A 72,089-nucleotide genomic window follows, 5' to 3' on the forward strand; every position below is an offset into this window, starting at 1 on the left:
CTGAGTTTCGTTCTACAGCTGCCCAGCACTTAGTGGGCAGCTGCAACGTTTAGGTGGTGGCCTCTGTGTTTTAGCTGGCGCAGCTTGCGCAGCCATGCCCTGACTTTTCTGGACACAGAGCGTCCTAGCCTGGACAAGGCCAGTTGGCCTAGGGACTGCCACAGGTGGTGGCATATGAGTTCGTGCGCAATTGTTCCTTTCCTTGCACCTCTGAATGTGTTTTTATGCATCATGTGCCATTGCTTTACACCTCTGAATGTGTTTTGATGCATCATGTGTTTTTCCTTCCCTACACCTCTGAATGTGATGCATCATGTGTAACGTTCTATTACCCCTACAGGTATTGTGATACTTAGGTGGTTGTGTGCTTTCTCCTAGTACAGGTGGTGCTAGTGAGGTCCCAGTCCCCTGCGTGACAGTTTCCTAAAGTAGTTAGGGTCGCGTAGGTGGTACTTACCTGATACCAGTAAGTACTGGTTGTGTGCTATACATATTATTTTTGTGCTACAGTAATCTTATATATTTTTGTGTTACGTTCTAAAAAGTGCTAATTCCGGACAGTGGTCCATGTGGCCCTGTCCCCTGTACCTATAATCCCTTGTAAATTCTGCCCGTGCCTGTTGGCACATTGTAAAGTGTGTGTTTTTATCTAATGTGTTGTGTATAATACAAAGGCTATTTTTATAGAATACCTTGTGTGGAGTTTCCTTTGTGGTGGGCCTTGGGTGTTGTTGCTGGGTGCGCGCGCAAACGCTTTACACATCGCCTCAGAGATAAGCCTGACTGCTCGTGCCAAGCTACCAAGGGGGTGAGCAGGGGTTATCTTTGGCGTGTAACTTCCTTGCCCTGACTAGAGTGGTGGTTTCTGCCTGACTTTGGCGCAAGCCTTAGCCAACCAGAAATCCCAGTTCTAACATCACCACATCCACCACCACCACGTCCACCACCACATCCACCAACACCATGTCCACCATGTCCACCACCACCACATCCTCCACCACCACATCCTCCATCACATCCTCCACCACCACCACGTCCACCACGTCCACCACATCCACCACCATGCCCACCACATGCACCACCATGTCCACCACCACCACCACATCCACTATCACATCCAACACCACCACCACCATGTCCACCACAACCACGTCCACCACTACCACGTCCACCACCACATCCACCACCACCACGTCCACCACCACCACCACATCCACCACCACCATGTCCACCACCACATCCACCAACACCATGTCCACCACCACCACATCCTCCACCACCACATCCTCCACCACCACCACATCCTCCACCACCACCACATCCTCCACCACCACCACATCCACCACCATGTCCACCACATCCACTACAACCATGTCCACCACCACATCCACCACCACATCCAGCACCACCACCACGTCCACCACCATCATGTCCACCACCACGTCCACCACCACATCCACCACCACCACGTCCACCACCACCACATCCACCACATCCACCACCACCACGTCCACCACCACATCCACCACCACCACATCCACCACCACATCCACCACCACATCCACCACCACTACGTCCACCACCACCATGCCCACCAACACGTCTAACATCACCACCACCACCACATCCACCACCATGTCCACCACCACGTCCACCACCACCACCACGTCCACCACCACTACTACTACTAGGACCACCACCACCACGTCCACCATCACCACATCCACCACCACATCCACCACCACCACATCCACTACCATGTCCACCACAACATCCACCACCATGTCCTCCACCATGTCCACCACCATGTCCACCACCATGTCCACCACCACCACGTCCAACACCACCGTGTCCAACACCACCACGTCTACCACCACCACGTCCACCACCACCGCATCCACCACCACCACATTCACCACCAACACGTCCAACACCACCATGTCCACCACCACCACATCCACCACCACCACGTCCACCACCACATTCACCACCAAGTCCACCACCAAGTCAAGCACCACCCCGTACATCACATCCACCACCACTTCCACCACGTCCACCACCACCACCACTTCCACCACCACCACTAACACGTCCACCACCACCATGTCCACCACATCCACCACATTCACCACCAGGTCCACCACCACATCCTCCACCACCACCACGTCCACCACGTCCACCACATCCACCACCATGCCCACCACATCCACCACCATGTCCACCACCACCACCACATCCACTACCACATCCAACACCACCACCACCATGTCCACCACTACCACGTCCACCTCTACCACGTCCACCACCACTACCACATCCACCACCACCACGTCCACCACCACCACCACATCCACCACCACCACATCCACCACCACATCCACCAACACCATGTCCACCACCACCACATCCTCCACCACCACATCCTCCACCACCACTACATCCTCCACCACCACCACGTCCACCACGTCCACCACCATGTCCACCACATCCACTACAACCACGTCCACCACCACATCCATCACCACATCCACCACATCCAGCACCACCACCACGTCCACCACAATCATGTCCACCACCACCACCACGTCCACCACCACATCCACCACGTCCACCACCACCACGTCCACCACCACCACATCCACCACATCCACCACCACCACATCCACCACCACCACATCCACCACCACATCCACCACCACTACGTCTACCACCACCATGCCCACCAACACATCTAACATCACCACCACATGCACCACCATGTCCACCACCACATCCACCACCACCACCACCACGTCCACCACCACTACTACTACTAGGACCACCACCACCATGTCCACCATCACCACATCTACCACCACATCCACCACCACCACATCCACCACCATGTCCACCGCCACATCCACCACCATGTCCTCCACCATGTCCACCACCATGTACACCACCATGTCCACCACCACCACGTCCAACACCACCATGTCCAACACCACCACCTCCAACACCACCATGTCTACCACCACCACGTCCACCACCACCACATCCACCACCACCACATCCACCACCAACACATCCAACACCACCATGTCCACCACCACCACGTCCACCACCACCACGTCCACCACCACATTCACCACCAAGTCCACCACCAAGTCAAGCACCACCCCGTACACCACATCCACCACCACTTCCACCACGTCCACCACCACCACCACTTCCTCCACCACCACTTCCACCACCACCACCAACACGTTCACCATCACCACTTCCACCATGTCCACCACCACCATGTCCACCACCTCCACCACATTCACCACCAGGTCCACCACCATGTCCACCCACTCCACCTCCATGTCCACCACCACGTCCACCACCACCACGTTGAGGCTTTACAGAGCAGAATAAGGCTGTTCAGCCCTCACTAAAAATAGTCGCAGGTAGAAGGTATGTTTGGCAAGGGTTGTAGGGGGAGAGGACATGGGAGAGTTAGACGAATAGAACAAGCATTAAAAATGCAATAGGTCTTGCCTTGTATTAAGTTAAAGGCATTTGCTTTGCTATACAATACCATTAGCAAATCAAATGGCTTTAACCTATTCAAAGGCGTAACCTATTGCATTTTCAATACTTGTTTATACAGACGATTAGTCATGTCCAAATGTTCCAGCAAGTATGTAGTCAGTGGATCCCAGAAGTCCCTGGGCCTAGAGGAGATTGGCAGTTCCTCAGCATATCCTGCATTTGTTCTTTGCAGTATACTAGGTCTCTAATCCACCACTTCAGAGTGGGTGCCGCCCTGGCACCCCAATGCATTGCAACAGCATGTTTAGCAAACAAAGAAGATATAGCATCAATATGCCTATTGCATGGCTTAATCTGTTTCAGCAGCCCTAGAAGACAGAGTTCTGACGTACATACGATCCTCTCCAGTGTCATCTCAGAGAGTACTTTCACAACATGGTGCATGAAATTGACCCCATCCTGCCCACATCTAGTACATCTCGCATCCTCCCGCAATCCACATTTTAACAATTGCACAGGGGAGTAGTACATCTGATGCAGATATTTGAAATGTATAATGTGAAGATCACAGTTGGCAGTCAGACGCCCAGTCAGTTTTCAACAAGATTCCTAGTGTTCCCAGGACATGGGGGGCTTCCAGTGTCTTGATCCATTTATCTAACGCAGTGGAGCTAGACCAGTCATTCTCCCTTTGGGACGCATTATATAATCTGGTGATCAATCCTTTGCTATCCCCCGATACGACCACCTGTAACGATTTCATCACTCTAGGCTCCTGCGAAAACTCAGGGTATACTGTACGCACTGATGAGCCAATGTACTGTATGTGAAACCATGCATTGCTTTGTACATTTGACCAGCCAGAAAATCATTAAAGGATAAAAAAAGACCTGTTTAAATACATGTCCCCAAGTTTCATGACAACTGCATTCTGCAGGATACTCAAGGCCCCCGTGCTGCAGAAATGCCCGGGTGTGCCGCTATTGGCATGTCTGGGGCATATAAATAATCCCTCCTTGCTCGAACAGCAAGGGCCTCCCACGCCAGAACAGTACACCTGACCGGGTTAAGCTCCTTCCTGGTGCCACCATCACCTTCATGTAGAACCATAGCTGCTAACGGGACTGAAAATGCAGTGCACGAGCGAATAAATAGGGCGGACGAGGTAAAGTTTCTTAGTTGGAATGTTAGGGGGTTGGGCACCTGCACCAAACACCATAGAGTTCTCTCATGTCTTAAGCGACATAATATAATGATTGCATGTCTGCAAGAGACGCATTTGGATGATGCTGGGGCGGTACGCTTGGGGCAAAAATGGAGGGGTCAGGTGTTTCACTCATCGTACTGTACCTATGCTAGGGGGGCATTAATTTGGGTGGCACCCGGTGCCCCTTTTACTCTGCAGTATGTTGAGGCTGATGTGAAAGGTCTCTATGTGTTATTGAAGGGCAAACTGGATGGCAGGGACGTTAGCATACTAAATACCTATGCCCCCAATATTGATGAGCCAAACTTTTTTGTGATCCTGCAAGACTTGATTACTGCATTCCTGAACACTCTGCTGATATGGTTAGGAGACTTTAATTGTGTGCTGGATCCTGAGCTAGACCGACGTCCGCCCAGGAGGGGCACTATGCCGCGTATGACAAAACCGCTACAGAGTCTGATGAGTGATCTGGGCATCCGGGATGTTTGGAGGGAACATCACCCAACTCAGAAAATACTTACCTGTTTTACACCCACCCATAATACGCACAGTCGGTTAGACAGGGTGATGGCAACAGAGTACCCTGCCTTTATGGTACGTGTCACTTAATTGGGGCACTGCCAGTAGCAGAGCCAATGAGTGTGATGCAATGAAGGCGGTGGTTCGGGGGGCAGCAATGGGACTGACATATGGCGTTCGGAAGCAATTGCAGTCCGAGTTGCAGGACAGGGAGTAATTGCTGGCTGTGCTTCAATCAAGGCCGCAGGGACAAGACAACACTCAGGAGCGTGAGCTGCTTGAGCAGGTGGCTGATACGTGGGATAGGTTGGACAAGTATACACTTACAAAGTATTGCCAATGGCTGAATGCGCAGTGAGACAAATCTGGTTGATTACTGGCATGGATACTGCATAGGGAACATACCCCCTGCTGATTACTAGCCTCCACGGGCGGGGGGGGGGGTGCTGGTCTACACTCGGGCAGATATGCTGGAGTTGTTTCAGAAGCACCTGCAGGAAGTGTACAGGGCAGGCCCCTTGGTCAGTGCTGACCGTTACATCCCTTTTTTAAACGGTCTCCAGCTGAGGCAGCTGTCTGACAAAGTTAGGGAGGAGCTGGATGCACAAATTATGATGGAGGAGTTGGTGGAGGCAATAGCGGATATCCCTAGGGCCAAGGTCCCAGGGGGCGATGGTCTGCCCATCGAGTATTACCAAGCATTTTCAGTGATGTTGGTCCACCATTGTTACAAACCTTTAATGAGGCTTTTGATAATGGTCTCTTGCCTCCTACAGTGCGCGAGGGAGAGATTTGTATGATTTGAAAGCTGGGTGGAGATGCTCTGGACCCGTCGTCATATTGCCCATTAACAATGATTAACACAGATGTTAAAATTCTCAGCAAAGTGCTGGCTAAGTGACTGGGACCGCATATGACCTACCTAGTCCAGGAGGACCAGTGTGGTTTTAACCCGGGCAGTAGTACGTCTATGAAACATCCGACGGCTGGTGCATGTACTGCATGAGATGCGAATGGCCCCTGAGGAGATGGTGCTTGTCTCAATTGATCTTGAGAAAGCGTTTGACATGGTGGACTGGGGGTATCTGTTGGAAATTCTCAGAAGATTGGGGATTGGACCACGTTTCTGTGGGTGGGTTAAATTAATAGATACGAACCCTGCAGTGCGAGTGCGATTGGGCCCAACCAGGTCGGCGCAGTGGTTGCTGGGGCCTGGTACGCGGCAGGAATGCCCTCTGTTGCTGTTTGCTCTAGCCATTTAGCCCATGGCTGTTTGGGCGAGGCGGGATCTGGGTTGTTGGGGCATACAAATTGGGAAATGGTACCCATCTAATCTTTTTGTATGCAGATGATGCGCTGTTCTATGTTACGTCCCCACGTGAGGCTATACCGAAATTGCTGTGGATAATGGATGATTTTGCGCTTGATTCTGGACTACGAATAAATGGGCATAAGTCCCTGGCATTCCCCCTGGCAGGACTAAGAGAGAGTAGGGCGGAGGAGCTGCCTAGTCTGGGTGTGCGATGGGAGACGGACCACTTTAGATACCTGGGGGTGCAGGTGGCTCACGGGGACGCCAAGTTACTTCAGCTGAACATAACCAGGGTAGTTGAATCACTGAGGCGCTCAGTGGACTTTTGGAATACGCTCCCATTGTCCCTGATGGGTAGGATAGCTGTGGCAAAGATGGTGATGCTGCCGAGATGTTTGTATGTCCTGCAGAATGCATTGAGCCCGATTCCTGCGAAGGTGTTCCGACAACTGAACTCCCTACTGGTGACCCTGTTTTGGGCGGGGAGGTGCTGCAGAGTAGCGCTGTAGGTGCTGTGGAAGCGGTACGAGGGTACCTAGGTTTGATCTTTATTACTATGAGGCGCACCTTCAACATGCAGCGCAATGGCTGGATGAGGGTGATAATTGGGAAAAGTGCTTACTTGGCGGCTGAGTGCAGCCAGGGGACCTGCGATTTTGATGGAGGGTGCTGGGGCGAGTGTGGAATTACCATATGTCGTTAGGCAAACGACTTTCCTGTGGCAGAAAGTTGTGGAACGAGTGTTGGGGCAGGCTCCTTTCCATCTGGAGTTGTCCATTTGGCAGTTAGTTCCAGTGAGAAGGATGGTGGAGAGCATGTCCTTCCAGGCATGGAGGGAGGGTGGCTGCACGGTCTTGACTGATCTGTACGTGAATGACACCTTCCTTACTTTTGAGCAGGCATGCGAAGGGTTTGACTTGGGTCAGGGACAATACCTTCAATATGCAGGCATGTTGGAACTGGCCAAAGTAACGTGGCCCACTTACCCAGACATGCCCCGGACCACAGAGATTCTAGACATACTGCTAACGTCTGGTGGTGGACGTAGATTGGTGTCCTTGTATAAGGCCATGAGGGAGGATTCAGGGTCTTTGGCCCTTTGAGCATGGGACGCATGGAACAAGGATCTGCAGGTGCCGTTGCCGGAGAAAGATAGGGGGAGGGTATGTACTCTAACACATAAGGTGTCTTGTAATGCCCGACTGAAGCTATTGCACTACAATTTTTTGCAGTTTGCAGCGGGTGTACGTGACCCTGGCAAGGCTTCACCGTATAGATGTCACCCAGTCACATGAATGCCCTAGATGTCACTGAGCCCATGCTGGGTTTATGCACCTGCCGTGGAAATGCCCAGACGTTCATCAATATTGGCTTGCTGTGGTGACAAGGCTCTGTGAAGGGGTGGGAATTTCCCTAGAGGCTACGCCTGAACAGTGCCTCTTGGGGCTAGTGCTGTAGTTAAAAAAAACCCGAAAATGGCCAATAAGTTATTGCAGCTAGCGCTTGTGTTGGCTAAACGGAGAGTGGCCATTTGTTGGATGGGTGAGCGGGCTCCATCATGTGAGAGTTGGATGAGGGATGTGGGAGAGTGGTCCCTGGCAGAGGAACTGCAAATGAAAGTCGTAGGGATGGAAAGCTGGAGGAGGATGTAGCACTCTGGAGAGAGCTATGCAGGAACTTGTTGAACCCAACGGGGACTAGTAGCGAGCAGGGTGGTGAGTCCGATTGCAGCAGTAGTACGTAGACATTGGTGCCCTTGACAACCCTGCCTGTGTCTGCTGCTGGTTTGGACGCTGTGCCATGGAAAATGACAAGCATATTTAACTGTGCAATGTATTTGGGATTCAAATATCAATAATGGAAATAAGTTGAGGAATATTGTCTTGAAGGATTCTGTGTACAACCGCTCAGTTTTGATGTGAAAATTACATAAATAAAGTTCTTCCCCAAACATTTTTTTTGGGATGTAATATCAATTTCAACCATAAAAGAAAAAAATAGTCCAACCTGCACCAGGAACCGTGAACTATAGACACAAATGTACCCACATTTCCACCCGTATTTCAGAACCTCAGCCATCTCAACCAGCACCTGAGCAGCCTGTTTCCCTCGCTCCACCGCATCGCGGTCAAGTCCAGGATCCGGGCACACATTTAGGTCACCACCCCATATTACTACACAGAGGAAGGGAAGGAGGAGATAAGCCTCCAGACGTCATTGAAAAAAGCAGGATCGATGTTGGGGAAATAAGTATTAACAAATAGCACCGTTGTGCCACCCAGTTTGCCCATGACCAGCAGCACCCTTCCCTGCTCATCGGCTTCAGACTTAAAGTGAAAGGAGTACCTTTCTTGACTAGAACCAACACACCTCTAGAATAGGAAGAATATGATGCTGCAACATGTACCACAGCCCAACAATCCCCCACATTTTGTTCCGTGTGTTTAGTAAGATGCGTCTACTGAAGAAACGCGACCTGCACATCCTGCTTGTCCAGAAATGCTAACACATTACTGATCTTTTTGGGGTTGTTAAGTCTGCATACATTCCACGTTATTACCTTAATAGTACCACCCGGACATGCCTTGAACCACCATACATTGCAAGATACACTATGTATACATGCTAGAAAGGACCATTGTGCTACAAAATAAGCTGCATCTACACTACGCAGTGTTTGCCAAGTTGCCCCTTTCCACCCACCCCCGCACCCACTTCAGCATCACTAAATTGCTAAAGACATCCCAATGAAATACAGACAATCCCCCTCAACAAAAATATAACCCAGAGAAATAGTCGGGGTGGGGAACAACCTTTACAACGCAACTTTTACAACGCACTACCATTACAACGAAACTGTTACAACGCGAGTGCATTGACAACGCAGGACATTACAACGCAAGTCTTTACATCGACTTGCACTAGATGGCGTGCTAACATTAAAAATAGTGTAGTTTACTATCCCAACACCTTCCCTACTGTTACGTGGACTGGAGTTGGAATAGTAAATTACACTTTTTTAATGTTAGCACGCCATCTAGTGCAAGTCGATGTAAAGACTTGCGTTGTAATGTCCTGCGTCGTCAATGCACTCGCGTTGTAAAATGTTTGTTGTAACAGCATGCGTTGTAACAGCATGCATTGTAACATCATACATCCGTCGGGGTACACCCATTGGGGAGCACTAGAGTGCATTCAGCCTCCCAATGGAAGGGGAGGTGGCTGAACTTGTCCATAGTGCCAGCATGACAGCTCAGTCAATGTTCAGTGCCTGTTAGACCTCGGTCAATTCCATCTTCTTTACAGTGCTCACATACGCAGTGAGACATGTGCCCAACATGAAGCCCCCACATGATACAATATTTCACATGATGTTAACCAGCTTCGGTGAACGTACCGCCTCACAACAACCACCAAAGCAGACAGGCAACGCCCAGCGGGCCGAAACCATATGTTCACAGTTATGTAGGCTCAACTAAAGACTCACTGTTCCTCCTCATCTGCATCACTAGCGGTATCACGGCAACGCTTCTTCAGTGACTTAGCATGCTCCATGGTGGCCTTCGGGTTACTGAAGATCTTGGAGGACCCTTCCAGCCTGATCCTCAGGCGTGTGAGATAGAGCATAACATATGGGATGCCCTCCACCAACAGCAACTTTTTAACTTGCGCATACTCCCGTCTTGCCGCCTGCACAGTTGTGGTAAAATCCGGGAAGAAAGCCAACACATTCCCCTGATAGTTAATTGTGCCTTTTTCTCTGGCCATTTGCAGGATAGTGTCCCGATCTCTATAATTTAGCAGCTGCGTGATTATTGATCGCAGTGGGGCCCTGAAGACCGGGCAAGATGCCAAGGATCAGTGGGCACGCTCCACGATCAGCATCTGCGACAGGTTGTCTGCCCCAAAAATATCTTTGAGCATTCCCTCCACGTATACCTCCATCTTCTCAGTGTTAGTCGACTCCAGCAGACCCGTGGTACTTGGGTTGTTTCTCCTGGATTTCGCCTCCAAGTCTTCGTTTTTTGCCTGGATAAGAGCCAGCACTTTTTACATATTCAAGGTTTTGTTGGAGACCGTGTGCAGGTCGTCTTCAGCCGTGGAAACACGCTTCTCAACTTTACCTAACCTGGAGCCCTGCTTATCAAGCTTTGCAGCCATATGATCCATGTGTAGGTTTAGTGCATCAATTCTCCCATCAATTGACTGTAAGCTATGCTGCATTGCCAGAAGTATGGATTCCAGAGTCGGATCAGCGTCTGAAGGAACGTCAGCCAAAGAGTCCGAGGTCCGTCTGGTCTGAGATCTGCCCGGTTTGTGCATTTCAAACGTGAGACGGGATTGCGTCTTATCGGTTTTCCCTTTGTGGCCAGCTTTCTTGTAGCAATAGCAATCGCCTCTCACCACAACCCAGGCCAGCAGAAGACACCACACAGTGTAACAGGTCTCTTACTTGTACAGTTGCCCATAGATGATAAAGATGTGACCAGCACCACCATCTGGATCCACAGAGATGCCGCTGTCACCACAGGCCTTCACAGTCCCAGGCCGCTTCAGCAACTTGCGCAGTCACAGGACTAACTGCCTCTAGAGCAGTCCGCTGATATTCATCAGATCCAGAAATGGATATACCTGCTGCCAAGGTGCCCATGTCCAGCCTCCCCGCAGCAGCCCAGACGTCCAAATGGCTGTTATACAGATCACCCCCACTCTCACTGCGCGTCAGCCAGCAGTACACTTTCCTCCAAGGAGTCATTGTGCAGTGGGGAGTACTGCGGTCCTTAGGTTCAGATGTCGCCAGTCGTGCAGCCAGGCGCCTGTGGGAGCCAGCGCAACCTCAGCATCAAACCAATGTAGTAAATTAAGTCATCAGGGGAGGCCTGTCATTCCAGGCCGCAGCAGCAAGGTGACCCAGAAGTTGCACTTAGGCCCCGTATCATAGCCCCAGCAGCTGAAGAAAAACTTACTGCAAATGCGAGACACCAAGGGCCTACCCACTTCATCCACAGCGAAAAAGCTCACTGTGGTCCCAACGTGTAAGGTGAGCAGCGTCCTCGCAGGCCCTGCGTCCCTCCGGTCCAGCAGCGTTAGCACTACCCAATAGGCCTTATGGTAGCAATCGCTCGTTCGCTCGGACCCCTGCCGCTCTTCCACCACCTCTGCGGTCAATTCCCGATCAGGCAGTTTCTCCAGGGGTCACAGAGCCCTGTCCACTCACACAGGGTCCGAGGCGGTAAGGGGGAGCAAGCGCGGCCCTCAGCTGCGAACAGCGGTCGCCATGTTGGTTTTTGCAGCGGCTCCGCAAGTGCCAAAATCAGCTCACCGCTACAGAGTCAGGGCTGCCTCCTGCATCGATCTCGTCCTGGGCACTTTGTTAGCTCAGTGCCACGTTAGGTGTAGGATTGTGGACGGATTGTAGAATGGCCGGCAGAGCTGCACTAAAGCGCAGCCATCTTGCTGTCTGCCCTGTAGCACCCCCAGAAGAGGGTACTGTGCACTGGGAGCTTCCCACACCATACAGAACAGAGTTTCAATGTGCTGCCTTACGAAAAGGACAGCTGCCTATTTTCAAAAAGCTTAGGGGCAATTATGCGAAAGCTACTAGTTTAGGGCCTCCTTGACTCAAACTAGTATAGATTTTCAGCATGCAGCTAAATATGTGATTCATGCTGGTCTAGACACTACTCGTTGCTTGCAGCGAGCAGTCTGCACTAGTGTGGTGCTCTGTCGTCATGCTCGTATGAGATCCACAGGCTTTTCTGAAGATGTGCAGGCATCCCTTATGGCTATGCCTTTCGATGGATTCTGTCATTTTGGTCCAAAAACTGATTGCATGCTTCAAGTAAAGCCAGGCCACAGTGCACTCTATGGGCCTTTTGACCTCTGCAAAGCAGTTTCTTCATCTGTTTTAACCCTTCCAAGGATACTCCCGAGGTTTGGCGTATAGGCGACACCAGTCCCTTCTGCCCCGCTGTAGTCACCTCTGCCCTTTTGGGCCCAGGACTGGGATCAGGTAGGCAGCGTGCAGGTTACCCGGCCACCAATCTTCCCGTCCCCCTCCCCTCCAGAATCAGCATGCAAGCCACTTTAGTTTGCCCTTAGTGTCCTATAGCCACCCTGTAAGAGGTAACATCCAACATTCGCTCCCAGGGTGGCAGTCCATCACATCCGACAGATAGGTCTTCCAGATCGTCCAGTGGGGTTATGCCTTTCTAGTTCATTCTGACCTGCAACAGCTTCTAGCCACATGAGAATTGCTTTTCAGAGGGCTTTTAGCTATCCTGTTGCAACCAGTGGGACCTCTTCTGTTTAAAGGTACAATCAAGAGGGTGCCAGTGTTGCTCAAATGTGAATTTACCTTGAAAAATAAGACCAGAGGCGTGTGGCAAAACAGGAACAGTTGGTTTAATTAAACACTGCTGGCAGGATAACAATGACAGAGTCGGGGTCTGAAGACTGTCTCAAAATACATTGGTCATAAAACAATTTATACATTCCTTTAGAGAAAGAAATCTGAGCTTAGTCACAGAGCCATAAATCTGGCCACTTGGTTTGGAGCACAGGTGGGTCTCGACCTTGTGTGGACACAGTGCGGGCCAGTGGGTATGTGTACAGATGTCCAGGATGGGGAGCGCATGATCACTGTGTGTATTTTGCATGCTGTGTTCTGATTGGCTAAGTATTTCCAACTTCATGTGGCATCAACTTTATGGTGTTTATAGAACGCACACCCCTCTTGCCAAATGTGTTTCAATTGGAGCCAATCTCCTTGGACCATTGTGGTGTTGCTGCCTATCTGTGGGATCGATCAGGGTTTTTCCTGCTGTGTGTTTGTCCACGGGCTACGTGTCACCCCACCTGTGGTCTGTCAATCAGTTGCTTCAGGCCTAGTTCACAGGTCCTGCCTGACCACGTATTTCTGACTCTGGGTTTATGTGAAGGTCATATCAGGTGGATTCGAAAACAGTTATGTGAGTTCGTTGTTACACATACATATATCATGGCATACATTGACATTGTATTTTCCAATATTAAAGTTCCCCCCCTCTAGTTGATTTTTCAACTACATCATTTGCCCCATACTTCATGACAGTTACATTATTCGAGGTTTGGTGTGTTTCTATTGTGTCTATTACTACTTCCCTTGTTACTTGCATTCTACCTAATTTGAAGACTGCGTTTTTACAGCAGGAAACCTCCACTTGTAGGAAACCACACAAAACTAGCACAAAAAAGATAATCAGAAACAATGACGTGCACAGTCTGTTCACCGACTTCGGGGGGGGGGGGCAGGAAAGCCAAAATATTGACCACTCCTGCTCATAGGTACCTCCCTCCTTCGCCATGTCAACTAGTAGACGATGCAATGTTTGGATGGCAAGAGCTAACGTCCCGTTGTCTCGGTTGTTTCCGGGGTAAAAGTACATCAGGATGCACTGATTTTGGCATACACCCCACCCTCCATTGTGGTCATCAAGTCCAACACATACCGATGTTGCATCACCATGAGGCTGATGGCTCTTAATTCTTTCTCGATAACATTTAGGCTGAGCTCAGTATCGTTGATCATCTTCAGAATTTCCCACCTGGTTATCTGTACCAGCAGGCGTTCGCCTTTGTTTGCAGGGTGAAGAAAGGTATGGCCCTCCCACATTTACTTGAGTGTCAGAAAAATGTCTGAATTCTTCCAAAATGTCCTTGTACTGAGCCCAGCCAAAATAATCAGCAGTTCTTTTCTCTCGAGCCTGATGTAATAGAGTTGTTTTCTTCTGTAGCGGATGTTAGACTAACTCGGACAGGTCTTGTCCAGAGATGACCTTGGTCGAGGTGTGTATGGTTATATGGTTATGAGGGCACCGAGGCCCCGCATTTAGGAAGGAGCTGAGCGTATGCAAATTCCCCACATTGCCAGTAGATATCCATCAGCGCAGAAGTGCCCCATTGCATGTCTGCTATGTGCAGTATTGCTCCACAATTCGCATTTGTGCCAAGCGGGATTGTTCCTTTTCCCCTGAAACACAAGGAATACAGTGTACGTTTCTGTACAATTAAGGTTTGACCCTTCCACCCTAGTCATGTGCACCTATCTATTTCAGCATCTCAGATTTCGTGACATGGGGTATCTATGCTGGTATTCAATCCTTCCCTACGAGACTCATTTCACCTTGTATCATTGAGGTGAATGGCCCTGCACTGGAACTCCATGTCTGGAATCCATTTATTATTAAAGAAGACTGCCCCAGATATGCTAAGGGCCACCCTGGGACTACAGATGGAGGAGGGAGCAGACTTGTTTGTGCACTGGTGCAGTGGTTTTGCTACCTCCAATAACCTTTTTTCAGGACAATCTAGGGGGCAAACCGTGTTCTCTTCAATAGTGGGCCACTAGCACATCCTGTCTAGCTCTGTTTGAATATCGCTAGGCTTGATGAAAAGGTACAGTAATGTGGGGTTGGTCTCATTCCGGGTGACGTTTACTACAACTCTTTGGGGTTCTACTTAATTAGGTTGTATCTTGGCCCTAGTTCTACACAGGTATAGGTGGATGTGAGAAAGTGCCATCTTTCTTGCATGGAATGCCCCCACTTTTTGCTGAATTGCTGATGTACTTTGACTGAGTGTGCCCTGGGCTCCTGCCAATCAGGTACCCAGGGCCTATGTTACTTCCCTAAAACTGTGCTGAAACCTAAACCCAATTGGCATCTCTGGCCACATGTCAGCCCCTGGTAAATGGTACACTAGGTACCCAGGGCCTTGTGACCAGGGAAGTCCCCTAAGGGCTGCAGAACTTATTGTGCCACCCTTAGAGGCCCTGTACCCTGACACACACACTGCCCTTGTAGGCTGAGTGTCTGGGTGCAGAAAAAAACAGAGAGTCGACATGGGACACATCTCTGCATGCCGTGCCCACAACACACACTGCCCTGGCATACATCAGCCTCCCCTCTAGCTGGGTGCCCTATGCCAGTGGTGTGGGTACAGGTGCATGAGCCCTGTGCCCCTACAGTACCCAAGTCCATTCCTGGGCACTGTAAGTGCAGTGCTGCCATCTAAGAGTATATGTTGCTGGGAGATCGTCAACACGAACTCCACAGCACCATGATGGCAACACTGAAGACTGAGAAGTTTGGTTTCAAACGGCTCAGCACATTAAACCCACACTGATGCCAGTGTGGCATTTAATGTACAATGCACGACAGATGGCATCTTAGAGATGCCCCCTGAACCTAACCTACAATCCACGTCTTGTCTGAGGGGCTGCCTAGGCTGTCACACAGCAGACATGTCGCTGGACCCCTGGGTAGAGAGCCATCCGCTCTCCTGGGCCTGCAACAATGCACATCCTGGGCAAGGTGCTAGGTCTCCTCCACCAGGATGGGCAGGGGAAGCTTCAAAGGCATGCCGCCTCTGTGAGCTTCTCCAGGCCACTTGCTGTACTCAGCAACTGGCCCCTACCGGTTCTGACCCCCACTCTGGCGGGAAGACTGGCCGGAAACCCCAAGGAAGGAAAGGGGGTGTGCCAGCCTCTGCCAAACCCACCCCTCAGGTGGGGGAGGCGAGGTGAAGCACATCTCCGGGCTCTCGCCATCTTGAAGATGGGAAGCCCTGCCCAATCAGGACTAGGCTACTGCCCCCCTCCCACAGGAGAGTGGCAGGATAGGGGGTGTACCCACCCCAGGGCAGGGACCCATTGGTCCCTGCCCTTTACCTACCTGTAACGCCCCTAAATTCAGTATTTAGGGGCACCCTGAACCTTCCTTCCTCAGATCCAGATTCCAAAACAGCAAAGAAGATCAAGAAACAAGAAGACCTGCCGTGCAGCTGCTAACAAGAGGAAGACACCAACTGCTTTGGCCCCAGCCCTACCGGCCTGTCAACCCTCGAACCTGCTCCTGCTAAACCCCGGCATCTCCAGTGGCCAGCAACGTCACAAATCCCAGAGGACCTGGCTACCTTGTGACTCTAAGCAACTGGGACTCCCACGAGCAGTGGTACTGCTCAAAGCAAGTAACTGACCCCTGGCATCAGCCAGGAACCGCAAACCTTGCACACTCTGCACCCACCAAGCCTGGCCTGTGCTGGAGTGGACAAAGACCCCGAGGATGTCCCCCCAGCGACTGTGACCCCGAATCGAGCACTCAAGGACCCACCTCGATGCTCCTGACGACACCTGCAGCCTCTGAACCAGTCAACCCTCCAACCGCGACCAGCAGAGGGTAAGATTTCCCAACACCAAAAGGCACCCCTGCACCTGGCGCCCTGCGGCCCCCTGTGCCCAACTCCTGGGTGCCTACCTATCCTCCAACTACCCAACTTACCTCTCGAAGTGGTGGTCATACCTGAAGAATCTTCGTCCCCGAGCTTGCAGCCTTTGTTCGTTTTTGAGCTTCTCCATTGCAATCCATTGAGCGCCCGACGGCTCAAAAGCACCCTGCACCCAGCCGCCCTAGTTCCCCTGGCAGTGCAGTCTCTACTCTACTCTACTTCCCCATTTGCCCTGAGTAAGTGACCAGGAGCCAAGCTCCCACAGCCGCGTGGCCTGCTAGCCAGCAGCCACCAACCAAGGGCCCCCTGCCTCCCATAGGATAACATTGGGCCTAACTCACTCTGCACCCGGCTGCCCCTGTGCCGCTGAGGGTGTAACAACTGTACTTACCTGACCCTGGGAGACCCCTGAGTCTATGCCCAGAACCTTAACTCTGCCAGTCGAGTACTTACCCAAAAGCCGATAACTCTCTTTTCTTCCATAGGGTAACATTGACTGGTTTCACTTGGAAATTCTGTGTGTGGAATTTCTAAACTTTAAAATATTCACCTAAAATCAACCAAGTGATGAAAATGAAAATACTCACCTGCTATCTGAAAATACTCACCTGCTATCAGGAGAGATCCCAGTGCTGGGTCTTGGTGCCCAGCACTGACCCTGAAAAGTAATTATAACCATACTTACCGCTAACCCAATTTTCTTCTATAGGAAACCATTGACTGTTTTTCTGTGAAATTTCTTCTGTCGATTTTTGCAAACTACAAATATTCTTTAAAAATCGCACCAACTGTGAAAACGTAATTACTTACCTGTTTTAGATAGATGTCCCAGTGCTGAACCTAGGAGCCCAGCACTGGATTACAAAAGTAACAAGAACATACTTTACCTATAATTTGAATTTCCTTCCATATGATAACATTGCCTGGTTTTTGCTGAATACGTTTCTAAGTGTCGATTTTGCAAACTTACAAATATTCATTAAAAAATCACCTATATAACCAAAACGCATTCTTTCAACTGTTTACAGATGATGCACCACTGCTGGATCCAGGATCCAACACTGAGTTAGAAAAAGTAACAATAACCCCACTTACCTGCTAAGTGAATTTCCTCCCATGGGATAACATTGGTTATTCTATGAGAAAAAGTTTGTCAACTTTTAAAATACCAAAATATTGCTTAAAAATCACTACTGTAACCAAAACGCTTTTATTCAATTGTTTACAGGAAATGTCCCAGGACTGAATCCAGGATCCAGTCCTGTGGTTAGAAAAGTAATCCTTAAAGTAACTAATTGCATTTAACTAGAAATTCCCATTGAGCTCAATGTATTATTGTGTTTGAAATGGTGTTGCCTATTGCAACCACTGTAACTATCATATTCAAAAGTCTATTGCCTATTGAAAAGTATTTATCTAAAGCATCTCTATCTGAGAAAGTATATTTTGATAACTATTGTTGGTTCTAAAATAAAACAACTAAATATTTTTATACAAAAACCATTGGCCTAGAGTTCAGTTCTTGAGTGTGTTTATCAATTTGCTGACTGAGTGTGTACAACAAATGCTTTACACTGTCCTCTGATACTGCCTTACTGCTTGACCAAGCTACCACTTTAGAGAGTAAGGTTATATTTAACTTTAGCCTCTGCCAAACCTCTGGTGACTGTGGACTCTGGTCACACTGCACCTATTTGGGACCAGTATATACAGAGCCACTTTCTTACAGTGGATAAGACATTTTGCTTTTTCAGGGCCTATCTCTTGGGATAAATAAAGCCTGTTTGTGCCAATGACATGTTGTATCAGCAAGCAGACATAACACGACCTGGCTGATGTTTGGATGCCTACGGCTGTCATGTGCTGATACCATGTGTTGTATAAGAGTGCACTGTGTAGTGCATGTGGGATACTAGTGTTCTGTTCAGTGTAATTGGAAGTGAGGTGGGAGAGGTCCCTGCACAAGAGCTGTAGAAATGTCGAGGTATACTCCATATAACTAGGTAGATTTCTGGCTACGGATGGATGCGGCCACACCCAGACTAAACGAATGGTATACAATTATGCTTCTTGGGATGTGTTAGAATCTGGGGTCTCTGGTTGGCGCAGGTATGCACTTGCGACAAGCAGAGACCCCGGATTCTAACATTGGTGGCAGCGGTGAGGATCTACGGATATGCATTTTTGGTGTCTGCGCAGTGATTACTAGCCATTGCACAGTGAGGACAGTCCAGTAGCTTAAGCCACAGAACTTTTAATTTAATTTTGCTTGCCAAGAAAGAAGATCCCTTGTGTTTGGAGTCATGCCGGGCCCAAACAGCATAGTGAGAACAACCTCTGAAGCATCTGAGGCTGGAGAGGTTGAATGGGATGAGTCAAAACTGGACAGCTACAAGAAAGATGAACTCAAGTATTTCTGCAGGAATTCAAGGTTCCACATGCAGGATGCAAGAACAAAACAGATCTCTACAAGGCGCTGAAAGCCTGGATTGAATCAAGGAATGCAACTGAGGAGATTGTACTAGTGGAACCAGCGGAGAGTGTCCATAGTTTTGGCAGAGGTCTGTCGCCAGAGGAGCTGCCAGACAGACAGGCCACCAGGGATCATGAGATAACATTGGCAAAGCTGAAATTAAATGGCCAATTGGAGCTAGAGAGCAAGAAGATGGCTCTTGAAGAAAGAAAAATTCAGATGGAGCACGACATGAAAATGAGGGAGTTGGAGATAAAAGCGAAACGTTTGGAAAACCCTCCCTCTGGTGGCAGCGCAACGCCGGTGCAGGTAGAGTCAAGGGTTTTACATGCCAAAAGATGTAGTTAAAGAGTACTTTAAGAATGATGACATAGGGCAATGGTTCAAGGCCTATGAGGTAGCCATGTCTTCCCACCGGGTCCCTGAGAGAGATTGGGGAGCGGGGTTGTGGGGGCGGTTCCTCAGTGAGGGGCGGGACACACTCTTAGATTTGCCCTCTGACATGTATAATTCTTACCCCCACATGAAGGAAGCTTTAAAGACCAGGTATGGGCTAACTCCTGAATTATATAGACAAAGGTTCAGGGGGTGTACCAAGATTGCTGGGAGTACGTATGTGGAGTATGTAACCTTTTTCTGCAGAGCACTGGATGGCTGGGTGAAGGGTAGCAAAGTGAATGATTACCAAGGTCTCTTTGATTTAATTGCATGGGAGCACTTGTCCCTTAATTGTTTTCCTGAGCTACGCCAACACCTGATTGATAGCAAGCTGACTAACCCTAGGAAGCTTGCTGAAGAGGCGGACCGCTGGGTCAGCACCAGGGTCCACAAGGGTCAAGTGGGAGACTCCGCCAAGGGTGGGCAGGGTCCCCTGCAGAAGAGTGGGGGGGACAAGGGAAAACAGAAAGGGTTTCCAAAAGGCCCCCAAAGAAATACCCAAGGGAACCAGCAGAAAGGTTCTCAGCCTCCCCCACCCCTGAAGCAGACAGGGACCCCGACAGTTAAACCTGTTCCCAAGGGGCCCCCACAGTGTTATAAATGTGGGGAGCTGTGTCACTTTGTCAGTGATCCCAAGTGTCGCTAGTATGTAAAACCAGCACCCACTTGTGCTCTACCGAAGCAGATGGCTACAGTAGCCTTTGGGGAGGAGGTAGAAGTCCCAGGTGGGTGGGACCCCGTCCAGCTGACCCTAGTGTCATTGGGAGACAGTGAAATGGGCCCTGAAACCTACTTGCCCGCCAACACTAAGAAATATGGGCAAGTGGTGACCGTCAATGGGAAGAAGGTAGAGGCTCTTCGAGACACAGGCGCCAGTGCGACTGCAGTGCGGCAGCACCTGGTATCTCAAGAGCAGGTTGTACCCCATGCCTATTGTCGGGTTGTCAATGCTGACAACACAGAGAGCCGTTGTCCAATGGCTCAAGTTCCCTTTGAGTGGGGGGGTCTCTGGTACTCTGCAAGTCGCTGTGAGAACTGCCATGCCTGTAGACTGTCTCCTAGGAAATGATTTGGAGAGCTCCCCTTGGGAAAAGATGGAGAAGACAGCGCACCTGCAGATGGTGGGTTTACCTGATTGGGCGTGCGTGACCACCCGGTCAATGGCAGCCAGTTGAGGTGTTCAAGAGAACCTGGAGCCTGAGGGAGAGGCCCAGGAACCGGCCTTAGGGAGAGGGCGCAGGAGGCGCGGGAAACCGGCCCCTAAAGTTCCCACGGCCCAGGAGGAAGCAGACCTTGAGGGGGATGCCCTGGAGCCTACCGGGGAACAGATAGCCAAACTGGGGGACCTGCCTGAGCTGACCCATTGGCAGCCCGTGCGCTGGTGGTACCCCAGAAGTTCAGAGCCTTCCTCCTGGGGCTGGCTCACGATGTGCCATTAGCAGGGCATTTGGGGCAGGACAAGACCTATGAGAGGCTTGTCATCCACGTTTACTGGCCTCAAATGCACAAGAGCTAAGATGCTCATTGTAGGACCTGCCAGACTTGCCAGGCAAGTGGTAAGAGTGGAAGGAAGCAAAAGGCTCCAATCCAACCTTTCCCTGTGGTCAGTAGCCCATTCCAGCGAGTGGGGATAGACATTGTGGGGCCACTGGACCCCAAGACAGCCATGGGCAACAGGTTTATCCTGGTCTTGGTGGACCATGCTACCCGGTACCCTGAAGCCATCCCTCTGAGGACAGTGACGGCCCCCGTGGTGGGACGGGCACTGATGGGAATTTTCTCACGAGTGGCATTCCCTCTAGAGGTGGTGTCTGACAGGGGCACCAATTTCATATCGAAATATATGAAATCCCTTTGGCAAGAGTGTGGTGTGACCTACAAGTTCACCACCCCTTACCATCCCCAAGGAAACGGGTTGGTTGAGAGATTCAACCGAACCCTAAAGGGCATGATTATGGGTCTTGAGGATCCCATGAGGCGTAAGTGGGACGTCCTCTTACCATGCCTTCTCTTTGCGTACCGTGAGGTGCCACAGAAGTCTCTGGGGTTCAGTCCCTTTGAGCTTCTGTATGGCCACCCAGTACGAGGACCTCTTAGTCTGGTCAAGGAAGGCTGGGAGCAATCTCCCAGGAAACCTCCCCAGAATGTATATAGTTACATGCTGGCCTTCCGGAACCAGACTAGGCGTTTCAGGCAACTTGCTGAGGCAAATCTGGAAGCCAGCCAGGAGGAAATGAAGCGGTGGTACGACCAGAACGCCACTCTGGTTGAGCTTCAACCTGGGCAAAAGGTATGGGTCCTGGCCCCTGTGGAGCCTTGTGCACTCCAAGACAAGTGGACCGGACCCTTTGAGATTGTGGAGCGCAAGAGTTCTGTCACCTACTTGGTGGACTTGCAGTCTCCCAGGAACCCCTTGAGGGTCCTACATGTCAACCGACTAAAGCCCCACTTGGAGAGGTCCAAAGTGGGCATGCTCTTGGCCACAGATGATGTGGCGGAAGAGGAGTCCGAGCCTCTTCCTGACCTCCTGACCTCCTGGTAGCCTCAGAGCGAGACGGGTCAGTGGATGGAGTTAGCCTCTCACCCACCCTGACCCCTGAGCAACAGGATGACTGCCGCCAGCTGCTGGGGCAGTTTCCTGACCTGTTCTCCCTGGTTCCTGGTGTCACAGATTGGTGCGTCCATGATGTGGACACAGGAGACAGCTTGCCTGTGAAGCACAAGGCTTACAGAGTAACTGACAGGGTCAGAGCCTGCATCAAAGAGGAGGTCTCAAAGATGCTTGCTCTAGGGGTGGTTGAGTCCTCCAGCAGTCCTTGGGCCAGCCCAGTGGTCTTGGTCCCAAAGGCTGCAACGCCGGGTGCCACACCCAAACTCCGGTTCTGTGTGGACTACAGAGGACTCAATTCAGTCACGAAGACTGACGCGCACCCCATCCCGAGAGCTGATGAGCTCATCGATCGGTTATGGGCTGCCCGGTACCTCAGCACGTTTGATTTAACGTCTGGGTACTGGCAGATCGCCTTAACTGATGGGGCCAAAGAGAGGTCAGCATTTTCTACACGAGATGGGCATTTCCAGTTCCGGGTAATGCCATTTGGGATGAAGAATGCCCCTGCCACCTTCCAGAGGTTGGTCAACCAGGTGTTGGCTGGGCTGACCGAGTTCAGTGCCGCCTACCTGGATGATATCGCAGTGTTCAGTGGCACATGGAAAGAACACCTGCACCACCTCTGGGAAGTGCTGATGGCACTGCGCAAGGCAGGCCTCACGATCAAGGCAAGCAAGTGTCAGATCGGGCAGGGTTCCGTGGTGTACTTGGGACACCAAGTGGGGAGCGGCCAGGTGGCGCCCCTCCAACCCAAGATTGAAACCATCCTGGCTTGGGAGCCCCCAAAGACCCAGACAGAGGTGAGGACCTTTTTAGGACTCACAGGGTACTACAGGAGGTTTGTAAAGGGGTATGGCAGCATTGTTGCCCCCTTGACAGAGCTGACTTCGAAGAAGCAGCCCAGGAAAGTGATCTGGACTGACACCTGTCAGAAGGCTTTTGACACCCTGAAGACTGCCATGTGCACAGCGCCCGTGCTCTTGGCTCCTGACTTCTCCAAAGAATTCCTAGCGCAGACAGACGCATCAGAGCATGGTGTAGGGACTGTTCTCTCACAGCTGACTGAGGAGGGCTGGGACCAACCTGTAGCCTTCATTAGTAGGAGGTTACTTCCACGGGAACAAAGGTGGAGTGCAATCGGGCGAGAAGCATTTGCTGTGGTCTGGGCGCTGAAGAAGCTAAGACCCTACTTGTTTGGGTCTCACTTCCGGGTTCAGACCGACCACAGGCCCCTCAGATGGTTGATGCAAATGAGGGCTGAGAACCCAAAACTGTTGAGGTGGTCCATCCCCCTACAGGCTATGGACTTTACGGTGGAGCATCGCCCTGGCACACATCACGCCAATGCTGATGGTCTGTCCAGGTTTTTCCGCCTTAGTGAAGAGGAACTCCCTGGGGTAGGGTAGTTCCCCCTACATTTCAGCTGGAGGGGACACGTGTTAGACCTGGCACCTTGGCGTGAGTTTCCCTTTCACTTATTGCTGATGTGCCTCATGTGTTTTGTTGGTGTTAGCTGCTCAGGGCACTGTGCCACTGCTAATCAGTGCCACAGTGCAAGTGCTCCCTTTGAAAAGTGTATACATTGATTGGTGTCCATGTTTGGCTTATTTGGTTTACTATCAGCCCCTAGTAAAGTGCACCAGGAGTGCCAGGGCTTGTAAATACAAATGCTGCTGGTGGGCTTGCAGCACTGGTTGTGCCACCCACAGAAGCGGCCTAGTAAAATGTGTCTAGGGTCTGCCATTGCAGAACCTGCGTGCAGTCTGGTACTGTCATGCTGACTACGCAAGTGCACCTACTTGCCAGTCCCTAAACCTTCCCCTAACTACATATTAGTCACCCCTCTGGTAGGCCCAAGGGCAGGCTGCATTGTAAGCATAAGGTAGGACATGCCCTGGTGTGTGTGGCATGTCCTAATAGTGAATTACAGTCATTTTCGTTTTTCACTATTGAAGGCTACCTGCTCTCCATAGGCCAGAATGGGCTTCTGGAATTATTACACTGTATAATCCCAGCGGACTCAGAGAGCATGGTAGAAAGTCAAGTTTAGTATGCCTGAACTCAGAATAATAAAATACTTCTTTTAGTAAAGTTTATTTTAATATCCTGTGTTTGTAAATACTACTTTTAGAAAGTTAGTATTTACTTGCTTAGCCATTTCAGTCCGCCTCTGCTTTGTGTGTGTGTGCTGCCTAGTTTCAGTGAGGGGCAGGGCTGGGGAATTCCAGGAGACAGGCTGGCTGCCAGGTGGTGGGTAGAGAGATTACACCAGGATGGGTGGGAGGAGTACACCTTGACTCTGAATAGACCTGTGCTCTGCCACCGCAATGCTGGCTCCGCCCCCTGTGGAGCGGCTGATGTCTCTGCCCTGTGCACTGAAAGGAAAGAGCAGAGTCACCACAACAAAGTGCTCCAAAACCGGACTGAGCCAGGCACAGGCTCCCTGGCGACAAAGAACAAAAGAAACTATGTATAAAAGAAGGAGCCCTGCTCCTAAGAAATCAGATCCTGTTTATGCCAAGAAGAACCTCTGCCCGAAGAGAAGGACCTGGGAAAGCTGCATGGAGGAGTACTGTCTCTAAGCCTGAGAGACTGGCCTATGGTGGGTGCCTTGCTGCTGGAAGGAGAGGAAGAAAAGACTGAGAAAGACTTTGAATTCAACTTGTGCTTTAAAAACAATCTCCAAGGGCTTGCTTGTGAACTTACCCCCTGAACTGCGCCCCAGGAACAGTGGGCGCTACCCCTCCCTGGAAGAAAGGAAGCTGCTGTGGGTGGATTGCTAACGCTGACCCAAGAGAACCTGTGTGCCCCCACCTCGCTGAGCAACGCGACTCCTGCCCGCCTGTCCTCCTGTGAGCACCGTGACGGCCTGCCCTGCCTGGCCTGATCAAAGTGAACAACTGCCCCCTCGAGCCGGAGCTCGCAATGTAAGGAGAGACTGCCTGTGTCCAAGCGCCGAGCCTCTGCGACCCCAAGCCGTATAGACCACTGCGAGGACCGACGACGCACTGGTTCGCCGATCCTGGCCGATGCCGACAGCGCTGCGCGCTGAAAATCACCCACGAGCCACCCCTCTGCTTCCCACCTCGAGGTGTGCCGTGATGTCTGAAAGCGCCCCACGAAGCATCGCCGTCCACTGACCAAGCGGGACTGCAACGCCACGCGGGACGTCCTTCTCAAGAGTGCTGAGGCCGCCACGAACTTTGCCCCCAAGAATAAGGTACTGTGAGCCCAAGCGCCCCCGTACGACGCGTACTTTCCTTTGTACGGCCCGTACGGCGCTGGCGTCCCTGCACCTGTACGGCCCGTACAGGGTGAAGATATAGCCGTTTGCTCACGCGGGAAGCGTGAGCGAACAAAGACCCGTACTGTTGGTGTACGACGCGTACGACGACGAGAAGAGCCGTACTGGAGGTGTACGAGGCGTACCGAAGCAAGTACGACGCGTACTGACGCCGGTACAAAGCGTACCTTCAGCGCTACGGTGAGCACAGACCCCAAGAACTCTGCATTATTGCTAAAATTGCCTTTTAAGAACTGTGGCCTCATAGAACATTGAGATAAGTAACTGGAACCCCCTTTTGAAGAGAAGAACTGTATTTTTGAAGCCTGCTTGAAGAGTCTTTTATATAAAGAGCTTTTATTTTTACAAAAAACAAGTCTTGTGTCTCTGTGTGGTGGGTTGGTGATTGGTGTGGGATACCATAAATGCTTAACTTTATTCCCTCGGGTGTTTGGCCTGACTGCTCACGCCACGTTACCTAGAGGGTGAGCAGGGGTTCTTTTTCACAAGTAATCCTTTGCCCTGACTTAGAGTAAAGGGTCCCCGCTTGTCGCAAGTGCATACCTGCGCCAACCAGAGACCCCGGATTCTAACAGGATGGGTTCCAGAGGAGACATCTGAAGTCTTCTGGTGTCTGGGGTGTCTTTGCTATAGCACAGTGTGAAAAGAGTTTGTTGAAAAATGTCAGTTAAAACAGTCAGCGGTTTTTGGCTTGAACACTTGCGCCTAGTTGAGGTTTGGGAAGTTGCGGCTGAAGAAGTGGCAGGCTGCTGTAAAGGTGGTGCGCTCGTGGCTCAATTGCAGGCCTGTTGGATAAGAGCTGTGGGTTGTAGGTTAGCTTAGAACAACATATATCATCATTCAGTCTCAGTAAATTCCTGTGCCTTTCATTTTTGGGGCATATTCTGTCCATTAATTTTAGGCTAATTTATAGTGGGGTACCAGAAGGTGGCCCCAGTTGGGGCAGCTATTTAGGGTATGGTGAGTGTTTAGTCACCTGAGTTTTATTGTGTGGGTCATTTGGTCCTCCCCCTCGCCATGACAGAGGGGAGTATTTTTATGTGGTGATCTTTGTGCGCCTATCAATGATTCCTTTTAGTTAATTATCGTTTTAATGGGTGTTGTTGGCCTCCTAATGCCCTAGCTTTCCTAATGTGTGTGTGTGTGTATATATATATATATATATATATATATATATATATATATATATATATATATATATATATATATATATATAGATATATATATATTACCTACTGGCGGTCGCCAGTAGGTAGTTATAGTTAGGACCTATTATCCATAGGAAATCCGCAACATTCTATTTGGAATAACTTTGGCGCCGGTTGACGAATCTTCGCGAAATTGTCAAAACTGGTGGGGCGCTCCGGTCCGCTCCTATCCTGAAAGTCTTGGGCTGATTCGTCAAGCGGGGGCCGAGAAAAAAGGGGGGTCCCAAAACGTGTTTTGCCTATGCAATTTTCCATAGGAACCGTTAATCGCAGCTGCAGCCCGAACTGCTGAACAGAATTACACGAAATTTGGCAAAGAGGTAGCCCTTGGTTCACTCGTGCCTTTTGGTTAAATGGTGTAAATCCGTTCAGTAGTTGCTGAGAAAATCAAAAGTAAATTCATAGATATATCTGGGCGGAGCCTAACCACACATCTCATGGTGAGATCGGATTGGCTGTCAGCACTTCATCCAAGAAGTGTTGGCAGCCATCTTGGGACAAATATACATGATAGCACCTCATTAAAAAGCATTGCAGTTAATAGAAGGTTTTAAGACTTTAGTTACATTATAAATCATTTGTTGATGGTACCATACTCATTTTAGGAATTGTGGTGTGTTCTAAGGTGATTTTACCATGTGAAAAAGCCTTCTGCTGGGATATCATGAATCATGTTTGAGAGAAAACTATTTTCTCATGCTTTTCCCACAGAGGTTTGGAAGGTGATCTATAAGCTAAACTGAGAGCATATTTTCTGTAAATTCACATTATCTTTCTCAGTCATGTGAGAATGAACTCTGACATTCTCAGTAAAACATGTATATCCAACAAGGGCAGAGACTGTCAGTTGATTCCTTTGTGTTCTACTGCAGCTTCCCAGAGTGTTCTAAAGAACAACTAGAGCGCTAACAGTCCTACTTATGACAAACGTATGGCACACCTGAAGCCATCTTGATTGGAATAAAGTGATAACTCTTAAAACATTTAATTTGCAAAGGAACAAAATGAGGGGGTTTATTTTGCCATAGAAATTATGATTAGTGCTGCAGAAAGAAAAATTAGGGGACATTTTGACTTCTCAAATCCTCTTCTATTTCATTAAAAATTTCTGACATGCAGACTGAAACATGCACTTTGAATACCAGCAGCAGACTTCCCTGGTGAGCAGTAGCTTTACTACAGTGATTTAATGAGCAACTAGAGTGCTAACATTCCGAATTTATGGCAAATGTGTGACACATCTGAATGCCTTCTTGATGGAACCAAAGTAGACAAGCATTGAAAATGCAATAGGTCTCGCCCTCTTTTAAGTTAAAGCAATTCTGTGTGTAATTAGGTGGCTTTTTAGCTTTGCTTGTATTACTTTAGTAGAGTAGTAGAGAGTAGTCAATCAGTGTCAGTCTGTGTCAGACAGTGTCAGTCAGTCAGAGTCAGTGTCAGTCAGTCAGTGTCAGTCAGTCAGTCAGTGTCAGTCAGTCAGTCAGTGTGTCAGTGTCAGTCAGTCAGTGAGTAGTAGATAGTGAGTAGTAGAGAGTGAGTAGTAGAGAGTGAGTAGTAGAGAGTAGTCAGTCTGTGTCAGTCAGTGTCAGTCAGTCGGTCAGTGTCAGTCAGAGAGTGTCAGTCAGTCGGTCAGTGTCAGTCAGACAGTGTCAGTCAATCAGTGTCAGTCAATTAGTGTCAGTCAGTCAATGTCTGTGAGTGAGTGAGTGAGTAGTAGAGAGTGAGTAGTAGAGAGAGGGTAGTAGAGAGTAGTACAGAGTGAGTAGTAGAGAGTGAATAGTAGAGAGTAGTAGATAGTGAGTAGTAGAGAGTAGTGTAGAGTAGTAAAGTAGTCAGTGTCAGTCAATCAGTGTGTCAGTCAGTGTCAGTCAGTCAGTGTCAGTCAATCAGTGTCAGTCAGTGTCAGTCAGTCGGTGTCAGTCAGTCGGTGTCAGTCAGTCGGTGTAAGTCAGTCGGTGGCAGTCAGTCGGTGTCAGTCAGTCGGTGTCAGCTAGAGCAGCTCTGCTGACCAGGTTATCTGGCTCTAGAGCAGCTCTGCTGACCTGGTTCTTAGGCTTTACAGCAGCTCTGCTGACCTGGTTCTCTGGCTCTAAAGCAGCTCTGCTGACCTGGTTCTATGGCTCTACAGCAGCTCTGCTGACCTGGTTCTCAGGCTCTAGAGCAGCTCTGCTGACCTTGTACTCTGGCTCTAAAGCAGCTCTGCTGATCTGGTTCTCTCCCTCTAAATCAGCTCTGCTGACCTGATTCTCTGCCTCTAGAGCAGCTCTGCTGACCTGGTTCTATGGCTCTAAAGCAGCTCTGCTGACCTGGTTCTCTGGCTCTAGAGCAGCTCTGCTGACCTGGTTCTATGGCTCTAAAGCAGCTCTGCTGACCTGGTTCTCTGGTTCTAACGCAGCTCTGCTGACCTGGTTCTCTGGCTCTAAATCAGCTCTGCTGACCTGGTTTTATGGCTCTAAAGCAGCTCTGCTGACCTGGTTCTCTGGCTCTAGATCAGCTCTGCTGACCTGGTTCTCTGGCTCTAAAGCATTTCTGCTGACCTGGTTCTCTGCCTCTAGAGCAGCTCTGCTGACCTGGTTCTCTGCCTCTAGAGCAGCTCTGCTGACCTGGGTCTCTGGTTCTAGAGCAGGTCTGCTGACCTGGTTCTCTCCCTCCAAAGAGCTCTGCTGGCCTGGTTCTCTGGCTCTAAAGCAGTTCTGCTGACCTGGTTCTCTGCCTCTAGAGCAGCTCTGCTGACCTGGTTCTATGGCTCTAAAGCAGCTCTGCTGACCTGGTTCTCTGGCTCCAGAGCAGCTCTGCTGACCTGGTTCTCTGGCTCTAAAGCAGTTCTGCTGACCTGGTTCTCTCCCTCTAAAGCAGCTCTGCTGACCTGGTTTCTCTGGCTCTACAGCAGCTCTGCTGACCTGGTTCTCTGCCTCTAGAGCAGCTCTGCTGACCTGGGTCTCTGGTTCTAGAGCAGCTCTGCTGACCTGCTGCTTAGGCTCTAGAGCAGCTCAGCTGACCTGGTTCTCTGGCTCAACAACGACTCTGCTGACCTGGTTTCTCTGGCTCTACAGCAGCTCTGCTGACCTGGTTCTCTGCGCTCACGATGCACGCACCCGACTTCGCAAAAATATATTAAAAAAATAATATAAGTTTAGTATAAGTACAAATATATTATTTTTATGAATATCTTAAATAATCTCTTGCCCTAATATGTATATTAAAGACACATACATATCATTTTGGAACATAAAATGTTTTTGCAGGAGTCGCGCGCCCCAGCATGTATATGACGTCATGCGGGACCCGCCACCGCGCAAGCATCTCGTACCGTAATGCGCATGTGTCGCGAATGCACGGGAGCAGGCGTCGCGGACTGGTCGCATACCAATTACGCACATTACGTAATATTAAATGTATATGATGTAACTGAAAAACACTCAGCCGTCGGACACGTACGCTTTGAGTGCGCGACTCCGAAAAAAATTGGAATTTTAAAAAAAGAAAATATAAATATATTAAAATAAAAAATGAAAACAAAAAAAATAATCAATATTTCAGTTTGAATGTTTTGAAATTCTTTTTTTAGCAATTTTCTGAAAAATATATAATGTTATTTAATGAATAAAATATTTATAAATAAACAGTTAAAAAGACTGTAGAAAATCAGTACAAAAAAATAGGTATAACTACTATCACACTTAAAAATTAGCATTTAAAAAACCTTTGAAATTCACTGAAAAAAAACATAGGTTTCAGAGACGTTATAGTTAGAAATTAGCATTTAAAAAAGCTTGAAAATTCACAGAAAAAAACATAGGTTTCAGAGACGTTACAGTTAGAAATTAGGATTTAAAAAACCTTAGAAATTCACAGAAAAAACCATAGGTTTCAGGGGTGTTATAGTTAGCTGGCCATTTCACTTGTACAAAACCATAGAAATTCCTCTGTTATAGCTATAACTCGCGTCCCCGCAATGCACTGCTGATGATGTCACATATTGCATCATTCATGACATGGTCAGTGACATCACTGATGACATCACTGATGACATCTCAAATGACATCACTGATGACATCACTGATGACATCATCCACGTGACAATCTGATACACCTCATCTTACACTAGTATAACCTTTCATCACTCACTGTAAAATACAGAGTACCATATTTGAAACCATTAACACACCAATACCAATTACTACATACCCACTCACTGATTCCTAAGTCTACACACAAAACTCCCCATTCAACAACAGAATCATTTATACATGCAGTCACTACTTAATAGAACACTATCAAATGCACTTATACACATATATAGACATTGACACATCAGCAGTCATCTTAGTCGGTTATGCAGTCATCCTACTCACTCATGAAAAAAATTAATCACACTTGCATTTGCTCACTTACACAATTATCCAACAACACCTCATTTATTCAAACACATAGTAACTCATAGTTAATATGTTAAAAAATCACCATTACAATTACACACTCATTTATATAGTTACTCTCACAATCACCGACTCTTACACATACTTATTTATATACACCAACTCTCACATACAATGCCTTTTATTTTTTTACTTTGTTGAAAATGTACAACTAAAACATATATTCTCTCACCAACACACAAATAAATACACTCAGTCACCCAAAAAACTGTTTCCACATGCACTCTTAATCCTATACACCTAGTCAATCAACCATTCAAACATCTATGCATAGTTACACACACCCCATCCAACCACACGCAAACTCAGTGTCCCATACAAATACTCACCCAACTAATCAATAACTAATATACACCCTCATGTAGTTAGTGACCAACTGATGCAGCATGTTATACAACAACAGAGACAGTGATGCACACATTCACATAGTTTAGTTACTAATCCATGTATTAAGTGAGACACTTTTAATTACTCACTTAAACAGACAGTCAGACAGCTACTAAATCCTCCAACCAGACAGTTATATATCCACTTTATCTTCAATACAGATTGGTATATATATAATACATATTTAAATTTCAAACTAAACCACATTCACTGGGTGATGTCATCAGTGATGTCATTTGAGATGTCATCAGTGATGTCATCAGTGATGTCATCAGTGATGTCACTGACCATGTCATGAATGATGCAATATGTGACATCATCAGCAGTGCATTGCAGGCGTGCGAGTTATAGTTAGCAGAACTAACTATAACAGAGGAATTTCCATGGTTTTGTACGAGTGAAATTGCCATCTAACTATAACACCCCTGAAACCTATGGTTTTTTCTGTGAATTACTAAGGTTTTTTAAATACTAATTTCGAACTATAACGTCTCTAAAACCTATGGTTTTTTTCAGTGAATATATATTTATATATGGGTCTTAACCTATGCGAAGACTTACACAATTATTTTTTACTGTCTATAAGTTCCCATGTAGCTATCAAAGTCCCACTACATTTGCTGTTTATCCTGAGTCTTCTAACATGAACTTAATTTGCCCGTACAGCCTATTACTAGAGCTTTAGTATCTTCGATTAGAGTCTATTTGGAGATATTTATATTCATTTTATAATAAGGGGGCTCCCTTATATAAATTTAAAATATGGTTTTACATAGAGACTCTACATTTCCAACATGTGGCATATAATGAGGTCCTCCGTAAGGGATTTAGGTGTCTTAACTCCACCCGTTTTTTGAAAACTTCATTTTGGGCTTCTTTTTGTGGGTTGTTGGGTGCCTACCTAGATTCTCATGCAATGTTGTCTCTATTGTGGCATACCATAGGGGGTCGGAGAGCTACTCTGTGGCCCTCGTGTGATTTTGATGCCGCAGTGACTAAGATCAGGTCTATTGCTTTCTTGGACGATGTTTGTGAGGTCCTGTGTGATCTGGGCTGGACACGATGGTGAGCTTAGCGATGCCAAAAACACAATATATATAGGGGTCACTGGGGAATTGATTATGGACTGACACACCTCCAATCCCCAATCAGCACTTAACAACTAACAGGAGATGCTCAGTCTGTTCATAAAGAACAAAAAGCCACTGGACGCTGTGAAAGAAATGTCAAGAAACCTCTTCAAATAGTTTGCTCATCACCTGGCAGGAGTTAAGAGTCCATCAGCCCACCCTTACTGGCGGAGCTTCGTCATCTGAGACTCTAGGAGGTCAAGATCTAGGGCCACAGTATTGAGCCAACAGGCCCAGCTGGGTGCCCGACCTGATGCTCTTGAAAAAAACTCTTGCCAAGGTGTGTGTTCAAACTATATAGACTCTAGTGACGTGCAGTGCTCTAGTGTAAGTGTGAGTTAAAAATGGCTACCTGGGCAAAAAATATATTTATTGAAAATTGTCCAGGTGTCATATTTTAAAAAAACCAATAGTCTTGAGAAAATTGACTATTTCCTGGCTAAGTCTAATGTGGTCGACATGTTTCAGCCGAATTGGTCAACTGACCCGGCTTTCTTCAGGACCTAGATGTAGTGGAAATGAAGGCTACTGCAGGATAAACACCTTTAGTGCATAACATCGTGAAAAACAATACTCAAAAGGAAAATACAATAATCGGATGAGACTGTGGCAATTGCCACCCTACCGGACAAGCAACCTCGTGCTTGGGGGTAAGAACTATCTCTTCTTTCCTAGAGAAAATTCAGAGAGTCAGACCATCAGAAAAACGTATCCTACATAAATCACAGCATCAGTGACTACTTTTTCAGCAGTGCCCATTATGCACTGCTTAAATTACGGAAGAACCCAAACAATGGTTCCATGCAAAAAAAGGATTGAAAAAACTGTACTAAACTTACCCAGCTTTTTGTGGGAGAAAAGCCTCACCTCACCCGGCTGACTGCTCTGTGAAGAAAACCAGAAAAGTTGCATATTCATACTAATCTGTCTAAACACTTCACATGTGCATCAAACACTATAATTAACCTATAAAATCAATAACCAAAAAAACGCAGTCCCTCTTGGATATAGTAATGCAGGTAGATGAAAAAGATGTTCTTTCTAAAACATGGGTTTTTCAAAAGATACAATAATAAAGCAATTTACAATAATGAACACCTCAATCAATGTAGTGGCTCCTAACTCATTCCAAAATTAAATACAACAGAGTTCAGGGGGAGCGACACATACAATATATGAGGTTCGGGAAGAGAGGTTGTTTAGGAGAGAGAGAGGGTGGTCAGGGCACCTGGAGAAGGTCTCCTGGAGGACATAAGGGGGGCAGCAATCTGTTGGGGACCCCGAGCCAACTCTTTTTAGTAGACCCAGAAAGGTTTCCAAGGAGAGTTGGGGAAACAGGGTCATCAGGGGTGACAGGTCCCCGGTATTAGGAGAGTTGACAGGGGTGCTAGAGAACGAAATGCTGGCTTTAATGGCAGTGATCTTATCCAAAAAGTATGAGTTGAGTGAGTCGCAAAGGGGTTGAGAGGGGATTAGCTTAGGTACTATTCTATCAGGTTTAGATAGCTCGCTGACTATGGAGAAGATATCTTTGGCTTTGCTAGCTGAGTCCACGTTTTGGTTTGGAGAATGGAGGTTTTATATTCTTTCAGTAGGTTAGTGTAGATGTTTTTGTCAGCTGAGTAATAGTGAAGTCTCCATCTACGCTCCGCTTGTCTCAGTGCAAGCTTCTTAGTTTTAAGGTCCGCGGAGAACCATCGCTGAGCGTAATGCGGTCTGATAGTTTTAGTGTACTTAAGCGGGGCGACGCACTCGCTTGCTGCCCTAACTTAAGATTTGTGGCCTGAACGTGGATTGACTCTGTGGCAATAGGGGCCGTGGAAGTGAGACGAGAGCAGAAATGATCAATATTAGTGTTTTTCCAGTTCCTTGACTTGTGATTTTTAGTCGGTTTGGGTTTATTGGGCTGAACATCAGGGAGAGTGAAGCACACAAGGTGATGATCCGACCAGGTGCACGGAGAGATCAAGAGGGTTGAGGGAGTCATGTTGGCTGTCCAGACCTGATCTAAAATGTGTCCCTTGATATGGGTGGGTGCCTGCACGTGCTGGGTGCAGTTCATACCCGGCAGGAGATCCGTTAGTTCGATAGAGCTGACGCTCTCCATAGCGTCTAAAGGCCAGTAATTGAAGTCACCTATGATAAGGAGTCTGGCGTGGACAATAGCCAGGTGGGAGATCATTTCTCCCAAGGCCTGGGGAAAAGTAGGCATGCAGCAGGGGGGGTCTATAAAAGAGAGCGCAGGTGAAGGATGACTGGGGGCATTCCAGTTTAAAAACTTGGCTGTCAACAGAGGGCACACCCTTAATCTCCAGTGTCTTAAACTGATGGTCCTTAAGGATGATGATTGCTACTCCACCGCCCGCTTTTCCTAGGGGGCGGTTAGTTTGTAGGATATAGTAGTTATCTGGTAGGGCTGCCAGAATGTCGGGTATAGATTCTTCAGTGAGCCACGTTTCCGTGAGGAGAAGTAGGTCAGGCCTTTCCAACTGTAAGAGTTGGAAGATCTCGAGTTGGTGTTTTACCATAGATCGTGTGTTTAGGTATATAACTGAGAGTCCCCTTTTTCCATGACTACTGGGGGTGTTGGAAGGAAGTACTGTAATGGATGTGTCGAGGTTGTGGCTGGGGGAACTTCAGGGAAGGTGGTTCTGTGTTTGAAAATACCTGCTTCAGCTGAGCAGAGGCGGATATGGGTAGCAATCTCATAATTCCCATGTAACTCTCTCAGCTCTGTAGTGGAGTATTTTAGAAAAAGGGCAGAGTTTCTGGCCCCTGGACCTGTACGGCCGCGGACGGGCGCAGACGGGCTTGCCTTTGGCGTGCCTTTGGTGCGCCGCCGGCGCACCCGCTGCGCGTGTCCACTGCGTGGCCGTGTCCCCATCTAGCTTTATGCGGGTCAGGGCAGGCGGCAGGAAGTGAGGGAAGATGCAGGGGGAGGAGTCACGTCCCCTCCGTTCAATCGGCACCGTGGGACGATGAACTCCCTAGGATGCCCCGTGAGTGATTAGCGGCAATGCGGGGGTGAGTGAACACAATTAATACATATTCATGATTGCAGTTTAAAAAATAAAGATTTAAAAGGAGCAGCGACTTGAGTCTCACACCATGTAACACAATTCTTAATTCAATTGGTTATCACGCATATGCAAGGTTAAAAAGATAGACAAGTTTTTAGCAAGCTTCACCTCGCGGCACTCACTGTTCTCTGCTGTGCGGCCGTGTCCCCATCTAGCTTTATGCGGATCAGGGCAGGCGACAGGAATGTCTTTGAACTTTCTGTGCTTTGGTGTGTCTACAGAGCCCCGTAAGACCGTCTAGGGCATTGTCTTGAACTGTCATATGCGTGACTTCTCCCAGGGAATGACGAACTCCATTCCAATAATCTAATATATGCGGGAAGGTTCATAGCATAAGGATAAAGTCTGCCTCATCGCCTTTGCAGCAGGGGCAGCTGTGTTGGGCCTCTGGGAACAGCGGATGTATTCTCTGTGGGGTGAGGTATGATCCATGTAGGACCATTGTTTGGATACATTTTAGTTTAACATTGCGGGATACCCTCCTGGGATGTTCTAGCTTGCTCGCCCAGGCTTTGTCAGTGAGTTCTAAGCCAGCGTCCGCTGTCCATTTTGTCCTGAGATTCGTGAGTGTGATGCCAGCATGCGCCCTGATACGGGTGTACAACCATTTGATAAGATGTCCCCCAGCTCCCATATAATATAGTAAGTGAACCAGGTCATGTTGCGGGGGCTCTCTGCGTTGCGGTGCCCAAGTGTTCCTAATATAATGTCATACGATAGCATGTAGAAGATACTGACTGTCCGGTGCCCCAGTAGTCTGTACAAATGTGTCGTGATCCAGGAGGTTACCATCGCCAAAAAAAGCACCAACCTCCTCCACCCCTGCCTCTGTCAAGGCGCGTATTCTAGCCTCCGTGAGCCTAACCCCGGGGGTGGGAATACCCATTAATGGGACATTAGACGAGTAAGGGGCAATATCTGATGTATACTGTAGAGATTTTTTCCAGCATTGTAGCGCAGTCCGCAGCAATGGGGGTCCCTCCAGGGGAATCCTAGCTTTGGGCAGGAATGTAGCATACCCCGGTCAATATCCCTTGACGTAAACCCGATTTCTTGTAGATTTCTCCCTGCTGTCCAATAGGACAGCCACTGGATTTGACAAGCATAATAGTATGCCCTGAAGTCGGGAACCCCTAAACCTCCCCTGCGAGATTCCAGTTGCATGTTCTAAAGGCTCACTCTGCGGCGACCCGTACCCCATATGAGCTCCACCAGAATAGTGTTCAGGATACGGAAAATGGACTGAGGTACCACTATGGGCAGGTTCACAAAATATATATAATAACCGAGGGAGTACTACCATCTTAGAGATGGCAATTAGTCCCATCACCAATAGGGGCAGGGATGTCCAAAAGTCCACACTCGAGCGTAGTGCCGTTATAGCCTTCAATAGGTTACCCTCCAGTAGATGCACCTGCGATCTATATACTTGTATTCCTAAATATTTGAATGTGGTGTGGGTTACAGGTAGAGTATAGGTAGCGAATTGAACCTCATCTGGGCGGGGCATGTGATTTCATTGAGTTAATAATGAGGCCTGAGATCTTTCCATCTTGGAAAGAATAGTGGGTAGGGGAGTGGCTTCAGCAGACAAGTCACGAAGATATAGAAGAATATCATCTGCGTATATGGAGCTGAGGTGGGCTGTGCCATCAATGGGTATTCCCAGCTGTTCTGCTGACTGTCTCAGGGCTATTGCTAAAGGTTCCAACGCAAGTACAAACAGCAGGGGAGACAAAGGGCATCCCTGCCGTGTACCCCTGTGGTCTGCGTACTCGTGAAAGATATGTTGTCCGGTGCGAGCTCTTGCCATGGGAGATGTATAGAGTAGGCGCACCCATTTGAGAAAGGCATCAGGGAAACCAAAGCGTTGTAGGGCAGTGAACATGTAGACCCATGTTCCTGGGATTTAGACTGAACATTATGTGCAAGGTCTAACAACAATGCCCCTTGTTATTTTGTTCGGGCCAGACCATAGCCCTTAGACAAAACATACCGATGCAGCTGTTGTTTGGACAGCGTACTTGGGTTTTTAGTGGGGTACACGAATAGGTGAGACACGCTTGGAGAGGGACCTTTCTGGGGAGAATAGCAAGACAGCACCTATGATGTAGATCTACCATCTATAGGCTAAGGTATGGGGTCTGCTGACAAAGCCCAGAGATCTTCTATTATATAATAATAATACTTCTTCTTAGGAAAGGGAGGTTAGGCACTATAGTCTCCATTGTCTTTTTATGATGGCATCTCCCTTCATGATATATGGACTAGCTGCTATGCTGACTATATTTGTACTATGCATTTTCCTGCTTGTTGTGGCACGTATACTGCATTTTAGGGCACGTTAGTTAAAATAAATATTTTAAACTTTCGTGTCTCAGATCTTATTGTGGACAAGTACAACAGTGTGAGCGAAAGGGTGTGTCTTTTTACAGCGATTCCTGAGAGATCTGAGAGTGTTGTGTTCTGGGGTGTCTAATAATTTGTTTCTCTGTGAGTGAGTAGGAGAGCAAGTGAGACACTATAGCTAGTCGGTCCTAGGTTCGTGGGTACTAAGGTGGTAGGAAGACCCAGTCCCTATACACCAAGGTCCCATACTCCTGCGCATAGCAACAACAGCAACAACGCTTTCCATGGCCTAGCATTGCCAGCGCAGCAATTTTCCAGTAATACCGCTTTTTTCAAGGCTTACACCAAAGGTCACAACAAAAGTTGTCACAGTAACAACAGACCTCCTAGACCTTTGGAGGCAGAGGTTTGGAATCTGACTGAGAGTATCTAGGCCCCCAGGGGCAACAAACTATCTAATCCCCACCGATCCCTTTGCCACCTCTGCCAAACCTTTCTAGTTTGTCCTCAGTGGCACACTGTTAACTGTACAGAGGCAAGATAAGTTAATTCTTCCACGAGTGGCAAGGCATCACATTGTACAGATGGGTGCTTAAAATCATCTAACATGTATGTGCACTACTCTTCCTTTCCTCTCCCCTAAACATGCCACCTACACCTCTGACACCCAGAGGACCACCAGTGGCGTCAAATAGGCCCCCGCGGTGTAGGGGGCCTCCAACCTCCAGGGGGCCCCCTCAGCAGAAGACTCTGGCTGGAGAGCTCCAGATTAAGTTTGGAGGGGGGCCCCTGCACGTAACTTACAGGGGGGCCCTCTTCAAGTTTTGTTACCCCAGTGAGGACCACTTGTCCATTCTGCTGAAAAAAGTTCAAGTGCTCTTGTAGAAGGGAGCTATAGTGAGGGTGCCAGTATCAGAGGTTGGGACTGGCTGCGGCACCCATTACTTTCTGGTGCAGAAGTAGTGCAAAGGACTTCCTCCTATTTTAGACCTCCATCCTCTGAACTCCTACCAGAAGAAGGTCAAGTTCAGGATGCTCACCCTGGCCAAGGTTTAATTCTGCCCTGGATCCAGATGACTGGATGGTGGCATTGGGATGCCTATTTCCACATTCCCATTCTGCAGTCCCAAAGATGCCACCTGTGGGTTCAGGCAGGCCACAAGCACTTTCAGTTCTCAGTGTTCCCCTTTGGCCTTACCAGTGGCCCTCGGATGTGCTCGATGGTGGTGGAACTGGTCATTGCACACCTTCAAAGGTTTAGAATGCCAGTCTTCCCATACCTTGGCAACTGATTACTGAAGACTGGCTCGCTTCAAACAATTGTGAACCACCTTCAGATGACCTTCAGTACTACCAGACAAGTGCTCCCTTTTAATGGAGCCATTCTAGACACAGTGCTATTTCAAGCCTTCCCTCTGCCTCAAGATGTCTAGGACATTTGGACTATGATACTGTTGTTTTGACCTTTGACCTGGGTCTCAGTGAGAGTTGTTACGAGGCTTCATGCATCCTGCTAGAGGACTGCCAGGTGGCACATGTGGGCACTGTAGTGGGATCTTAAGTTTCAGAACCAAGGGAACCTTGTGGATTCCATCCAGGTGTTAGGGAAGACTGCAACAGATCTACGCTGGTAGCTGGTGGACAGCAATTGGACCGGTGGCAGACCTCTCTCCCAACCCCACCCAGAACTGACAGTTGTCACAGATGATTTGTTGCTAGGTTGGGGAAGTATTCTGGGAGAGGTTGAGATCATAGGACACTGGTCTCCAGCAGAAACTAATCTCCACATCAACTTGTTTGAGTTGTGGGAGATTCGCTTAGCATTGAAAGCCTTCCTCCTGTCCATCAAGGGAGAATGGGTACAGATCCTTGCAGACAACACCACTATCATGTTGTACTGCAACAAGTAGCATGGAGTGGGGTCATTGGTCCTGTGTCAGACGGCTTAGCACCTCTGGAACTGGTTGAGTTGTCAGGGAGTCTCTCTGGTCATACAACACACAGCAGTGCAGATGAACTCATCTGATGTTGTCTAGTGGATCACTAATTGTGGCTGCACTCAGAGGTGGCACAGACTGTTTTCCAGCAATGGGGAGAACCCTGGTGGGATCTTTTTGCCACCGTAAAGAATGTACAGTGTTAAAACTTTTTACATGTTGGAGTTCCCAAGGCAGTTCTCCCTAGGAGGTGCCATTCCCTTGGATTGGAGCTCTGGATTCCTGTATGCCATCCTGTCCAAAGTTCTGAAGAAGATCGGAACCGATCGGGCGACAGTGATCCTAGTGGATTTTGAATAGACCAGGTGAATATGGTACCAAGAAGTTCAGGGAATGAGTATCTGTCCTCTGGTCTGGCTGCCTCTTCAGTAGGACCTTCTGTCGCAGCAACAGGGCAGGGTCTTAGATCCTGCACAACGTGCACCTCCATGCATGGAGTTTTAGAGGTGACAGTTGATGGCCTACAGTCTCCCTTCTGAAGTAGTAAATGCCATTTTGGCAGCCAGGCGTCCCTCCACTGAAACCATCTATGATGGACGCTAGAAGAAGTTTATTATTTGGTGTTTTCCCTGACATTGCCAACCTATACCAGCCCCTGCTGTGGCAACAGTTAAAGGTTCCTAATCAGCCTTTCCTTTTTAGGATTACCTGATTCAGCTGTATGTTCAAATCACCTGCTGAGATGATTTTTCTAAAAGGGCTGACTCGTGTTTAAGCCAAAACCTTTTGTGATGCTGCAGTGGGACTTTAATCTGGTTCTCCCGTTTTTGGTGTGCATTCCATTTGAGACTATGCACAGTTACTCACTGAAGTTACTTACATTTAAGATGGTGTTCCTCATAGTGACCACATCATCTCATCGCATAAGTGACCTACAAGCACTGTTCAGCGATGTCCAATAACCACACACTCCGTTCTTCCCAGACAAGCTAGTGCATAGGACTAAAGGAATGTTCCTCCCTAACACCTTTCCTTATTGGGCAGCCCATTATCCTGCCTGCATTCTTCACCCCTCTAATCCATCCAAGGAGGATGAGAGCCTCCACCGCCTAGACCCAAAGAGTGCTCTGAACTTTTACATCGATCATACCAAGGACTATCTGGAAAATGATCAGCTAGCTGTTTGTGAGACTCCCAGCACCTGAGGGAGTTGTGGAGATGAATCTCCAGATCCAGTCAGGCACCTGGGGGTATTCACAAGGTGAGGAATCTGCGGTTAGATAGAGTACCCGCCAGAAAGAGCCAATGGATGCTGAATCCCCTTGCCAGTCTCCTCCAGTGGACAACCTGCACCCCTAACTTAAATTAGTGTTGTGAACCAATATAGACTGTGGTCTGTGGTGGATGGCGTGCTTTCTTCTGTGTACTTGTGATTGCCGCAGAGATCCCACTCACCCACAGAAAAGACATAACTGCCAGTGGCTGCAGCATCTAGTGTTTGGCAAACCGGGAACGTTAATGAGTTCTAGAAGCACATAAGACGTTCACCTAAAAAATACATGTGTTGCCCTTGCATGAAGCAGACACATGAATACCATTCATGATCAATGTACCCCACTCTGGCTGTGAGCACAAAAAGAGCTAAGCTGGTTAAATGTTTAATAAAAAACTCTGCAGTTCATATCGTTTAATGAATATCCTATTTATATTTGCAAATAGAGTTCCATATTTTATCTATCCATCCATATATTATCTACTGGCGGTCGCCAGTAGATAGTTATAGTTAGGACCTATTTTCCATAGGAAATCGCAACATTCTATTCCCAATAAGTCTGGCGCCGGTTGACGAATCTTCGCTAAATTTTCCAAACTTTTGGCCAGCTCCGCTCCGCTCCTACCCTGAAAGTTTCGTGGTGATTCGTCAAGCGGGGGACGAGAAAAAAGGGGGTCCCAAAACGAGTTTTCCACATGCAATTTCCCATAGGATCTGTTGTCGCAGCTACAGCCCGAACCGCTGAACGGAATTACACCAAATTTGGCAAAGAGGTAGTCCTCAGTTCAGACTCGTGCCTTTTGCATAAATGGTGTGAATCCGTTCAGTAGTTCCTGAGAAAATTAGAGTTAAAAGTACATATATATTTATGGCCGGGGAGGATCCGCGGACCCTACCCGCACCGTATGCGCACCCTCCCCGAACCGAGCACGCACCCTCCCGATCGCGCGCTGAATGCTAATTGGCTGTCGAGTGTCTGTCTACATTTGAAACCAGGAACTGTTGGTGGCCATTTTCAGCCTCGGTAGAAGCGAGGCTGAAGAAGCAAGGGGCATAAGTGTGTAAAACATATAAAGGGGGCAGTGTGGAAATACTCTGACCCTGTAGAGGTGCTTAGGGGGTCCCAGAACGACCCCCTGGAGCCCCCTTTTTTTAAAAAAAAAACGTCGAAATGCGAATACGCTGCGCGCATCCTATCGCGTTTGGTGCAGGGATCCTCTCGCGTTGGGTGCGCGGATCCAAGGAAAAAAAAATTGAAAAAAAGCCAAGAAATCATTGGTTGTATGATAACTTTCGACACTGAAAGGTAGGGTGTATATTTCTGTTTTTTAAAGGCATGATTCTTATTGTTTAACAAAAACTGATTGTAAGGAACATTATATATGATAAGCTGATATGTTGAAAAGTCAAGCACACTTGCTGTCTTGTTTAGCAACATTGTGTGCTGAACTTGTGACCTGTGTGCTCAGTGCAGTGTTCCATGACCTGTTTCTATGGTAACAGGCAGAAGACAGATTGGGGGGAAGGGTTGAAATGTATTTCATTTGGAAAGGGTTGAAATGTTCAACCAATAGAAATGTGTGTTTGCTTTTGAATGTATGTGTGAAGGATTGTGATTTGATGTTTACATGTATATGTGTGGAAAATGAAAGGGAAACTTTTCCATTCTTTGTTTTTGCTGAGAGGTGCACAGTGCAGAGATTCTGTAAAAGAAAATCTGTTGTGTGACTGATATACTTCTTAATCTACAAAACAACTTGAAAGGTGAGTTATTTAATTGTGAGGGGATGTATGTAGACTATTTTAATTTTAATCAGAATAATGTATTTCTCCTGCTAAAGTGTAGGGAATACTTTTTTTCTCTACAATCTTATTGACAGTGTGTGTGCATGTAGAAACCATTCTGTGATAAGCATTTGTGTTTTTCATGTGTTTGCAAACAGATAACTGTGCTGTTTTTATATTTTGGTGGAATTAGAAACCAGTCATTGTTTATGAATTTGTGAAATGAGTTATGTTTCTATATTAAAATGTAGTACTCCTTCTAGATGAAGAAATGTGTTTTGGTATAGTGCAAGGGATAGTGTTGTTTGTCTAGAATCACACTGAGTCTGTGTGCATTTGGGAACCACTGTGAGAGAAGTATGTGGTAACATCGTGTATTTGCTGACAGATAACTGTTTTAAAACCTGTCTTGTTGTCAAGTTTTAGTAGCATTAGAAGGCAGTTTTTGCTTATGCTTTGATTAAATGAGTCAGACTTTGACACAGAAGTGCAGTCCTGAAATATGTAGATTGTGTGCAGTCCCCTTACCACTTCCACTGTAGTGAATGAGTTTTGGTAAACTCCTAGGGATAGTGGTGCTTGTCTAGAATCACACTGTCAGTTAGTGTGCATTTGGGAACCACTGTGAGAGAAGCATTGGTAACATTGTGTATTTGGTGACAGATAATTGTTTTAAAATCGGTCATGTTGTCAAGTTTTAGTAGCTTTAGAAGCTATTCTTTGCTTATGCATTGATAAAATGAGTCAGGGTTTGACACTAATGTGCTGTACTTTAATATGTAGATTGTGTGTAGTCTCCTTACCCCTTGCACAGTAGTGAATGAGTTTTGGTAAGCTGCTAGGGATAGTGTTTCTTGTCTAGATTCACACTGTGAGTCTGTGTGCATTTGGGAACCACTGTGAGAGAAGCATTTGGTAACATTGTGTATTTGCTGACAGATAATTGTTTTAAAACCTGTCTTGTTGTCAAGTTTTAGTAGCATTAGAAGCCAGTTTTTGCTTATGCTTTGATTAAATGAGTCATGCTTTGACACTAATGTGCTGTACTTAAATATGTCGATTGTGTGCAGTACCCTTACCTCTTCTAGACTAGGGAATGAGTTTTGGTAAACTGCTAGGGATAGTGTTGCTTGTCTAAAATCACACTGTGAGTCTGTGTACATTTGGGTAAGGATTGTGATAGAAGCATTTGGTAACATGGTGTATTTGCAGACAGATAACTGTTTTAAAATCGGTCATGTTGTCAAGTTTTAGTAGCTTTAGAAGCTATTCTTTGCTTATGCATTGATAAAATGAGTCAGGTTTTGACACTAAAGTGCAGTACCATGTACTATTCTCTTCACTGTGCCAGAACTGAAAATTTTAAAGTTTTACCCAGGCACTGTCCTAGTAGTAGTCTGATGATTTAGTCAGTTTCCAAGTACTCATGTTGTGAACCATACATTACCACATAGACTGCTTCAAATGTCTATGCAGTATGCATGCAGTCTTCCAACATACTATACACTTGTCTTTCACATCCTCAAATCCCTAGTCAGTATCCATACAGTCTAGCAAACATCCGTCACTCCCTTTGCGCTCCTCCAGTGACCCATTCAGTACCAAGTACTAATCCATTCACTGTGTCAAAAGCCAACCACTTATAAATTCACCCAGGCACTCTCTTTGCTGTACTCTAATCATTCAGTTATTACCCAAGTACTCATGCAGCGAGACAGACCTTAGCACATGGTCTGCTTCAAACGCCTATCCACTATGCATGCAGTCCTCTAACCACCTACACACTTGTGTTTCACACCTTCAATTCCCCAGTCTGTATTCATACACTTCTAGCAAACACCCTGTCACTCACCCAGTGTGTCTCCTTATAGTACTGCAATCATTCAGTCAGTTAGCATGTAGTCTTTTAGTGAGGTAGGCTTTAGGGCATGAACTGCTTCAAAGTAGTATGCACTATGCATATAGTGTTTTAACCATCGTCACACTTGTGGTTCAGGGCTATAGTTTCTTAGTCAGTTTTTATATAAAATGTGTTTGTACAGTAATGGAATAGTATACATTTGAAAGTTATAAATATTTATTAATTTGTGATTCTTTTTTACAGATACAAAACAGGAGTGTTTCTCATCCGTTTGCACTCTTCTCGTGCAAGATTGTTTGGATGAAGGGTCCTTCGGTGTTTCATCATACTTGCCGTGCCGAACGAGTATTTCTTGTTAGGATCCCCTTGCAACAGAACTCTTTTGCAAATCTTGCACGTGACCAAGGTGGCATTGATCTTTGTTTGCCCCTCGGGAAAAGTAAAAAATTTCCACACCACTGAAGGAAAACGTTGTGGGCGTGGTGCGTCCTCCAAAAATTCATCCTTACATTCGGTGAATATTTTAAAGCGACAACATTTACAGTTTTTGTAAGTTAAACTTATAAAATTTTGTTAGCTGTAAGCATTTTATATATCTGTGATTTGTATCTTGTGATATTTTGTTGAGTATAGCATGTTGGTTTTTTTTTAACAATCTTTTTGATTGTTTTTTTTTTGCCCGCTGTTAAGTGATGAGTAAGATTGAAATCACTATTTTTAGTGAAATTTAATATATTCTGAGAACAGAAAAAAGGCAAACAAATTACTTTGTGGAAATTATGCTGTGTTGTAATAAATGTATTATTACATGTTATAATTTTTTTTTTCCTTTTCTTTCACAGATCCAAATTTAAAAATAATCAATTTATATGAATTTAGATTGCAATGAAAATCTGAAAAAATGTATACCATTTTTTATTGCTATTACTGTGATGGTAAGTTTAACTAAGTCTCAATATGCAGAATGAGGAGGTCTGCAAGAAGCTACAAAGTTGAAACACGTTTCTAAAAACACTCTGTTTATACCTATGTAGTTTTGAAATCTGACCATAATCAGATATCATGTGACCTGCAAAAAAAGAGATTTGAGGGGTTCATAATATTTCCCATTGTAGCTATTGAAGGCCCGCAATTATTTCAATCATTCTTCTTTGAACATCTTTGCAGACAAAACTCTGTGCTTACCTTCTATCATTCGCAAGGAATTTTTAAACTGGAAATATGTCACTTTTTGTAACATAGTTATTGCGCAAGACACTCTTTCATATTTACAAAGAGAGGAAAAGGCAGCCTGTGCACTTTTTTTTACTCCATGTAAATACAACCTCATTATGCACACCAGTTTGCGTTGAAAGGGTGTTCTATAAGTGTTGTTGTGCATGATTGCACTGAATACTCATACAACAAGACACATGTCTAGATTTTTCAGAAATCATGAATCTCGATTTGTGTGTGAATGCTGCACCATTCTAAAATTGGTGTAGGAAAGCACAACAAGGAGAATTGTTTTCATTTCTCCACATTTTTACATCTTCAATGCATGATAAAATGCTCAGCATACATTGAAGGAGAAAAATGCCTTTACTGTTTGTTTTTGTGTAGGAAGGTGTGTCTTCCTGCACAAAAACAAACAGCACATGACACAGATATCCTTGCACTATGGTACAAGGGTGCCTGTGTCACCACATGGCTGCAGTTTAAGCAGCCGTGCAGAGAGAAGCATAGATTTGCAACATATTTATGTACATATGTTGCATCCCTGTGCTTCGGAAGTACTACTGCTCACTGTATTTAATGAGGTTACTGTATGATGCTGCAGCATTTCCTCATAGTTCTGCACTCATACATTCACCATACGCTACTAATGCATTCGTTCAGTCAATTACGTACTACACATGCATTCATCTAAACTTTCACAGACAAACAAACAAATATAGCTCTTTTTTTAAACCAGGAAAGTTAGTTCTTAGAAGAACTTTTCTTTTTCTTCTTTTTTGTGTTTTAATTTTTTTGTACTTTTTGGAACAATTTTGTTATTTTGTTGTTTTTTTCAAAAGGGAAAAAAGACAACAGGAGGAACAAAACAGACAACTTGTGCAAAAAAATAAATAAACACAAGTTTAGCATTTGTGGTTTTGCTGCGCTCGGCAGATTAGTTCAATTTACTGCTCGCCGTAACATAGTGGTTTGTTGCATTTAATGCAACTAATTTTTAGTTTTCCAAATTCTGGACGTATGTCCGGGTGAGTGCTCGATGGTGATGCTGCAGAAGTGCTTGCCACTGCTGGCTGAGGCTGCTGTCGGAGTCTTCTGCATTCCTGCTTGGCCAGGTTCACGGGATGCAGAGTCTTCAGGTGTTTTCGCCATTGTCTTCAGAAAAATTGCAGCTGTGGAAATCTTCCCCAAAAAGTTTCTTCTAGTTCTAAGGTGTGAGATGTTCCTCCAAAGAAGCTCAAAGAAGAATGATTGAAATGGGTGGGGTCTTTCAATAGTTAGAATAGGAAGTGTAATGAACCAATCAAATCTTTTTTTTTGCAGGTCACATGGGATCCGCGCACCGTGCGCTTACGCAGCACGCACCCAGCGCGCATCCGCGAAATTGAATTTAAAAGGAATATAGGATTAGATGTAAAAATATATTACTTTCATGAGTAGTTTACAGTTTGTGTTCAATTAATATTCACATGAAATACATATATATGTTTTTTTAAATGTTAAATATTTCGCCGGATCCGCGCACCCATCGCATCATACACGCATATGACGCATCGTGGAAGCGCGCACACGTCGCGTTATGTATATCGTACGTGTTGCGTATAGGCTTGGAGTCGCGTACCGGTCGCATTGCAAACACGTACCCAACGCATACCGTGCGCGGATGCTTTCACGTAGGGATCGAGAACGGTGCGCAAAGGGTGCGCGAATCCCCAAAAAATAGAAAAAAAAATAAAACAACGTTTTGAAAATATAGTTTAAAAATATTTTTTTAAAACCAAATAAAAACAAATAATATTTTTTAATTTTTAAAAGAATTAATTGAAAAAATAAGTTACAAAAATGGTGATAAAATAGTATTTAAAAAAAACATAATTAATGAAATTGACACACTGAAATTGAAAAATATAGAAATCCAATGAAAATCATTAAACATGATATATTTAGAGATAAGTTATTGATAGGAATTAGCATTTACAAAACCTTTGAAATTCACTGAAAAAAACTAGAGGTTTCATGCACGTTATAGTTAGGAATTGTCTTTTAAAAAACCTTTGAAATTCACTGAAAAAACCATAGGTTTCAGGGGCGTTATAGTTAGGTATTGGCATTTAAAAAACCTTAAAAATTCACTGAAAAAACCATAGGTTTTAGGGGCGTTATAGTTAGCTGGACATTTCCCTCGTACAAAACCCTAGAAATTCCCTCGTTATAGTTAGTTCAGCTAGTTAGTTCATGCTGATGACGTCACATATTACATCACTCATGACATGGTCAGTGACATCACTGATGACATCACTGATTACGTCATCCAGTGAGTGTGTGTTTCTGTAAATTTTAAATATGTTTAATATATATATAGGGAAAAACCTATGGAAGAATGAGTGGGTGTATAAGTGTGTGAATGGATGATTTAGTAGGTGCGTGACTGACTCTATAAGTGAGTCAATAAACGTATCTTACTGCAGAATAGTGAGTAAACTGTGTGAATGTCTGTATGTGTCTGTCTGTTAGTGTATAAGTGGCTGCATGGTTTTGTGAATAGCTATATGAGTGTCTCTATTGGTTATTGATTGGTTGTCTGAGTATCTGTATGGGTGCCTGAGTGTTTGTGTGGGTGGGGTGTGTGTGACTCTGTGCATACATGTGTGAGTGGGTGATTCTATGGGTGCATGGTTTTAAGAGTGCATCTGTGATGGACTGTATGGTTGGGTGAGTGTATGTATGGGTGTGTTAGTGATTGAATGTATATCTCAGTGGTACATGTGTGACTAACTACATATGTGAAAGGCAGTATATATGTGTGTAAGAGTACATAAGTGGGTATATGTGATTGTGAGAGTGGCTGTATGGATGTGTGTGCTTGTATCAGTGATTGTATAAGAGCGTAAGAATGTGGTACTATTTTTATGAGTAAGTGAACTTGTGTGTGTATTACTGCATAGGTGAGTAAATGGGAGTGTGATTAATTATGTGCATGACTGACTAGTTGTGAGAGTACCTCTATGGATGATTGGTGGTGTGTGAGTGTCTATGTAGGTGTATAAATGCATATGATAGTCCTGTACTGAGTGACTGTAAGTATGAGTGACTGTACAGGTGAGTGAGTGGATGTGTGTGTAGATCTAAGAGTCAATGAGTGGGTATGTAGTTATTGGTATTGGAGTATCTATGGTTTTGAGAATGGACGTCTGAAATTTTGATTGAGTATATCAAAGGGTGTGAGAAGATGTACTAATTTATCACATGGATGATGGCATCAGTGATGTCATCAGTGATGTCATTTGAGATGTCATCAGTGATGTCATCAGTGATGTTACTGACCATGTCATGAGTGATGTAATATGTGACGTCATCAGCAGTGCTGAACTAACTATAACGGGGGAATTTCTAGGGTTTTGTATGAGGGAAATGTCCAGCTAACTATAACGCCCCTAAAACCTATGTTTTTTTCAGTGAATTTCTAAGGTTTTTTAAATGCCAATACCTAACTATAACGCCCCTGAAACCTATGTTTTTTTTCAGTGAATTTAAATATATATATATATATATATATATATATATATTACTTACTGGCGGTCGCCAGTAGGTAGTTATAGTTAGGACCGTGTTTCCATAGGAAATCCGCAACATTCTATTTTGAATAACTTTGGCGCAGATTGACGAATCCTGGCGAAATTTTCAAAATAGGTGGGGCGCTCCGCTCCGCTCCTTCCCTAAAAGTCTCGGGGGGGTTCGTCAAGCGGGGGCTGAGAAAAAGGGGGGGTCCCAAAACACATTTTCCCCATGCATTTTTCCATAGGACCTTTAGTCCAAGCTGCAGCCCGAACGGCTGAACAGAATTACTTGAAATTTGGCAAAGAGGTAGTCCTCAGGTCAGGGATGTGCCTTTTGTAGGTCTGGTGTAAATGTGTTCAGTTTTTACTGAGAAAATAGCATTTAAATCAATATATAAATCTATAGGCGCGCTCTGAGCGCTTACGGTAAGCTTACCGTACGCGCACGCTGCCATGCGCGAGCACAATTCTGATTGGTGGTTACATGACTGTAAACATTCGAATCGGTCGAAATCAGGAAGTGTCGGCCTCCATTTTGTGTGTCTCACACTGATAAAAAAAAGGAGGAGAACGTGGAAAGGGGGAAACGAAGAGAGTTGCAGACCCCCTAGCGTTTGTCAGGGGGTCCAAGAAGGCCATAAAAGTATGAAAAATACATTTAAATGTTTTTTTTTTAAATCGCAGGATGCGCGTACGGTAAGCTTACCGTATGCGTACGGTAGAAAAAAAAAAAAAGAAGAAAAAAACAAATTTAAGTGTTTAGATATTAGGGGGCTCTAAAAAGAGCCGTTGTGTTCATTGAGTGTTTTTTGGTACCTACAAGTAAGTACCGATGCAGAGTCTAAAGTTCAAGAGGAAGACTCTGTTCCCTTCATCATTGAAATGTACACCGTCTCCTCTATAAATGTCTTGCATGTTGTAACGCAAGTTGTTGTGGTATATAGAACCCATACCATAGTCTCTGAGGAAAGCAGAAACAGATTTGTTGACGTGCTTCCTTGCTTTGTCAATCTGCGGACAAAATTGGTTGGACCAGTTCCACTTTTGCCTTTGGCATATGTTAGAATATACAAAGGCAGAATGAGGAAAAAGCGACATCAATTGCACAAAGGTGTCCTTAATAAGCATTTCCAGACCTACACCAGTTAAAGTGCCTAGGTCATTTCCACCACAGTGCACAATAATAAGGTTAGGCTGTGGGAGATGTAGAAAGGTTTTCACCAAAGGCATTAATTGGTGCCACTTTAACCCTCTCTGACCAATCCATTTAATGTCTACATTTGGCAAAGCAAGGTCTCTCACCATACCTCTTTTTTCTGCAAATTTTTCACTCCAGAAGACATAGCTGTGACCTACAATCCACACTGTGAACATCTTTCAAGGAGATCTGGATGCACTCTGATGGTGTCTTTCAGTAGAATGGCAATATGAAATGAAAGACAGTTTGAAAATGGAGGCATACATATTTTTTAAAAATAAAAAGAACTCATTGGCTTTTTCACACCATTCTACACTAAAAACTAGGCTGTATGTGTACATTTTTAGAAGCATGTTTTGTATTGGTTCAGAAAATTGTGTTCCCACAGAAGAATAGTTTGGATTTGCTGTTAGGTTGGAGAGGTGAAGCACTCTTGGTCTTTCGATTTGAAACATTGTGTGGTGAACTTCTGACCTCTCTCCTCACAGCAGTGTTCCATGAGCTGTTGCTATGGTAGCAGGCAGAAGTCAAGTTGGGGGAAGGGTACATTTGGAAAAGTGTTGAAGTTTTCAACCAATAGAAATGTATGATTTCATTTGAAAAAAAGTTGGAAGCACAGAGATTTGTAATTAACATGTATATGTGTGAAAAAAGAGAGGGAAACATTGCCATTAATTGGTTCTGCTCAGAGGAGAGAGGTGTACAGCTCTGATATTCTGACTCTGATAGTCTGCTGTTTGAGTGCCACATTTCTTTCTCAACTAACTAATTTTAAAGGTGAGTTATGAGTTTGAGAGGGGATGTATGTGGTGATTTTTGCATGAGTCTGTGAGCACAGAGGAATTGCTGTCAGAGATGTATTTCGTGTCTCTCTGGTTCTTTTGAGAAGTAACCATGCATATGTCTCTTGCAACTGAAAATACACAGTCTGCATAAGCAGACTGTTAGCACACACCCAGCAGTTTATCCTGTAGAATCATGCTGAGTATTCACAAGTGACTGGTGTTTCAGGTAGCAGTGAGTAACGCTAATACATTCAACATCACTAAGGCTGATTTCTTTTGCTGGAGTGTAGTCAGTAACCAAGGTCACACATGTTCATGGTCTGAAAAAGCTGTTTGCACATGTGCTGTTTAAAGGTGTCTGAAAACTGTAATGAAAATGTATGCGACTGTTAGAGTAATTAACGCTTGCAGGAAAAAACAGTAGTAAGTGTGCTTAGAAATTGGCAAGCAAATTTCATTTTCTGCCTAAAAACACAGAAGACAGTAGTAAGTGTGCTTTGAAATTGGCAAGCAAATTTCATTTTCTCCGTAAAATCACAGCATGAGTCTGTGAGCACAGAGGAATTACTGTCAGACACTGTGTAATGATTCTGAATTGGTTTTCAAGCAACGTTTGCCTTTTGATTTAGCAAATTCCTATTTAATTTTTCTGAAACCAAAATTTTAGACAGAAATTGCAACATCTGTAGAAAACATTATTACAATTTAATTGGATTACCATCGGAAATGTCATCAAAAATTATTATAAAAATTACCATTTGGCCTTACGGAAAGGTAATAATTTGCATTGTGGACTTCTTTGACACAAATTATTTTGGTGATTATGCTTATGCAACAGAATTTTCAGACGATATTTACTGAAATTAGTTATTGTTCTTACGTGAGATTTATATTGCAAATGTTTCATTTCTATTACGGTATGTTTTAGTGAGAAGAGATTCTGGGCTTTTTTTAAACAATCTTTCTGATTGTTTTTTTTTTTGCCCGCTGTTAAGTGATGAATGCAATTGCTTTTACGATTTACAGTAAAATGCAATATATTCTGAAAACAGCAAAAAAGGGCAAAAAAATGTTTGTTGAAATATGAAAATATGTGCACTGTATTCTAAAATGTATTGTTAAATATTAATACCTTTTTCTTTTTTTACAGATTGAGAAAGGAAAAATATGAAAAATAAACTTCTTTATAGAAAGTTAAATAAATCACTTATTTTTCTTAAAATTATTTTTATTGTCAAGTAAGTGTGACATTTCTGAAATTATCACACATTTACTTTAATGCTCACTTTTTTTCACTACTTTTCTCTATGCTTTTCTCATTTTTGTAGTAGTCCCTCATGGACCTTGTAGGGTGATTAAAAATGTTTTGTTTTTAAAAAAAATTAAAAAAAATTGCACGGTAAAAAAAAAAAAAAAAAAAAAAAGGCATTTACATTTTATTTCAAAAAGTTAAGAGGTAAGGTTGGCTCTTAAAAGAACCGTTGTGTTCATAAAGGGAAAGAGGAAAGAAAGAATGGGAATACTAACAAGGACCACAGATGTGCTGGTCTATCCTATTGTTTATGAGGGAAACACTGGTCTCCACATGAACAATAAGGCCATGACATGTTGTGCACCTCATTGCAACCCTCCCAAAACGAGGGTTTATATCCAGAGGACCAGAAAAGGGTGATGCTCCCACCGCAGAGGAAGGGCTCAGCTGAGCTGCCGAAGATGTACTCGGCTGAGCTTCTGCAGGTGTGCTTGGGTGACTTACTGGAGATGTTTCTCCAGTATGTCTAGCATAAGTCCTGGGATGTTTATCCTTAATGTGTCTAACCATAGAGTGATTTCCAAAGGAATACTTCTTCCTTGGATTCCCTCTAGATAAGACACGCTCACAAAGTGAGCAGGTGACTAAAGGAGCATTTACCTTTTTCTGCCCCTCTGGATAGGTGAAATATTCCCATACAAAAGAAGTATTTTGTTTCCTCCTTCTCTCTCTGATGATGCTGCTACCAGGCTCACTCTCAGAAGAGGTCTGCTGTTCTGCCATCGTATCACAAAGACAACTCAGCTCCTTCTCCTAAGGGATCACAAGCAGAAATGAGGGGAATGGGTGTGGTGTAGGAAGGTTCTAGAACTGAAAGTAGTTTTAACCAATCAAAAGTGTTGTTTCTTGATCACATGACCAACCGTGCGCGTACGTTACGCTTACAGAGCGCTTACGGTAAAAGTACGCATGCACATATAAAAGACACACGCACGCGCGCATGCGCATAACAGGCACGCTCCAACACTTCCGCGTACGCGTGTAACGTATGCGCTTACGCGTCGCGTACGCAGTACGAACGTCTACGCAAATTGCGTAACCATACGCAAACAGAGTAGAAATATTACGTACATAAAGCAAAACGTGCGCTTACGGTAAGCTTACCGTACGCGCACGAAAACAAAAAAAAATTGTAAAAAAGATTCACTATGTTATACTACTATATCTTACCTGTTGGGTTAAAAAAAGGTGAAAAATTAAATATTGCAGAATTTATTACATTTTACCATAGTGTTTAAAGGGAATATAAAGTAAAAAAAAAAAAAGATGTAAAAAACCTTGCAAAGATAAAAAAATAAAAATGTTTCACACACGTTAAATATAAGAATTAGCATTTAAAAAACCATACAAATTCACTGAAAAAACCATGGGTTTCACACACGTTATAGTTAGGAATTAGCATTTAAAAAACCTTGCAAATTCAGTGAAAAAACCATAGATGTCATTTGAGATGTCATCAGTGATGTCATGAGTGATGTCAGTGACCATGTCATGAGTGATGTTATATGTGACGTCATCAGCAGTGGATTGCGGGTGCGCGAGTTATAGTTAGCTTAACTAACTATAACGGGGGAATTTCATTGGTTTTTTACGAGTGAAATGTCCAGCTAACTATAACGTCTGTGAAACCTATGGTTTTTTCACTGAATATATATATATGTACACATGCGCAGCTGGTCACATTCACCAGTCAGGATCGGTGTGGGTGCTGGTACCCAATGATGCATGAAAGAAACTCCAGTACTATAATCCAATACAAAAGGAATCGCACACCAAGGTCGATTTTCAAAGGTTCAGTGTATTAAATTCAACGGCAACGCATTTATACCTGCATTGAGCACAGCCAGGGCATAGGAGCATGCAAACATTTCTTTAGGGACAAATCTATCTTCTTGTATGAACACCCTAAGATGCTAATTATGATGCTGACATTTTGCCTAGAGAACAACTTTTTTTCCTTTTGAGGATAGATGGTATCAACAAGAGGTCGGAACTGCCATGGGAAGCTGCTTTGTACCTAGTTACGCATGTATGCTAATTGGATGGTGGGAGGAACAAGTGATATGGGTAGAGAAGAATAAACCATGGACCAGACACATTACATTTTGGACGAGATTCATAGATTATATTTTTATGATATGGAACGGAACCAAATCAGAACTTGAGAGTTTCCTAGAAGTGATGGTGGATAATGAGGTTAATCTCCGCTTCACTCATAGATGTGACCAGAATGAGATGGATTTTCTGGATGTGTGTGTCTGCGTGAAGAATGGAATGATTGCGACAAATCTTTTCAGGAAAGCTACCTCAGGCAACAGCATACTACATGCAGACAGCCACCACCCGCCCAAACTCAAATGGAGTATTCCCTTTGGGGAACTCATCAGGACAAGGCATAACTGCAGTACACAACAAACCTATGAGAAAGAGAAGCAGAGAATGATGGGAAGATTTGGTAAGAGTGGCTATCCTAAGAAAGTTCTAAGGGCAGCAGAGGAGAAGGCAGTCAAGTGTGAAAGATCGAGCCTGCTAGTAATGAGGCCCAAGCAAACCAGTCAGGAGAATAAAATCAGAATGATCACCACCTTTATCACAGAGGCAACATCGGTCAGAAACATGGTCAAGAATGACCCGGTGATAGGCCCACATGTCACTAGGCATCCACTGGTTACATAAAGAAAAGCCCGTTCCCTGAAGGACATGTTAGTGACAAGCTACATGGGTAGTACCAAACAACAGAGATGGCTGAAGCAGCAAAAGGGCTTTTTTAAATGGGGAAAGTGCAAAGCGTGCAGTGGCAGTAGAAACAGGAAGACATACCCTTTACCAACAGGCAAAACAGGGGATATTAAGAAATTCATGAACTGTAACATGGACTTCTGTCTATATGTGATCATGTGTCCTTGTGAGAAAATGTATGGGGGCAGTACAATTTTCCCTATGGAAAAGAGGATATTGGAACATACGGGGGCAATCAAATATGGTGATTTGAGTTACTCCACAGCGAGACATTGGCTCAAATACCATAATCAGAACCCTAACAGTCTCTCTTTCTTTGGTATTGACAGGATTCCATCTAACCCAGGAGGGGGTGACCGTGAGAGACAACTGAGAGTCTTGGAGTCCAGATATATCATACTCCTCGATAGCAAGACCCCCTTTGGGATCAATGAAGCGGAGGAACTTTTTGTCCATATTGGACAAGTAACTCAGTTTATTCTGAACTCTACCTGCATCCGTTGTGATCCTTTGTTTTCCCTGTATGTACTGAACTGTGGTGGGGACCCCAACCATAATCCAGTATTAGCAGTTTTGGAAAACCTTCACTGGAGGCATAGTCTGATAGGATCATTATAAGTGAAACAAACTGAATATGTAGATGGCAGAATTGTGAGGGTCAGTCAACCGTGTCTTGAAGATCTGTTTACCTTTGTGTTTTTATTGTGTCTCCCCCCTTTTCTATGTTAATATTGCACGGTGTTCTCTTTTCCCTTTTATCTCTTAGAAAATCTGTAAGGTTGTGTACCCTATTGGTTGACCCATTGAGTCGCTTTAAAATGATGTGTGTAATCTTAGGCCACTTGGCCTGATAAATAGGCTCAATACTCACCCTGGCAGACTTCCCATAGCAGAGGAGGTACTTTTCTGTAAGAAGAATCATTTCGTTTTCATTTTTGTAAAAACATTCTGCTAATGGCGAATGAGCTACTAGAAATATTTGCGCTGGTGCACTTTGTTCTTAAAGAAGATTCATGAATTTGTAGTAAATATATTACATTACACGAAATGGTGAAAAAATTTAATTTGTGAATTGTAACATTTTGCATTGAGTTGTTCCTGCAAGGATTTGGAAGTCTATTTTCTATGTTTATACAAACAACCTACTCTGTTGGTCTGTTTTCTATGTTTATTATTTCTTCATGCACATTAAATGGTGGATGTGTCTTAGACAAATTAACTTGTGAAGAAGATCCTTGTGATCGAAACGCGTTGCCGTTGAATTCAATACACTGAACCTTTGAAAATCGACCTTGGTGTGCGAGTCCTTTTGTATTAGATTAGAATACTGGAGTTTTATATATATATATATATTTTTTTTTCACTGAAAAAACCATAGGTTGCAGGGACGTTAATGTTAGCTGGACATTTCACATGTACAAAACCAGAGAAATTCCACCGTTAAGGTTAGTTCAGCTAACTATGACTCGCGCTCCCGCGATGCACTGCTCATGACATCACATATTACATCATTCATGGCATGGTCAGTGACATCACTGATGACATCACTGATGACATCATCCAGTGACTGTGTTTCTGTAAATTTTAAATATGTTTTATATATATATGCCAAGGTGTATTGAAGAATGAGTGGGTGTATAAGTGTCTGGATGGACGATTTAGCAGGTGTGTGACTGATTGTATAAGTGAGTGATTAAACGTATCTTACTGAATGCATCGGTTAGTGACTAAACTGTGTGAATGTCTGTATCAGTCTGTCTGTCTGTTGTTGTGTAAACTGCTACATGGGTTGGTTAGTAGGTACATGAGTGTCTAAATGGGTTATTGTTTGTTTGCCTGAGTATTTGTATAGGAGACTGAGTGTGTTTGGGGGTGGGTGGGAGGTTTGTGACTTTGTGCATAGATGTGTGAATTGTTGATTCACTGGGTGTATGGGTTCAAGAGTGCATATGGAAACAGCTGTATGGGTGGGTGAGTGTCTGTATGAGTGTGTTGTTGAGTGAATGGATGTCTCAGTGGTACATGTCCAAGTAACTACATATGTTAAAGGCAGTATATGTGAGTGATGGTGTATATAAACAACTATATGTGAGAGTGAGCGATTCCGACAGTGGCTGTATGGATGAGTGTGTACTTGTATCAGTGATTGTATAAGAGAGTAAGTATGCGTTACTATCTGTATGAATAAGTGAGGTGGTGTGTATATAATTTTATAGGTGAGTAAATGGGACTGTGATAGATTCTTTGCATGACTAAGTGGGTGTGTGAGTAACTGCATGGATGAGTAGCGGTGTGTGATTGTCTGTATAGGTGTATGAGTGCATATGATAGTATTGTATTTATGAGTGACTGCGTGTATGAGTGATTGTATGGATGAATGAGTAGATGTATGTCTAGATCTAGCAATCAGTGAGTGCGTATGTAGTAAATGGTATTGGTGTGTTAACAATTTCGAAAATGGTTGGCTGTATTTTACAGTGGATGTATCAAAGGTTATATTAGACTGTGAAGAGATGCATCAGATTTTCACGTGGATGATGTCATCAGTGATATCATCAGTGATGTCATTTGAGATGTCATCAGTGATGTCACTGACCATGCCATGAATGATGTAATATGTGACGTCATGAGCAGTACATTGCGGGGGTGCGAGTTATAGTTAGCTGAACTAACTATAACGGTGGAATTTCCCTGGTTTTGTACGTGTGAAATGTCCAGCTTACTAGAACGCCCCTGCAACCTATGGTTTTTTCAGTGAATTTCAAAGGTTTTTTAAATGCTAATTTCTAACTATAACGTCTGTAAAACCTATGGTTTTTTCAGTGAATATATATATCGGCTCACAGAGGGAGAGCTACGGGCCGTCGTCTCGCAAAGGCACAGCAGCGTACTGGCTCGCAGAGGGACAGCTGTGGTCTGACTCGCAGAGGGAGAGCAATGGGCCAACGGCCCTGCTAGCAGAGGGACAGCTAGGAGCTAATGGGCTGGCTCGCAGAGGTAGAGCTGTGGGCCTGAGCTGCGAGCCGACAGGCTGACTCGCAGAGGAAGAGCAACGGGTCGACGGGCCTGCTAGCAGAGACACAGCTACGAGCTAACAGGCTGGCTCACAGAGGTAGAGCTGCAGGCTCGACGGCTCACTGGCGCAGAGCTGCGAGCTGATGGACTGGTTTCTAAAGGCATAGCCGCGAGCCGCAATTGGTGCTGACCATGATATAACACAGATACATCATCCTGTACAATATCAACAACAGACGAAACAATGTTGTGTAATGGCAGTTATTTTTTCGTGAATAATGAAAAATGCTGCGGCATCTTAAAAGCTATTCCATAAATTGTGACTGTGTCACGACGTGTAGTTTGCTGTAAAAACGTGCTGTTTCCTAACTCACAGGGGATTTTCGATACCTCGATTTGGTCTTCCATTCCGACCTTGAAGGCAGAGTTTGACAAGCTGAGCCGAATAAGAGCCTTATTGTCCCAGAAAGACGTTTCTCTCACTTCTGCCCGTGAGACTTATGTCCTGCATGTGGCCAACACGAGAACAGAAGTTCATAATCTTTTAAACACTGATCTCCCACAACATTTTGGTGAGCTAATTCATTCTATTTTCAATGCTTCGCATACAACAGGGCTGGCACATTATTTTAAGCTTGTGGGATCCGGCCTTGTAACGTCTTTTCAAACTATTTTTGGTATGATCCCTGCTTTCATTCATTCTATTTTCTCTAGTGTTTTCGACGGGTTGTCACTTCGACTAGCTTTGGCTGCTGGACTTTTCCTCTTGATCTGCATGCTCAGAAATGGCTGCTCCACCTGTGCTCATTCACAACCCAGCCCTACTACAACTACTTTGCAACCGCATGCTTGACTGTTATGGTACCTTGCCGCTGGCCACTCTCAGTGTGGCTTACAATTTGTCTTTCCGCTATCCCTGGTATACTTGCATCCAACCAATGTTCTCATGCATGTCCTGTCCCTTCCAATGGATGTTGGATCTATGCCTCACAAACACAGCGTCGCCTGACCCGGATTTTCCTTTCCTAATGAACCCTTTGGTGAATCATGAGCGTGAATGTACCGGTATTGGTTTCATGGCATTGCTGCTGCACTTGGTGTGCTAGCTCAGTGGGATGTATGTACGGCTGCACAGAATTTCCTGCAACTGAGTTACATCGAGTACCACGCAAGTTGCCCTGCTATGGTGCTGGAAGCACCGATAATTAATGAGCACGTTTGCTACTTCGAATTGCTGAATTGGATGGTGTCTACTTTTTCAGACGAAAATAATGATTTCCTGTTGGAAGCTGTTGCAACTTCCTGCTCTTACACACTGATGGATTAATTTGGTGGTGCAAAATGGTTTTGTTTTTCCTTTTTTTCTCTCTCTCACCATGGTATTATTACATTTTTCTCTTTTCAAACCTGTTGACATTCTTCGCGTACATCATTTTCCTATATTGGGAATATCTGCTCTTCTTGGCTCAGACTTTTTGGACTCTGTGTTCTACTTTGCTCACTGTGCGTACGACCGCCCAAAGAGGAGAGTGTTGTGGGGGTTAGGAGGTGCCAACGAACATTGCTAAGTTAGCATGAGTTGGTACCTTGCATCACAGCCATTTTAGCTGCTTTGTCCACACAACTCTAAATGCATTGGTTCTCGTAAACACTTCTGTTTTTGCTGCTTCACATGGGAACTGTCTGCCTTTCACTATTTCTATTGTGCACTGAGTTCTCATCTGTACGCCGTGTTCAAGAGCAGAAAACAACATTGCAGGTTATTCAGCTTTGTACCGTCCCACGCACATATAGACATAACATGGAACAGACCTCCGCTTCTGAAATTTCGAGTGCTTTTAATATTGCACAGAATGCAAATTACACACACTTGGAGAACAATCTTTGCCGAGGAAGAGCTGTGCTTGTGCGGAGATGTAAATCCAATAATATAAGACTTGAGGTAGGGGGTTTCGCTGTCCAAGCCCAGAGGTCTTCCACTGATATAATAAACATAGCTTGTAGCATGGGGAAGGTGGTAAGCATTATATTGCTTAATCAACTGACTTTATAATATACTTTCCACATTTGTACTTTATGCAATTTAAACTATGCTGATTGTATTGTTTACATGCATTTCTTTCCTCACCTTAGCACGTGTACTACATTACAGAGCTCGTTAGTTGAAATAAACATTTTAAACTATACAAAGTCTCTGGTTACTCACATTGTGAACAGGTATGAGTGTCTAAGCGAAAGAGTGTCTTGTTGCCACGAATTCTGAGGGGACCTGAGTCGCATTGTTCTAGGATATCTAATCATTCGTATCTCCGCTGTAGTACGGAGAACAAATAAGATACTATAGCTAGCCGCATAGGGGTTTCTGTGCACTGAGGCGTGTTTTTGGTACACCACAACATACCGAGGTCCTGGTTTCCTGTGATGTGGGGAGCGAGCCGCGAGCCGGTGATGTCACGTAAGGGCCACGGCGTGGAAAAGCAGGACTACTTGTAAATGAACATTACGTGCAGTGTTTCTGCACATGATCATTACAGTGGCTGTTCCCTTGATCAGTACCTGGGGCTTTCCTGCAGTCAGCACGTGCAGCTAGCCTTGCCTGACACCGTGGTAGCGGTCACTTCTCCTTACGTCAGTATAGCAGTGTTTCTACTCGCACAGTGAAGTCTGTGCCTATAGGTCAGTGTCAAACAGTGATAGCAGCAACTATATCGTTCACTCGGGCTGCTGTGTTAAAGCAAGCGACGGTAGCAGTGTCTTTTACTGAGGTCACTTCCTGCAGTATTTCGGCAGTGATGGCTGCTACTTAGCCGTATATATGTAGTACAGCCTCTCGGTGAGATCAGTGGCTGTTCTTTGCGTATTTATCTGATCTTCTGTTGCACCTAGTGTTATCTTCGTTGTTCTTCGGGTATTTATCTGATGATCTGTTGCACATAGTGCTAGCTGTGTCTGTTCTTTGGGTATTTTTCTGATCTTCTGTTGCACCTAGTGTTATCTATGTTTGTTCTTCGGGTATTTATCTGATCTTCTGTTGCACATAGTGCTAGCTGTGTCTGTTCTTCGGGTATTTATCTGATCTTCTGTTGCACCTAGTGCTAGCTGTGTCTGTTCTCCGGGTATTTATCTGATCTTCTGTTGAACCTAGTGCTAGCTATGTCTGTTCTCCGGGTATTTATCTGATGGGTATTAATGTTATCTTCTGTTGCACATAGTGCTAGCTGTGTCTGTTCTCCGGGTATTTACCTGATCTTCTGTTGCACCTAGTGCTAGCTGTGTCTGTTCTCCGGGTATTTATCTGATCTTCTGTTGCACTTAGTACTAGCTATGTCTGTTCTCAGGGTCATTATTGGATGTTTTGCAGAACATAGTGACAGCAGTGACTGTTCTTGGGTACACAGTGATAACACTGGCCTGTTACTTGGTGGTATTTTTATCATCCATCTTTAGTTTCCTCTGGACTCAGGAGTGCTATTGCTCAATCACAGTTAAGTGCCCAGCCTCTTTGGCCCTGTCCCACCCTCTAAGCCAGTCCCCCTTCTTCGGGATCGACCTAGTGCTCTGAAGTTTCATTTCTCAGTTAGCAGACTTTAGTCCAAGTGTCACTAACAGTGGTTACTAATCACATGGCCAAGATTCACAGTCGGAAAAAACAGAAAAGAACAGTTCCTCTAGATGGCCAAGTTAGTAGGGATCGCTATTAGCCAGCTGTTAAATCTGATCTGGGAGGGAAATTTAAATTTCAGATCTTGTTGGCCTCACACACCTGTTAGGGTGTCATGCTTCATCATTGGACGCTCCTCGTCGGACCGGCGCTGCAATGTCCAACGGGCCTGGTGGCATCTTTAGCGGAGATCTACCTCAATTCTTATCAAAGGGTACACTGGGTCAACCACAAGCAATGCTAAACCCTAACTAGGATATCCAGGTGAGGAGAAGACGCGTCCTTTTTGGCCTGCCCGCTGCTACTTTCGGTGGGACCGTTCCAGTGGTCCGGTTGCTTCTCCATCATCTATGAAGCTCTGACCCTTCCTTTCTGAGGCGGAGACTTCATATCTGGACCCTAGTTAGGGTTTAGCATTGCTTGTGGTTGACCTAGTGTACCCGTTGATAAGAATTGAGGTATATCTACTTCTTGGTGGTCCCACGGTCCTGAAGAAGTGTCGCTCGATTTTGATCAATCAATCAATCAATCAGTGCATTTGTATAGCGCACTACTCACCCGGAGGGTCTCAAGGCGCTTGGGGAGGGGGGGGGGTCCGCTATTGCTCGAACAGCCAGGTCTTGAGCTGCTTCCTGAAGGCGAGGTGGTCTTGGGTCAGGCGGAGGTGGGTAGGGAGGGAGTTCCAAGTCTTGGCGGCCAGGTAGGAGAAGGATCTTCCTCCTGTGGTGGCTCTTCAGATGCGGGGGACGGCGGCGAGGGCGTGGGTGGTCGATCGAAGCTGGCGTGTGGGAGTGTAGAAGTTGAGGCGGCTGTTGAGGTATCTTGGACCTTGGTTGTGTAGGGCTTTGTGTGCGTGGGTGAGGAGACGGAAGGTGATTCTCTTGTTGATCGGGAGCCAGTGCAGGTCTCTCAGGTGTCCGGAGATGTGGCTGTGTCGGGGGATGTCTAGGATGAATCTTGCTGAGGCGTTCTTGATCCGCTGGAGTCTCTTCTGGAGCTTGGCGGTGGTTCCGGCGTAGAGGGCGTTGCCGTAGTCCAGTCGGCTGGTGACGAGGGCCTGGGTGACCGTCTTCCTGGTCTCAGTGGGGATCCACCGGAAGATCTTACGTAGCATGCGCAGGATGTTGAAGCATGACGAGGAGACGGCGTTGACTTGTTTGGTCATGGAGAGGGAGGAGTCCAGGATGAAGCCCAGGTTGCGTGCGTGGTCTGTTGGTTTGGGTGCGCTGCGCAGGGCGGGGGGCCACCAGGATTCGTCCCAGGCGGAGGGCGACGATCCGAGGATGAGGACTTCCGTCTTGTCTGAGTTCAGTTTCAGGCGGCTGTTCATCATCCACTCGGCTACGTCTTTCATTCCTTCGTGTAGATTGGCTCTGGCGGTGGCGGGGTCGTTGGTGAGGGAGAGGATCAGTTGGGTGTCATCGGCGTAGGAGATGATGTTGAGGTTATGTTGGCGTGCGATGGCTGCGAGGGGGCTCATGTAGACGTTGAAGAGGGTTGGGCTGAGTGATGATCCTTGTGGTACGTCGCAGATGACTTCGGTGGCTTCTGATCTGAACGGGGGGAGGCGGACTCTCTGTGTCCTTCCGGCGAGGAAGGAGATGGTCCATTCTAGTGCCTTCTCCTGGATTCCGACGTTGCTGAGGCGCTGCACTAGGGTGCGGTGGCAGACAGTGTCGAATGCCGCGGAGAGGTCCAGGAGGATGAGGGCCGCTGTTTCTCCGTTGTCGAGCAGGGCTCGGATGTCATCGGTGGCTGCGATGAGGGCGTCTCGGTGCTGTGGTTGGCCCGGAAGCCAGATTGCGAAAGGTCGAGGGATCCGTTTGTCTCGAGGAAGGCAGCCAGCTGCTTGTTGGCGGTCTTCTCGATGACTTTGGCCGGGAACGGGAGGAGTGAGATGGGTCGGTAGTTTTTGAATTCGGTGGGGTCCGCTGATGGTTTCTTCAGTAGAGCGCTGAGTTCGGCGTGCTTCCAGCTCTCCGGGAAGGTAGCGGTGTCGAAGGAGGTGTTGATGATGTCCCGCAGGTGGGGTGCGATGACAGCGTCGGCCTTGTTGAAGACGTGGTGGGGGCAGGGGTCGGTTGGAGATCCGGAGTGGATGGAGTTCATCGTGCGGATGGTGTCTTTGGTGCAGATCGGGGTCCAGGCATGGAGGGTGGTGGTGGGGGTCGTTGGTGCGTTCGTAGGGTGCGTCGGTTGTGTGCTGAAGCTGTTGTGTATGTTTGCAATCTTGTTGTGGAAGTAGGAGGCGAGGGAGTTGCAGAGGTCTTGTGATGGGGTGATGTCGTTGATTCCGGCGTTGGGGTTGGAGAGCTCTTTGACGATGTTGAAGAGTTCCTTGCTGTTGTGTGCGTTGTTGTCCAGTCGTTCCCTGAATGAAGTTTTCTTGGTGGTGTGGATCAGTTGGTGGTGTTTTCGGATGGCGAGCTTGAGGGTGGTCATGTTGTCTGGTGTTGGGTCTCTGCGCCAGGCTTTCTCGAGGGCTCGGCAGATTTTGAGCACTCACGACACAAAACATGTTGACCTTTGTCAACTACAGGCTACCCTGATACCTAGAATCACAAGAGTAGCCTCCCTGGTTTTATTTAGTCCCAGCCCTACATAACCTAATTAAAATCATTTAGGGGCCAGGGTCTATTTTAGCTTTTTCGAGCCCCCACATAATTTAGGAGTCACTGTCCTCCACAATTTCACACATGGTCTTCACATAACGGCTTTCTCAGATCAGAAGATCTCCGCTAAAGATGCCACCAGGCCCGTTGGACATTGCAGCGCCGGTCCGACGAGGAGCGCCCAATGATGAAGCATGACACCCTAACAGGTGTGTGAGGGCAACAAGATCTGAAATTTAAATTTCCCTCCCAGATCAGATTTAACAGCATGCTAATAGCGATCCCTACTAACTTGGCCATCTAGAGGAACTGTTCTTTTCTGTTTTTTCCTACGTATACGCTAGGGAGCATCAGAACAGGACCTCTCTAAATAACCAGCTCTCCAGTCCCCCCTTTTGATTATATGACCAAGATTCACAGTCCACAGCTTTAAAAAGATTGATATAATCCTGTTTACAGACCATGCTTCTTGCAGTGAATCCTCTTGGAGCTGTTCTAATCCTGTTTCAAACTGAAATCACCTTTTCACATCCCTGCCATGTCTCTGAACATCCCTTTATGCATCTACTAGTACACATTTCAGAAAGCCTTTTGCTATACTTTTTTAATCATTATATATCCTATTCCTATAGCCGCTCATGCTGTACTTTTGTTCCTTTATTTTGTAACGCTTGTTAAGCAGTATCCTCCTATCAATCAGGATCATGTTGTGTCAACGTTTGCAGTGTATTCTACCATCATGTTGGCAATAAAGCACTTTCTTAACCCGGGTGTCCTTTTCATACCGTTCTGGAATTTCCATAAACTGGTTGTGTACGCCTAGTAGAGATTTGATAAGTGTCTTGTCTAGTAATGGTTTCTGTTGCTTACTGTCAAAGTAGAACACGTTTACTCCTGATTAAGATCATTGTGTTTATGTTTATGTCTGACTTGGCAGCCTTTCGTTGAGCTGGATCTTCGGATGTCCAGGGGCCTATGCAGACTGTTTTTAGACAGCATTACTAGCCAGGTAAGTTATTTTGAGGGGCAAGAATCCTGTTCTTGCCTCTTTCAAATGTGCCCCAAGTGTTCTACGCGGCCAACATACCTGTCAAACAGGATTTGACAGTGGGCTTTGAACAGAATGGGCACAGCCCCTACCTTTTTGCTGAGCCCCAAGGAGTCATCCCTGTTCATTCCGGTCGACCTGTTAATCATAGTGACCTACTGTGTAGGTCCTTGGAGAAATTTCACACCTAGTTTACACCTTATACATGCTGGAAGGAGTAATGCAAATTAGCTTCTGTGAAATTCAGACAGAGAAAATGCAAATTAAAAAAAAAATACTTTTTCATTGATATTTTATTAAAAATCTGATTTCACCATTGAATTGGATTGTAATACTTATTAAAAACAGTTGTTTAATTATTTTACCACTGGTCCCTTTCCCGAGATACAGTATTAGTATTTTCATCTATAGTCTGGTTTTCTACATAAGACAGTGAAAATAGCTTTTGGATGCTAGTAATTAAGGACAAGTTAACATTAAATTTGTACAGGCACTACTTTTAAATACCATGCACCCTGCCTTCTGGGCTATATAGAGGTGACTTAATAATGTTAATAGTTTTGTGTTTACATGTCAAAAAGGGTCCAGATTCTAGACAATCCTCCACAAAAAGCTACAAGGGGAAATCCTATGGGTGGGCGACTTAAACATAGTTCACAACCGGATTACTATAAACACCCCAAAACAAATATACTAGTGGAGGGATATCAGAAAACTTACAATACAATATTGTTGGAATAGGTCTCCTGGATGTTTAGGAAGAACACCACCCAGGGGAAAGGGTGTATACCTTCTTCCCTTACAGCCACAGAACATTTTCCTGCATTGACATCAATTGGGGTGCCATACCATGTTCACCCAAACACTCAAAAGCGAAATAGGCTTGAGGGATAACAAAGGGAAGGAATGGAAATGTGGCCAAGTGGTCCTTAAAGATAACCTGTATGAAGAAGAAGTGATGGATCAGAAACAAGAGTATTTTGAGATCAACCAGACGTGAGACACACCATTGAAAGTTGTCTGGGACACCTTAAGTGTCCAGCAGGATCACAGGTCTTGCAGTGCCTTCGTTTTTCCCAGTTGTCTTATGAGGCTGTTCAGAGACAAAATGTATCATATCTTGTGTTCACGTGCTACAATGTCAGCATAAGGACAGTGCCTGCTAATCGTAGTGTTTATTTATTTTTTTTCCTTGTCTCTCCAGTGCCCTACCATCATTGCGTGTTCAAGGTGTATGTTTTATAAGTGGGATAGGATGGACATTAGGGTGTGGGCTACTCCTCTATCTTGATCATCCCTTGTAATTGTCTGGTATAATCAAGAGTTGCCAACATAGTGTCTTTGTGCTTAGGCGTGGGGAGATGTTAACAAATTGTTCAGTAGTACATACTCCAGCCCCTTGTCCCACTTCCAACTCAGTTTTGAGCTCACTGCAACACAGTACCCAATCCCTGAGTTATTTCCCCAAGGTCTGCCAGAAATTGCTGTTACCTGAGCTTATGGGGGTCATCTCCTATGGGTACTCACTTAGCTCCTTCTCAAGGGTTCTGGGTGGCTGCACCGACCTGCATTTCAGGATAGACCACAGCTATGTAGGCAATACCTCTGTTTATTCTGAATACAAGATGGCCGCGTCACGCTTCTGGGCTTGCAGGTCATTGGAACTCCTCTCTGTTGGAGTGCTCTAGTCATCGGTTTTTCTCTTAAGGTCTAGCGGTCCTTCATCTCCACATAGCTGCCAAGCTTTCAGTTTGCTTATGTGCGACATTTTCAGGATTTTAGCATGTATATTTTGTGTGACATTTTGAGCCTTAATGTGGGACACTTTGGGACACTTTATCTGAAGTGGAACAACGCAGTTATGTGTCTGTAATGTAATACAATGAAAGAATGAGCAATTGTCGACCTGCATTGTGTGGGTTGGACACGTCCACACCATAATTAAGATCATAGGAAGAGCTCTGCCACACCTCCCTCACACAGTCCAACAAAACTATACACAACAAGCATTCATGCAACACCAGCTCTTTGCTGAACATAGCGCCAGTACTATTGCATTATTAGCAGTTGTTTTCAGTGTTCTTACCAGCACGGAGTACCTTTTGCGGAAATAAGATCTAGAGGAAAAAATAAAAAAATAATCCAAGCTTTATTCGTGACCTAAAGATAGTTGGACCGAACGGCTGGAGAATGAGGCCACTACAAAGCGATTATCGTTTTTCATTTGTTGCTTTACAACAAATAATGGGGCAGAGAAACTGTAAGCATCGGTGCCATGAATAGTCCCTGACTTTGGGGGTGACTACTAGGACTTTATTCATTGTGCCCCCCCTGCCCCCCCCCTCTCTCCCCCCCCAAAGTGACAGGCTTAACAACAGGGCCGGGCTGCCCCCTTTCAAATCTAGTAAATCCTTGACCTGGCACGCAAGCCGGTTTCAGCCCTCCACGCCCACAATAATACAAGCAATGTTGCAGCGGCATACTATTTTTTCACCAACAGCCGAATGCTACATTTCATATACATGTTAGCGCATGCGCTTGTCTAGCGTGCGTATTGTAAACCCGGTCACCTAGGTGCGTGCCTGGCCTGTGAATGAAAGCGCGCTACACACCAAGCAGGCCCAAGCCGAAGAGGAGAGCTGGGAACTGCTTAAAGAACACGGAGACGGGTTGGAAGGCGACACCGTGTGCTGCGCCTGACATGCTTGAAGTACAAGTCCTGGTGGGCCCCACAGAGATTTTCTTAAACTGCAGTAAAAAGTGAGGCCGTGAGTTAGTTTACATTTGGTATTAATTCAGAGGGGTAGAGCAGCCTTGCAGAGGATAACGGTGAATAATCCCCAAACACGGACAGTTTTCTATAATTAAAAAGCCCATAAATCAGTTTCAAATAAACGATTTACCTAATGCTTGTTAATGGATTTAAATACTGCTGCAAAACACACGAGTGAAATGAATCTTTTTCGAGGAGATGTTTTGCGGCTGCCCGCGGCCCCCGCAGGGGGCCACCCTAAGCGGGCGGCCACCCTTAGTCGCATTTGGCACTCCCCCACCCCCACTAAGACGGGGGACTATAGGAGGAGTCCCCTGACCAGCTATGTCACTTCCGGCACAAAGAGGAGGGGGAGGTATTTATGCCTCCCCCGGCCATCTTGGCGTCCTCTTTGCGCCGGACACGCCGTCTCGGACACGCCGTCTCTATCGCGTCGGACTCGCGTCGTCTGGTTATCGTTGAATCGCGTTGTGTTTCTGGCCCGGAGCTGCGGGAGTTGGTGGTGAGTCGGCCTGTGTCCCATGGCCCCCGCCCCCATCTTTGTTTCCCCCTGTTCAAGTGCAGATTATCCCGGCCACAAGTGCAGCTGCAGAGCAGCGCTGTGAGTGAGCCGCACTGTGTCTCGGGGTAGGGTGGGACGACGGGGCAGGGGCGGCACCTTCTCCGGGCTCCTTGGTGTTTCATTGGTGTTTCAAGCTCACGAAGTGTGTTGGTGCCCTGGGCACACAGGAGAGGGTCGCGGTTTCTGAGCTTTCCTGCGGGTGCACTCCTCATCGAAGGGGCCTTTGGCATTTCGTGTCTCTGTCCGTGGGGCATCCCCGGCCGCAGTTGCGCTGAGTCCCGGCGGGATCACGTGAGGGGGCACCGGGAGGGGCGGGAGGGGCGGGAGGGGCGGTGCTTCAGAGCACTCGTTCTCCGCTCCGGCTGCGGGTTGACGAGCTACGATTCCCGAGCCCACCGTTCCCTACCTGTATAGCTTGCTGGGGCGGGGAGGGTGCTCGGGCCTGGGCAGCGTGTATTCTGCTGTGGCCCAGTTCCTTGGGTTTGCAGGCGGCCAGGCTGCCTTGCTTACAGATCGTATGGAGCGGCGGGGTAACGCTTCTCACGGATTGCGTGCGAGGGGCCGCGGCAGGGCCGGATTTGGAGCTGTGCGACAGGGGCCATCGCACCGGGTGCTGGCTTCTTGGTGGCGCCGGGTTTTGGAAGTTTGTTGTTCTTCTGAAGCACCTGATGCTGCGGATCTTTACGCGGCAATTGTCAGGCCCCACATGAATGTCGAGACAACTCGGGTGGTTTATTGTCTTCCTGAGGGAGATCAGGACTTTAAATGTTAAGGTTTTGACTTCGGTGAAGTTGGGGCAGAGGGTTAATGTGCCTGCTGCAAGAACATGTGCCTGGTGGATTACAGAGTGCGTGTGACGTAAGGGGATCAGCAGGATGCTGTTTTCAGGAGAGGCACCCCTTTGTTGCTTGCAATGTATAACGATGAAGTCCTGGTATTCGACAGTGAGCTCAGACGTTCATCCTAGAACTATACTTGGTTTTCACGTGGGGGGAGCGAACCGTGGGCTGTGGCGAGCGTCCCCCCCACCCCGCGAAGGGTGTTGCTGATTTGCTCACAAGTTGAGTTGCAAGGAATTATGTGGGTGTCCTTAACATAAGGTTCAGGCATTGCACGTGTAGACAAGAGTGTCGTGGTTAGGGTCTTGTGAACAGCTACACGGAGGCGCATGAATTTCCCAGTTTGGCCTGGGCTGTGGGGCAAAGCACGACGGTCAGGGCTTAGCGGGACCCAGAGGGGCATGTGCGGGGTGGGATCGGCCGCACAACCTGGTCGCCATGTCCCCAGGGAGAGGGCACTGCCTCGCGGCCTAGGCTGTTGACTACAGGCATGGAGGAACGGGGTAAGCATTGGTGATCGCGACACGCTCGGTGCTAGCGTTTCACTGCTTTCCCGTGCCCGACGCTGTTCTAGGGGAAGATATCATCTGCAGGCACTGCCCCGTTCCACCGCGTGGGGAGGCCCGCGTAGCAACCCCCCACCCATTTTCATATGGAGTATGGCAGCAGGCGCCTCGTGCGAGATGGGGCAACCCGGCGCTGGAACAACCCGGTGCTGGGATACTCGCTGAGGTATAGCCGTACGCGCTCCAATCGGGAATCAATTTTAAGCAACTCGCGTGGGTGGCGAGAGGGCCGCCATTGTTTGCCCCCAGCTCCCTGCCCAGGCTGTGAAGGAAGGCTGTTATTGTAGTGGTTAATGCTTCGGAGTTTGAATGGCTTCGGGCTGGCTCACGCATCTGGCTGCTGCGGCGGCGCATTTATTTTAGCACACCGCTCCTTGGGTAACTCGAGGGGCCGAACGCCTGCTACAGTCGCGTGTGGCAGCTTGTGTATGCAGACGGAGGGCTGCAGTGCGCCGGCTTGCAATTAGGCGGAAATGGCGCTGCGGCGCATCGGTGAGCCCTTGCCCCCGCCTCGGGGGAAACCCTTCTCGTCTGCCGATCCATGTGGCGCAAATAGGCAGGCGTCTGCTCACAAATCTGGGTTTCTGGGCATAACTTGTTTTCCCTGTGGGTACAAAATGACCGTGTCTTTGCGTAATGTAACTCCACGCTACATTTTAGGTCCCTGCAGCAATATTTTTACTCCCTGCGAGTTTGGCGCTCTCGGCCAATATATTTAAAGTATGGGCTTTAGCGCGTGGTTTTCTTTTCCAAAGTTTGGGTAACGCGAAGGGTTGCGTTCAGGGCCGTCATCTGCCCACCATTTCATTGTTTTAGGATATCACGCGCAGCATCCAGTGCTCACGAGGCATGCACCTACAAGTGGCCTTTGTCTGGTTGCTCGGGACATTACATTGGGGCCATTGTGAGCGACAGTGCTGTGCGCAGGTGTTTTTGATGCTGTCCGTTTGACTCAGGATGCACGGTTCGAACCTCTGTCTGTCTTGTTTGGCGTCGGGGTGGCGCTGCTGGTGGCATGCGCTTACAGCAGTTTGTTTCTGTGGGCACACGCTTGCTTTGTTAGGTGTGAGCAGGGGAGGGCTTTCCCATTGCGTTTTCTCCACAAGATTGCC

This window comes from Triturus cristatus, chromosome 1_1 (assembly GCF_964204655.1).
Source record: "Triturus cristatus chromosome 1_1, aTriCri1.1, whole genome shotgun sequence".
Classification (NCBI taxonomy): domain Eukaryota; kingdom Metazoa; phylum Chordata; class Amphibia; order Caudata; family Salamandridae; genus Triturus; species Triturus cristatus.